The sequence below is a fragment of the Copidosoma floridanum genome, unplaced genomic scaffold (assembly GCF_036245765.1).
Source record: "Copidosoma floridanum isolate Cflo_tuat_1 unplaced genomic scaffold, Cflo_Japanese_pri ptg000040l, whole genome shotgun sequence".
Classification (NCBI taxonomy): Eukaryota; Metazoa; Arthropoda; class Insecta; order Hymenoptera; family Encyrtidae; genus Copidosoma; species Copidosoma floridanum.
Window position 1 is genome coordinate 6,164,247 of NW_028321917.1, and position 72,089 is coordinate 6,236,335.

Here is a 72,089-nt window from a genome sequence, read left to right on the forward strand (position 1 = left end):
AATTAGAGGTGAACTCCTTCTAGCCTTTTAAAATAAGGGGTTTGGTCTAAATATAGGAAATATCACAGCAAAGGAACTTATTCTAAAGTCAGAAAGGATATGGGTTACGTTAGCTCCGAAAACGTCTTTGACAGGGAATGTGACTAAAAAAAAAAAAATCTCTTTACAGTTGGCGTAAGTACATTTCTATTTATAACTAAAAAACTAAATGAAGCATCAGTGAATAGATATTTTGACAATAAATGGAGAGCTATCATGTCAATGATACAAGATTTCACAGATGTGAAGACAATTGCCAAACCTTAGTGAAAAAAATGCAATGGACTTTATACATTTTTGTCATCATTCCATAGTGTAAGGAGAATAATCCTAAAATTGTACAGAGTAGTAGCAGAGAATCCTATTAGAGAATACAAACATCTCTTTATAATGATCATTCACAACTTGATATGGGCGGAAAGGGATCATACAGGAATGATTGAAGAGCATATATTAAGGCATAATACTGGTATTCTGGCATTTACAAAGTTAGCTCTGACAGAAAGAAGAATGATGAAGAAAATGTTTGTATTTTTTAGCAAGTACAATGCTAATCATAGAGGGTATCCAAAGATTATTCTTGAACAAGAAGAGACCAGAGTCCTCATTTGGTCCTCACCAGTATCAAGCGTGAAGTAGCATGCTTTGGAGCGTTGCTAGATAGTTTAACGTGTCTGGTGTGATTTACAGATAGTGTCTCGGTACAAATTTTATCGTGATAAAAGTATCGTAGCAAAAACAAGTTCTTGCATAGTACGTTTAAATTAATTAGAAATATATATGATAGAAACAGCTTTTCCTTTCTTTTTGTTTACACTACCCTAATAAAAAACAGACAGAACTGACTTATTGAATGCAAAGGTACTAAGTACAAGACTTTTTCAGTTTATAAGCTTTGAGTTACTTTGTCAAGATTTAAATCACAGCCTGGTTTTGTATTATTAACTACGTCACATTACATAACATTAGGTATAGCTTTAAATAAAGAGTGTGTGCCGGTTAGGAACGTTATTTTAATATTAGACAATGAGAATTTAGATCGGTGTAGTTAGAAAAAGTAAATGTCATAACGTATAGATTACAATAGAGTTAAGGTGGCTCGTTAGAAAACTAAAATCCTCTAACTATAAGTGAATCTTGTAGGAATCACACATAAATATTAACTGAATAATCTTGAAAACTCAAAATTATGTGGCGAGACAAATTTTTTCAAAACGAACCAGTTGAAAATTTATGTTGAACATAGTCTCTTGTAGAAGGCTATATAATCTATATAACAATTTATACAATTACTTCCTAATAATCCGTTAGCCCTTATTATAAAACTAGGTACTGAAACAAGAAATTATAAGATTTTCAAAGAGATTAAAAAAATAATATTTTAGCGGCTAGGTGATAATTTATTAAAAGACACAGAATAATTAAACTGTGGTAGCTTTATTACCCGATGTTTTTAGACGTGATAGTCTGTTACGTAAAAAAAGAGTACAGGTTGAAAAGCTGCCTTAAGCTTGGTTGTTAATATTGTCAAGAAATATTTCTAATGTTTATCCTATTTTTGACATTTAAAACAACATTGCAATTTAAATAATTTTTAAGAATGAATTATTTTGAAATCCTAGTACGATATTCTAATGGCACATATTAAATTTTTTTTTATTGTTTAGTTGGTAAAAATTAAAAAAGTGTAACAGTTTAGTTGAATTTAATTTACTACTTATTCTATAATAACCAATAATAGTGAAATATTTTAATGGCACGTATTAAACCTTTTTTTATTGTTTTGTTGGTAGAAATTAAAAAAAGTGTTATAGTTTAGTTAAATTCAAATAACTACTCATTTTATGATAACAAATAATAGTCAAAAAACAGAATAATCATTATTTTTTTTTAATTTTAACAATGAAATTTTTATGAGCACAAAACATCAAGTTTTTTCATGCTGCTAGAACAATGTAAAAAATTAATTTTTAATATTTATTTTTTTACAACATATTCCTCTTATTTATTTAAATTTAATTATGTGATCAATTATATTTAAGCTGATTTGCATCCTGCCAATGAATATATTTAGTCGTTGCGTTTTCATGCCTACGAAGCTAATGGGCATAGCAAAACCATATTAATAAACTTCTCACAGTGTCCCACACGGTTCATTTGATTTTTTGACGGAAATAGATAATTATGTAAAATAGTAACGATTAAAAATTGGGAAACATTCTTTAATTTAAAATGTTATACAAAAAAATCGTGTTTATTAATCATTTTTTTAAGACAATCAACAAATTGACGAAAACACTCTACCGCCTAATTTCAACTCTGCAAACTTTTTTTTTCGAAAAAAAGAGTCATAATTAAATTTTTTAATTTTTCAGTGTTTTATTTTGATTATTTGATACATTTATAAACAAATTTTAATAATTTTATTCACATATTGAATGTTCTAACATAACCTACAAATGGTATACTTCTAAATATTGCTTTTCTTAATTGGTTTTAAGACATATTGAAAAAACACGATTTTCCTGCATTTATCATACAAAGTCGTTTTTAAAGTACGTTCTCTGTATTTTTTATCACTTTTTTTTAGAATAAATGTTTAATAAATGTCCTTAATGTCAAATGAATTAAAGAAAGCACGTGAAATATTGTAAATAATTTTATCTAAGTAACGCCTTTTAATGAGCTTATTTTAGTCCATACATTTCAAGTTTTAGCAGTTATTGTATGCATAATTATGATTATTTAGCTTTTCCAACATGTCGTCCCACAAATGTGCAGTTTTCATAGATATGTTTTTTTTAAATATTTTAGTATTTTATGCTTGTACAGTCATGTAATCTTTACATATTTATTTCTGATAATCAGACACGGAATGAAAAATGGTAATGTGTCCTGCAAAAATAGACATTAAAATATAGTTCTTAGATTGTAAATAATTTACTATGTTTACATCAAGAAGAGTTGGTAAATTGAGTTCAAAATTTGTTTGTTGAACTAGTTGAATTTTTTAATTTTTGTAATCTATTTCCTGTAATGTTAAAATAGACGTTCCTATAGGTAAACAACCAATATCAAACTTAATAATTTCGTGTTCCAGAGATGTTACTTATTATTAATGTTAAACAGTGCTCGAAAACTTGATAGAGCTACTTTAATTCAAAATTAAAAATCAATTGTATCTTAGTCAAACCTCATTCGCTTTTTACATATTTTTTTCAATTAATGGTAACTTGTGCACATAACATGGAGTAGCGCGGTCAAACCACCAAATTGGTCAATTAATATCATTATCTATAATGTCAGAGACTTCATACATTTTTGTCATCATTCCATAGTGTAAGGAGGATATTCTTTCAAGTGTACGGAGTAGTAGCCGGAAATTCTATTGGAGAATACAAACATCTCTTTATGATGATTATTTACAACATGATATGGGCGAAAATGGATCATTTTGGAATGATTGAGGAGCATTTATTGAGGCATAATACTGATATTCTGGCATTTGCAGAGTTTGCTCTGTCAGAAAGAGGAATGTTGGAGAGAATGTTTGTATTTTTTAGCAAGTACAATGCTAATCATAAAGGGTATCTAAAGATTATTCTTGAACAAGAAGAGACCAGAGTCCTCAATTTAAAATTCTATCCCTATTCGTATGAGGCCTTAATTATTATTGCCAGTATAAATTGACCTTGTATGCAATTTCTAGTAACAGGAAGACCAGGAAAATACACTGTATTTAGAACAAAAATCTTGACATGTATGATAAAGATGCTGACCACTGGTCTTTTGCATGCAGCTGGTGTCTTTTCTAAACTCTTGGATTACAGACCATATGCTCAACTGATAGCACTTGTGGAGAATACAGAAGAAATTCTGGATGAGCTTATGACTGACATGCCTGAGCTTAGGTAGATTAAAAATGCATTATACCTTATGGTTTTATTATGATGTGGATCTGTAGGAGATCATTATACTAACATTTCACAGTAGCATTGAGATCTAACTGTCCCACAACAGTTCTAAGGAGAACGGTAACTGAGATTAGTCTTGCCAATCTTAACGCAAGTCAAGTTATGTTGATAAATCAATTGTATCAGATTCTGATGAGGAAAATAACTCGTTTGAACGAAAACAGACAGTCCAATGACAATTTTCAAAGAATGTATGAAGAATTCTGTAATGATTATTTGATTTCCTTAGTGACCGGAACATTGAATTCTCAATGGTTCAAAAATCACAGAATCTGAAAAATAATCCAGCATGCTGAAAGGAGTGATAATGATGTCTCTTTTTACCCTGAAGACAAACCAGAAGGGTGTTCTTTATTTAATACATAATATGAAAGCTTGAAGACTTTGTTCACCAGACACTTTACTGATGCTATTGTTGGAAGTGACTCAGGAGTTGGTAACTCTAACAAGTTCAGCGTAGACGCTTGGTGCTGTGTCATATCACATTTCAAAAAGGTCGCACCTAACATCATCATGAGTACTATTAAAAATGTTATGAAAAAAGTTGCAGCATACACGAACCAATCAAGTATTGGAACAACTCAGTGAATCAACTTTGTAAGTTGATTCCCAGCTAATGAAAAGGTACTTTTGGCGGGTTTGGATTCAAGATCAGCCTTGTATGATAATCCAGCAAAATGCACCAGAAATAGATGTTTGAATGCGTAGGGACTCTTCACAGTTCAGTGGATCCACCTTGCTTATTCAATAACAACATTCTGATAAATGGAATACCCCTACTCACTCAAATTTTTAATATTAAGTTTAGGAACCAGATTGTTCAAACAACACCCGGAACAATATCTACAAGTAAGCATTTGCTACACTTGTTGTTGATGATGGAAAATGCAGAAAATTACTCTTTGAACAGAAACAAGCTACCAAAATTAGCAACTACAGTAAACTTCAGGATACAATAAACCAGAGGATCTTTCAACACTCTATAACTCTACAATACGGCTTGTAAGATTAGTCGCACTAGCGAACTGGAGTAACGGGCAACAGGACCCTGCACTCTAAGTTCATCTTCCAATATATGTGCGACTAAACTCTAAGGCTACTTAACCCCAACCGACGGTAATCCGGTGGGAAGCTTGAATGCACATATATAAAAACCATTAAGGAAAAAGAGCCCACCTCCTTGCCTACTATGACTGTTCTATAATGCAATGGGTGTCTCCACGTATTTATCATTGCTAAAGTGGCTTATTCCTAGCTGGACGACAGACCCAGCAGAAAGCCAGACGATGTATACGTGACAGAAGCAGTGTAATGGGACGCACTCTTCTGATTGACCAAAAATGACTTTATCTGCAATTGTAAGGGGCAAGGGCAGCTTAGAAAAGTTCCAGAAAGGAGAATGTATAGTTATAGTAGACAAGTAAGAAGACAAATTTTTACGTGCCTGTCAGGTCAAATCAATATCCCTAGACAATAATAGCTTACATTTCTTAGATTCTAAAGTCAAAGCAAGTCTGTGCCAAGTTAGCACCAGTGGTATTGTTCTGACTTATGGCCAAAGAGATACCAGACATTTTGGCTTAGGAGAAAATTTATTGGAAAAAACAAAGTTTGCATAAGTGCCAAACTAAACAAGCATAGCTGCCATAGCAGGAAGTGGCATGCATAACGTGTGAGTCACTAATGAGGAAAAAGTCGTCACTTTTGGGTGTAATAATGAAGAAGCTTTGGGTAGGGATACAACTGAGAATGGTGAAGCTACTGCTAGATACGTAGATTTACTTTCCGATCGATCCAAGAATCAGCATGAGACTTGGACACAACTGTTCGGTTTGAAGATGAAAGAGTATTTTATTAGGAATCATCTTAGGTGAGGGTGAGTTTTTAATTTTTGAATTTTAAACATTAAAAATTTATTGGTAAGGTTACAGTAGTAATTATTGTAGTGCCAGATAAAATCATCTACCTTCATGGGATTTCAATAAAACTTTAGGTTTAGTTACTAAAAAATCGAGAAGTTTTCTAGCGCAAGTGCTGCCTAATGAGAAACGTTTATTACAGGTATAGTCGACAACTGAAAATACCAATTTTTTACGTGCCTGTCAAGAGAAAAAATTACATCTCATCCTTGACCCCTGGAATTGCAACTGCTCTACACTGTGCACAAAGGCAGGTGATAATAGAGGCAGAGCTAGCAGTAGGAGGGGTAAGAGTGGCAGACACTACTGTAGCAGCAGTTAGACCCATGGAGTTAAAAAGGATCACTGTGGTACTCCTCCCCGGAACCCATGCCATTACGCAAGATCAAATTGCTAGGTTGGCAATATTGTCCTTCTATCATCTGTATGTGGATGACTATATGATGACTCAAGAAGAGCCTCGTCTGGACAGGTTAGCAGAAGCCATGATGACTATGCTAGAAGCTTTTGTTAGCATTGACAGTATAATTAGAGGTGAACTCCTTCTAGCCTTTCAAAATAAAGGGTTTGGTCTAAATATAGAAAATATCACAGCAAAGGCACTTATTCTAAAGTCAGAAAGGATATGGATTACGTTAGCTCCGAAAACGTCTTTGACAGGGAATGTGACTAAAAAAAAAAAAATCTCTTTACAGTTGGCGTAAGTACATTTCTATTTATAACTAAAAGACTAAATAAAGCATCAGTGAATAGATATTGTGACAATAAATGGAGAGCTATCATGTCAATGATACAAGATTTCACAGATGTGAAGACAATTGCCAAACCTTAGTGAAAAAAATGCAATGGACTTTATACATTTTTGTCATCATTCCATAGTGTAAGGATAATAATCTTAAAATTGTACCGAGTAGTAGCAGAGAATCCTATTAGAGAATACAAACATCTCTTTATAATGATCATTCACAACTTGATATGGGCGGAAAGGGATCATACAGGAATGATTGAAGAGCATATATTAAGGCATAATACTGGTATTCTGGCATTTACAAAGTTAGCTCTGACAGAAAGAAGAATGATGAAGAAAATGTTTGTATTTTTTAGCAAGTACAAAGCTAATCATAGAGGGTATCTAAAGATTATTCTTGAACAAGAAGAGACCAGAGTCCTCATTTGGTCCTCACCAGTATCAAGCGTGAAGTAGCATGCTTTGGAGCGTTGCTAGATAGTTTAACGTGTCTGGTGTGATTTACAGATAGTGTCTCGGTACAAATTTTATAGTGATAAATGTATCGTAGCAAAAACAAGTTCTTGCATAACACAATTGAATTAATTAGAAATATATATGATAGAAACAGCTTTTCCTTTCTTTTTGTTTACACTACCCTAATAAAAAACAGACATAACTGACTTATTGAATGCAAAGGTACTAAGTACAAGACTTTTTCAGTTCATAAGCTTTGAGTTACTTTGTCAAGATTTAAATCACAGCCTGGTTTTGTATTATTGACTACGTCACATTACATAACATTAGGTATAGCTTTAAATAAAGAGTGTGTGCCGGTTAGGAACGTTATTTTAATATTAGACAATGAGAATTTAGATCGGTGTAGTTAGAAAAAGTAAATGTCATAACGCATAGATTACAATAGAGTGAAGGTGGCTCGTTAGAAAACTAAAATCCTCTAACTATAAGTGAAACTTGTAGAAATCACACATAAATATTAACTGAATAATCTTGAAACTTTAAAATTATGTGGCGAGACAAATTTTTTTAAAACGAACCAGTTAAAAATTTATGTTGAACATAGTCTCTTGTAGAAGGCTATATAATCTATATAACAATTATTACAATTACTTCCTAATAATCCGTTAGCCCTTATTATAAAACTAGGTACTGAAACAAGAAATTATAAGATTTTCAAAGAGATTAATAAAATAATATTTTAGCGGCTAGGTGATGGTTTATTAAAAGACCCAGAATAATTCAACTGTGGTAGCTTTATTACCCGATGTTTGTAGACGTGATAGTCCGTTACGTAAAAAAAGAGTACAGGTTGAGAGGCTGCCTTAAGCTTGGTTATAAATATTATCAAGAAATATTTCTAATGTTTATCCTATTTTTGACATTTAAAACATTATTGCAATTTAAATAATTTTCAAAAATGAATTATTTGTGAATCCTCGTACGATATTCTAATGGCACATATTAAACCTTTTTTTATTGTTTAGTTGGTAGAAACTGAAAGAGTGTAACAGTTTAGTTAAATTTAATTTACTACTTATTCTATGATAACCAATAATAGTTAATTATTCTTATGGCACGTATTAAACCTTTTTTTATTGTTTTGTAAATAGAAATTAAAAAAAGTGTTACAGTTTAGTTAAATTTATTTAACTACTCATTGTATGATGACAAATAATAGTCCAAAAACAGAATTATTATTTTTTTTTTTTCAATTTTTACAATGACATTTTTATGAGCACAAAACATGAAGTTTTTTTATGCTGCTAGAAGTATGAAAAAAATTTATTTTTAATATTTATATTTTTACAACATATTCTTCTCATTTATTTGGATTTGATTATGTGACCGATCATATTTAAGCTGATTTGCATCTTGCCAATTAATATATTTAGACGTTGCGTTTTCACGCCTACTAAGCCAATGGGCATAGCAACACCATATTAACAAACTTCTTACAGTGTCCCACACGGTTCATTTGATTTTTTTGACGGAAATAGATAATTATGTAAAATAGTAACGATTAAAAACTAAAAATTATTCTTTAATTTAAAATGTTATCCTAAAAAATCGTGTTTATTATTCATTGTTTTAAGACAATCAACAAAATGACGAAAACACTCTACCACCTAATTTCAACTCTGCAAACTTTTTTTTTCGAAAAAAAGAGTCATAATTAAATTTTTTAATTTTTCAGTGTTTTATTTTGATTATTTGATACAACTATGAACCAATTTTAATAATTTTATTCACATATTGAATATTCTAATATAACCTACAAATGGTATACTTCTGAATATTGCTTTTATTAATTGGTTTTAAGACATATTGGAAAAACACGATTTTCCTGCATTTATCGTACAAAGTCGTTTTTAAAGTACGTTCTCTGTATTTTTGATCACTACTTTTTAGAATAAATGTTTAATAAATGTCCTTAATGTCAAATGAATTAAAGAAAGCACGTGAAATATTGTAAATAATTTTATCTAAATAACGCCTTTTAATGAGCTTATTTTAGTCCATACATTTCAAGTTTTAGCAGTCATTGTATGCATGATTATGATTATTTAGCTTTTCCAACATGTCGTCCCACAAATGTGCAGTTTTTATAGATATGTTTTTTTTTAATATTTTAGTATTTTATGCTTGTACAGTCATGTAATCTTTACATATTTATTTCTGATAATCAGACACGGAATGAAAAATGGTAATGTGTCCTGCAAAAATAGACATTAAAATATAGTTCTTAGATTGTAAATAATTTACTATGTTTACATCAAGAAGAGTTAGTAAATTGTGTTTAAAATTTGTTTGTTGAAGTAGTTAAATTTTTTAATTTTTGTAATCTATTTCCTGTGATGTTAAAATAGTCGTTCCTATAGGTAAACAACCAATATCAAACTTAATAATTTCGTGTTTAAGAGATGTTACTTATTATTAATGTTAAACAGTGCTCGAAAACTTGATAGAGCTACTTTAATTTAAAATTAAAAATCAATTGTATCTTAGTCAAACCTCATTCGCTTTATACATATTTTTTTTAATTAATGGTAACTTGTGCACATAATATGGAGTAGCGCGGTCAAACCACCAAATTGGTCAATTAATATCATTATCTATAATGTCAGAGACTTCATACATTTTTGTCATCATTCCATAGTGTAAGGAGGATATTCTTCCAAGTGTTCCGAGTAGTAGCCGGGAATTCTATTGGAGAATACAAACATCTCTTTATGATGATTATTCACAACATGATATGGGCGAAAATGGATCATTTTTGAATGATTGAGGAGCATTTATTGAGGCATAATACTGATATTCTGGCATTTGCAGAGTTTGCTCTGACAGAAAGAGGAACGTTGGAGAGAATGTTTGTATTTTTTAGCAAGTACAATGCTAATCATAGAGGGTATCTGAAGATTATTCTTGAACAAGAAGAGACCAGAGTCCTCAATTTAAAATTTTATCCCTATTCGTATGAGGCCTTAGTTATTATTGCCAGTATAAATTTACCTCGTATGCAATTTCTAGTAACAGGAAGACCAGGAAAATACACTGTATTTAGAACAAAAATCTTGACATGTATGATAAAGATGCTGACCACTGGCCTTCTGCATGCAGCTGGTGTCTTTTCTAAACTCTTGGATTACAGACCATATGCTCAACTGATAGCACTTGTGGAGAATACAGAAGAAACTCTGGATGAGCTTATGACTGACATGCCTGAGCTTAGGTAGATTAAAAATGCATTATACCTTATGGTTTTATTATGATGTGGATCTGTAGGAGATCATTATACTAACATTTAACAGTAGCATTGAGATCTAACTGTCCCACAACAGTTCTAAGGAAAACGGTAACTGAGATTAGTCTTGCCAATTTTAACGCAAGTCAAGTTATGTTGATAAATCAATTGTATCAGATTCTGATGAGGTAAATAACTCGATTGAACGAAAACAGACAGTCCAATGACAATTTTCAAAGAATGTATGAAGAATTCTGTAATGATTATTTGATTTCCTTAGTGACCGGAACATTGAATTCTCAATGGTTCAAAAATCACAGAATCTGAAAAATGATCTAGCATGCTGAAAGGAGTGATAATGATGTCTCTTTTTACCCTGAAGACAAACCAGAAGGGTGTTCTTTATTTGATACATAATATGAAAGCTTGAAGACTTTGTTCACCAGACACTTTACTGATGCTATTGTTAGAAGTGACTCAGGAGTTGGTAACTCTAACAAGTTCAGCGTAGACGCTTGGTGCTGTGTCATATCACATTTCAAAAAGGTCGCACCTAACATCATCATGAGTACTATTAAAAATGTTATGAAAAAAGTTGCAGCATACACGAACCAATCAAGTATTGGAACAACTCAGTGGATCAACTTTGTAAGTTGATTCCCAGCTAATGAAAAGGTATTTTTGGCGGGTTTGGATTCAAGATAAGCCTTGTATGATAATCCAGCAAAATGCACCAGAAATAGACTGTTTGAATGCGTAGGGACTCTCCACAGTTCAGTGGATCCAACTTGCTTATTCAATAACAACATTCTGATAAATGGAATACCCCTACTCACTGAAATTTTTAATATTAAGTTTAGGAACCAGATTGTTCAAACAACACCCGGAACGATATCTACAAGTAAGCATTTGCTACACTTGTTGTTGATGATGGAAAATGCAGAAAATTACTCTTTGAACAGAAACAAGCTACCAAAATTAGCAACTACAGTAAACTTCAGGATACAATAAACCAGAGGATCTTTTAACACTCTATAACTCTACAATACGGCTTGTAAGATTAGTTGCACTAGCGAACTAGAGTAACGGGCAACAGGACCCTGCACTCTAAGTTTACCTTTCAATATATGTGCGACTAAACTCTAAGGCTACTTAACCCCAACCGACGGTAATCTGGTGGGAAGCTTGAATGCACATATATAAAAACCATTAAGGAAAAAGAGCCCACCTCCTTGCCTTCTATGACTGTTCTATAATGAAATGGGTGTCTCCACGTATTTATCATTGCTGAAGTGGCTTATTCCTAGCTAGACGACAGACCCAGCAGAAAGCCAGACGATGTATACGTAACAGAAGCAGTGTAATGGGACGCACTCTTCTGATTGACCAAAAATGACTTCATCTGCAATTGTAAGGGGCAAGGGCAGCTCAGAAAAGTTCCAGAAAGGAGAATGTATAGTTATAGAAGACAAGTAAAAAGACAAATTTTAACGTGCCTGTCAGGTCAAATCAATATCCCTAGACAATAATAGCTTACATTTCTTAGATTTTAAAGTCAAAGCAAGTCTGCGCCAAGTTAGCACCAGTGGTATTGTTCTGACTTATGGCCAAGGAGATACCAGACATTTTGGCTTAGGAGAAAATGTATTGGAAAAAACAAAGTTTGCATAAGTGCCAAACTGAACAAGCATAGCTGCCATAGCAGGAAGTGGCATGCATAACGTGTGAGTCACTAATGAGGAAAAAGTCGTCACTTTTGGGTGTAATAATGAAGAAGCTTTGGGTAGGGATACAACTGAGAATGGTGAAGCTACTGTTAGATACGTAGATTTACTTTCCCATCGATCCAAGAATCGGCATGAGACTTTGACACAACTGTTCGGTTTGAAGATGAAAAGGTATTTTATTAGGAATCATCTTAGGTGAGGGTGAGTTTCTAATTTTTGAATTATATACATTAAAAATTTTTTGGTAAGGTTACAGTAGTAATTATTGTAGTGCCAGATAAAATCATCTACCTTCGTGGAATTTCAATAGAACTTTGGGTTTAGTTACTAAAAAATAGAAAAGTTTTCTAGCGCAAGTGCTGCCTAATGAGAAACGTTTATTACAGGTATAGTCGACAACTGAAAATACTAATCTTTTACGTGCCTGTCAAGAGAAAAAATTACATCTCATCCTTGACCCCTGGAATTGCAACTGCTCTACACTGTGCACGAAGGCAGGTGACAATAGAGGCAGAGCTAGCAGTAGGAGGGGTAAGAGTGGCAGACACTACTGTAGCAGCAGTTAGACCCACGGAGTTAAAAAGGATCACTGTGGTACTCCTCCCCGGAACCCATGTCATTACGCAAGATCAAATTGCTAGGTTGGCAATATTGTCCTTCTATCATCTGTATGTGGATGACTATATGATGACTTAAGAAGAGCCTCGTTTGGACAGGTTAGCAGAAGCCATGATGACTTTGCTAGAAGCATTTGTTAGCATTGACAGTATAATTAGAGGTGAACTCCTTCTAGCCTTTCAAAATAAAGGGTTTGGTCTAAATATAGGAAATATCACAGCAAAGGAACTTGTTCTAAAGTCAGAAAGGATATGGGTTACGTTAGCTCCAAAAACGTCTTTGACAGGGAATGTGACTAAAAAAAAAAAAATCTCTTTACAGTTGGCGTAAGTACATTTCTATTTATAACTAAAAGACTAAATAAAGCATCAGTGAATAGATATTGTGACAATAAATGGAGAGCTATCATATCAATGATACAAGATTTCACAGATGTGAAGACAATTGCCAAACCTTAGTGAAAAAAATGCAATGGACTTTATACATTTTTGTCATCATTTCATAGTGTAAGGAGAATAATCTTAAAATTGTACCGAGTAGTAGCAGAGAATCCTATTAGATAATACAAACATCTCTTTATAATGATCATTCACAACTTGATATGGGCGGAAAGGGATCATACAGGAATGATTGAAGAGCATATATTAAGGCATAATACTGGTATTCTGGCATTTACAAAGTTAGCTCTGACAGAAAGAAGAATGATGAAGAAAATGTTTGTATTTTTTAGCAAGTACAATGCTAATCATAGAGGGTATCCAAAGATTATTCTTGAACAAGAAGAGACCAGAGTCCTCATTTGGTCCTCACCAGTATCAAGCGTGAAGTAGCATGCTTTGGAGCGTTGCTAGATAGTTTAACGTGTCTGGTGTGATTTACAGATAGTGTCTCGGTACAAATTTTATCGTGATAAAAGTATCGTAGCAAAAACAAGTTCTTGCATAGTACGTTTAAATTAATTAGAAATATATATGATAGAAACAGCTTTTCCTTTCTTTTTGTTTACACTACCCTAATAAAAAACAGACAGAACTGACTTATTGAATGCAAAGGTACTAAGTACAAGACTTTTTCAGTTCATAAGCTTTGAGTTACTTTGTCAAGATTTAAATCACAGCCTGGTTTTGTATTATTGACTACGTCACATTACATAACATTAGGTATAGCTTTAAATAAAGAGTGTGTGCCGGTTAGGAACGTTATTTTAATATTAGACAATGAGAATTTAGATCGGTGTAGTTAGAAAAAGTAAATGTCATAACGCATAGATTTCAATAGAGTTAAGGTGGCTCGTTAGAAAACTAAAATCCTCTAACTATAAGTGAAACTTGTAGGAATCACACATAAATATCAACTGAATGATCTTGAAAACTCAAAATTATGTGGCGAGACAAATTTTTTTTAAAACGAACCAGTTAAAAATTTATGTTGAACATAGTCTCTTGTAGAAGGCTATATAATCTATATAACAATTATTACAATTACTTCCTAATAATTCGTTAGCCCTTATTATAAAACTAGGTTCTGAAACAAGAAATTATAAGATTTTCAAAGAGATCAATAAAATAATATTTTAGCGGCTAGGTGATGGTTTATTAAAAGACCCAGAATAATTTAACTGTGGTAGCTTTATTACCCGATGTTTTTAGACGTGATAGTCTGTTACGTAAAAAAAGAGTACAGGTTGAGAAGCTGCTTTAAGCTTGGTTATAAATATTATCAAGAAATGTTTCTAATGTTTATCCTATTTTTGACATTTAAAACATTATTGCAATTTAAATAATTTTCAAAAATGAATTATTTGTCAATCCTCGTACGATATTCTAATGGCACATTTTAAACCTTTTTTTATTGTTTAGTTGGTAGAAATTAAAAGAGTATAACAGTTTAGTTAAATTTAATTTAGTACTTATTCTATGATAACCAATAATAGTTAAATATTCTAATGGCACGTATTAAACCTTTTTTTATTGTTTTGTTGGTAGAAATTAAAAAAAGTGTTACAGTTTAGTTAAATTTATTTAACTACTTATTGTATGATGACAAATAATAGTCAAAAAACAGAATTATTATTACTTTTTTTTTAAATTTAACAATGACATTTTTATGAGCACAAAACATAAAGTTTTTTTATGCTGCTAGAAGTGTGAAAAAAATTTATTTTTAATATTTATATTTTTACAACATATTCTTCTCATTTATTTGGATTTGATTATGTGACCGATCATATTTAAGCTGATTTGCATCCTGCCAATTAATATATTTAGACGTTGCGTTTTCACGCCTACTAAGCCAATGGGCATAGCAAAACCATATTAATAAACTTCTTACAGTGTCCCACACGGTTCATTTGATTTTTTTGACGGAAATAGATAATTATGTAAAATAGTAACGATTAAAAATTAAAAAACATTCTTTAATTTAGAATGTTATCCTAAAAAATCGTGTTTATTAATCATTTTTTTAAGACAATCAACAAATTGACGAAAACACTCTACCGCCTAATTTCAACTCTGCAAACTTTTTTTTTCGAAAAAAAGAGTCATAATTAAATTTTTTAATTTTTCAGTGTTTTATTTTAATTATTTGATACAACTATGAACAAATTTTAATAATTTTATTCACATATTGAATGTTCTAACATAACCTACAAATGGTATACTTCTAAATATTGCTTTTCTTAATTGGTTTTAAGACATATTAAAAAAACACGATTTTCCTGCATTTATCGTACAAAGTCGTTTTTAAAGTACGTTCTCTGTATTTTTTATCACTTCTTTTTTGAATAAATGTTTAATAAATGTCCTTAATGTCAAATGAATTAAAGAAAGCACGTGAAATATTGTAAATAATTTTATCTAAGTAACGCCTTTTAATGAGCTTATTTTAGTCCATACATTTCAAGTTTTAGCAGTCATTGTATGCATAATTATGATTATTTAGCTTTTCCAACATGTCGTCCCACAAATGTGCAGTTTTCATAGATATGTTTTTTTTAAATATTTTAGTATTTTATGCTTGTACAGTCATGTAATCTTTACATATTTATTTCTGATAATCAGACACGGAATGAAAAATGGTAATGTGTCCTGCAAAAATAGACATTAAAATATAGTTCTTAGATTGTAAATAATTTACTATGTTTACATCAAGAAGAGTTGGTAAATTGAGTTCAAAATTTGTTTGTTGAACTAGTTGAATTTTTTAATTTTTGTAATCTATTTTCTGTAATGTTAAAATAGACGTTCCTATAGGTAAACAACCAATATCAAACTTAATAATTTCGTGTTCCAGAGATGTTACTTATTATTAATGTTAAACAGTGCTCGAAAACTTGATAGAGCTACTTTAATTTAAAATTAAAAATCAATTGTATCTTAGTCAAACCTCATTCGCTTTTTACATATTTTTTTTAATTAATGGTAACTTGTGCACATAACATGGAGTAGCGCGGTCAAACCACCAAATTGGTCAATTAATATCATTATCTATAATGTCAGAGACTTCATACATTTTTGTCATCATTCCATAGTGTAAGGAGGATATTCTTTCAAGTGTACGGAGTAGTAGCCGGAAATTTTATTGGAGAATACAAACATCTCTTTATGATGATCATTTACAACATGATATGGGCGAAAATGGATCATTTTGGAATGATTGAGGAGCATTTATTGAGGCATAATACTGATATTCTGGCATTTGCAGAGTTTGCTCTGTCAGAAAGAGGAATGTTGGAGAGATTGTTTGTATTTTTTAGCAAGTACAATGCTAATCATAAAGGGTATCTGAAGATTATTCTTGAACAAGAAGAGACCAGAGTCCTCAATTTAAAATTCTATCCCTATTCGTATGAGGCCTTAATTATTATTGCCAGTATAAATTGACCTTGTATGCAATTTCTAGTAACAGGAAGACCAGGAAAATGCACTGTATTTAGAACAAAAATCTTGACATGCATGATAAAGATGCTGACCACTGGCCTTCTGCATGCAGCTGGTGTCTTTCCTAAACTCTTGGATTACAGACCATATGCTCAACTGATAGCACTTGTGGAGAATACAGAAGAAACTCTGGATGAGCTTATGACTGACATGCCTGAGCTTAGGTGGATTAAAAATGCACTATACCTTATGGTTTTATTATGATGTGGATCTGTAGGAGATCATTATACTAACATTTTTCAGTAGCATTGAGAGCTAACTGTCTTACAACAGTTCTAAGGAGAACGGTAACTGAGATTAGTCTTGCCAATCTTAACGCAAGTCAAGTTATGTTGATAAATCAATTGTATCAGATTCTGACAAGGAAAATAACTCGATTAAACGAAAACAGACAGTCCAATGACGATTTTCAAAGAATGTATGAAGAATTCTGTAATGATTATTTGATTTTCTTGATGACCGGAACATTGAATTCTCAATGGTTCAAAAATCACAGAATCTGAAAAATAATCCAGCATGCTGAAAGGAGTGATAATGATGTCTCTTTTTACCCTGAAGACAAACCAGAAGGGTGTTCTTTATTTGATACACAATATGAAAGCTTGAAGACTTTGTTCACCAGACACTTTACTGATGCCATTGTTGGAAGTGACTCAGGAGTTGGTAACTCTAACATGTTCAGCTTAGACGCTTGGTGCTGTGTCATATCACTTTTAAAAAAGGTCGCACCTAACATCACCATGGGTACTATTAAAAATGTTATGAACAAAGTTGCAGCATACACGAACCAATCAAGTATTGGAACAACTCAGTGGATCAACTTTGTAAGTTGATTATTAGCTAATGAAAAGGTACTTTTGGCGGGTTTGGATTCAAGATTAGTTTTGTATGATAATCCAGCAAAATGCACCAGAAATAGACTGTTTGGATGCGTAGGAACTCTTCACAGTTCAGTGGATCCAAGTTGCTTATTTAATAACAGCATTTTGATAAATGGAATACCCCTACTTACTGAAATTTTTAATATTAAGTTTAGAAACCAGATTGTTCAAACAACTCCCGGAACAATATCTACAAGTGAGCATTTGCTACACTTGTTGTTGATGATGGAAAATGCAGGAAATTACTCTTTGAACAGAAACAAGCTACTAAAATTAGCAACTACAGTAAACTTCAGGATACAATAAACCAGAGGATATTTTAACACTCCATAACTCTACAATATGGCTTGTAAGATTACTCGCACTAGCGAACTAGAGTAACGGGCAACGGGACCCTGCACTCTAAGTTCACCTTCCAATATATGTGCAACTAAACTCTAAGGCTACTTAACCCCAATCGACGGTAATCCGGTGGGAAGCTTGAATGCTTATATATAAAAACCATTAAGGAAATAGAGCCCACCTCCTTGCCTACTATGACTGTTCTATAATGCAATGGGTGTCTTCACGTATTTATCATTGCTAAAGTAGCTTATTCCTAGCTGCACGACAGACCCAGCAGGAAGCCAGACGATGTATACGTGACAGAAGCAGTGTAATGGGGCACACTCTTTTGATTGACTAAAAATGACTTTATCTGCAAATGTAAGGGGCAAGGGCAGCTCAGAAAAGTTCCAGAAAGGAAAATGTATAGTTATAGTAGACAAGTAAAAAGACCAATTTTTACGTGCCTGTCAGGTCAAATCAATATCCCTGGACAATAATAGCTTACATTTGTTAGATTCTAAAGTCGAAGCAATTCTGTTTCAAGTTAGCACCAGTGGTATTGTTCTGACTTATGGCCAAGGAGATAGCAGACATTTTGGCTTAGGAGAAAATATATTGGAAAAAACAAAGTTTGCATAAGTGCCAAACTAAACAAGCATCGCTGCCATAGCAGGAAGTGGCATACATAATGTGTGAGTTACTAATGAGGGAAAAGTCGTCACTTTCGGGTGTAATGATGAAGGAGCTTTGGGTAGGGATACAACTGAGAATGGCGAAGCTACTGCAAGATACGTACAGTTAAGCTACTGCTAGATACGAGATGAAGTATATTTCAAAATAAAAAGAGATTTAGTTATTGATAATATTCGGGCCATCAACTAGGCAATATTTGCCAAAGTATCGAATAATAATGACGTAAACGTCTTTGGATTGAATAATCATAATCAGATTGGTATGATATTGTATATCACAACACAAAGCCCGAACGTTGGATTTTTTGGCGTGCGAGGCGAATGGATATCCAACGTTCTGGACGTGTGTTGTACACTACTTTTGTTGATCTTTCCCCGAAAGAACTTTCAATATTTAAACGGTAGGTAATACTTGGCTTCTGCTAAGCCAGTTACGGCTACGACTCGAGAGGTTATGTTTTGATGCTTGCCCGACTTTTCTCGGCTTCGCATCGGTTCAGCTGGTGGGGGCTGCCATCAAAAAGGAATAAAAAAAAAAAAAAATCAATTAAATGAAGTAAATAACACTAAAAAATATTTATTATAGTTGCATTTACTTCTACTGCTTGTACTTAAAAATCACTTAATTTTTATTCTCAAAAAATCCAACGAAACGCAACAAAAATTAACGGGAAGAAAAATGTAATGCTTCAAAATCCAAATAATATTATTCAGGCCACGGTCATACGGTAACGGAGATTATCAAACGTCATTACGGAAAGCCTGAGCATCTTCTTACCGAAAATTGAGCAGCGATTAACCAAAAAAGTTACGCTTTCTGGAGCGTAAAGATACGACGAAGGCTCATACTTTCGGGGAGGGGAGCAAGAAAATTACTTTGCATAAATTTTAAAATTAACTCCCCAACTAGTTTTAAGTTTCTTATTTTTCACGGGGTTTTAGTTCTTAACAAACGCTACAAAGTATTACATTCTAAACAATAAAAAGATCTAAATCAGCTCAGGGAGCAGTACCTTACTATTGTGTTAGACGACAAAGGGTAAGTTTACATTCTGGTAAGGAAGGAGTACGAAATATTACATTATAGGGCTGCGTGCTGTGAGAGACGGTGTAACAGACATTTGATTAGAGGAATTTAGTGCCCTGGTCTATCCTTTATTTGACCGTCTATGGCATGGCATTTTACGGCTCCTTTTTTTTGTCAATCAGAATAGTCTTCGAGATTGAAAATCAATACTATTTATGTACGAAAGTAGCAGGTCAGGTATTGAAAATAATATCACTTTGCAGCATTTCTGCAATTCTGAACTTACTAAATCTACATCATATACTAAGATTAATAAACCGAATAGAGTTTAGTTTATAAATCTCTGTGTCTGAGGAAGGTACAGTGTACCGAAACAATTGTAACATTAATATATGACAATAAATTGTGAAGATTTATTCATAAACTTATTTTTCATTTGATTTTAATATGGAATTGAATCTTCATCAAGTAACGACCGAAAGTATTAGTTATTATAAGAAAGCTAATTTTGGCTTTTTGGTCATTTGGTATTTTAAACCAATTTTACGTGTTAAAATATGTACACAGAATATTTGGTTTTATAATAATTATTTGCATACAAGAGAAACTGAAACCAAGATACATACATATCAGGACGAATTTCGACAATATTTCATCTAGAAAGGCTAAAGAAATGTCAATAACAAGGTGGCTTAAAAGCGATAGAAAGAAGATGTTTTACAAACGACATGTTTTAAGTGTTTATTTAAAAGTCGTTCACACTGAACTGTTGACAAGACTAAATAATGTGGAATTTGATGTGGTAGATGCAAATACTAGACTAAAAGTTGATAATATTATAACGAAAAAATTTTTTATCCAAAATCGAAAACCTAATAAATTCAAGTGCTATAAAATTTATACTAAAGTGAAATTAAATAATAGTAACAGGGACAATGTTGAAGACCATAAGTTTTATAACAAATTTGTAAATTTGTCTAAGTATGATTTTAATGAAAAAGAAACTGAACTACTAGAATATGGTTCTAAATTTAAGTTTAACTATGACAAGACTAATAATATTAAACGATTGATGGGAGCAGAAGTTGAAACTATTTTAAATAATAAAAGAAGTTTACCAGATAAACTAGTGCAAAAAGTTAATACAGAGAAACAACGTTTAGCTGATACTATAGTGGAAAAAGATAAATACATAAGTATTAATAAATCAATGGCGAGAACGACTTTTGATATTAAGAAGAAAATCAAAACAAACAACGTAATCATGACTAGAGCTGATAAAGGCCAAGCGGTTATAGGTATTGATAAGCATTTATATATATCAAAAACATTGAAATTTTTAAATACAGATAATTTTGTACTACTATCAAAAGACCCAACGACCAAGTATCAAAAAGAAGTGATCAATATGTATAAAAAGAGCCAGATTTTCCGTAACAATCACTATTATTCATTAGTTGTCATGAACCCTCAACCACCTAAATTGTATTCATTTTTAAAATTACATACAGAGAATTGCCCTATACGACCTGTAGTGTCATTTATTAACGCACCATTGTATACAATTTCTAAGAAATTAATAGACATTATTTTATTTAATACAAAGTTTGAGTCGAAATATAATATTAAAAATTCATTAGAACTAATTGGTAAAACTTACAATTTAGAGGTTTATGACAGATATAGAATGGTATCATTTGATGTCAAAAACCTTTTTCCAAGTGTGCCGGTCAGTGAAGTGATTGAAATTGAAAGATTTGATGCTGCAGAATAAAACTGATGACTTTATTAGAAACAATATTAAGAAGACTTTAAAATGTTGTCTGAATCAGAACTATTTTGAATTTAATAATAATTTATATGGTTAAGGATGGACTGATAATGGGTAATCCACTCAGCCCGTTACTAGCAGAGATTCTTATGAATTCTTAAGAAAATAAAATTATGTCGAGTCCGTTAAATGTAAATCTTATGTGTTAGTATAGATATGTGGATGATGTATTTTGTATTTTTAAAGGATCACAGAGACAGTTACAGTTATTTTTAAATTTCATTAACAAATTAGGGTTCGTCCATTAATTACGTAAACACCTTGGGGGGGGAGTATGTTATTTGTTTATTATAGATGACGTACGGGGGGGGGGGCATTCGAATTATTTTACGTAATCATCAGACGTTCGACATAAATGATTTTGTCTTTTCCGCGATTCATATTTCTAATACAAGGTTTCATCGTAAGATCAATTGACACCCGGCAAGTACAAGATCGTACGGAAGATCGTACAAACCATCCTATTTTACCTTATGACTACCATTGTCAAACTCTTACAGAGAGTTTATTGGACAGAATATGCCCTTTTTGTCATTTATACTTTGCGAGTATAAAAAATGTACAAAGCCATTAAAAAGAAGTCCATCCTGGTCAAAGAGTAAAAAGAGTTGCCAAGAAAACTCCAGCACGTATAGTTAACCGTCACAAAGACGAAGTGTTATGTATACTTAATGAGGGTGACGCAGAAGATGCTGAATGGTTTGCCGTCGAGGAACTTATCAACATGGACGTAAAGGAGTATCATGAAGACGTTGTACTTTTAGATGAAGAAAAAGAAAATCTACCTTTTATTTAATCCATAATAGAATGGTTAAAGTGTGATTCGGCAGACGAGAATTAAGTTTGTTCATTTAATTTCGTAGTTTTATGAAAAAATATATAATATTATAATTTATTATTGTTATGAATATAAATATATACATGAATTTATATGATTTACGTAACAAATTAATATAATGTTATATAAAACGAGGAAACAAAATTTATAAATGTTTTTGATAAAAATTATTTTTCTAATAATTTTGTTAATATTAATAATGTTAACTGATTATTATATTTGTATGCTTTACGAAGTGAATAAATAAATTAACTCATTAATTTAAATATTTTTCTTACTTTTTTATTCAAGTTTTGATTATATTTACCTTTATTATGTTTATTATAAGGGGTGGGGGGGTTTCAAAATATTATTGTAGTTTACGTGGGGGGGTGGGGGGGTCAAAATTAAGAAAAAATTTGTTTATGTAATTAATGGACGGCCCCTTATACAAAAATATTGAATTTATAATAGAAATAGAAGAAAATTATTCACTTAATTTTTTAGATTTAAAAATTAATAGCAATAATAGCCATTAAGAACTTGGTATTTTTCATAAACCAACACATACAGATATTTTGATTCATAAGAAGTCACTTCATCCATACTCGCATAAAATAGCCGCATTTTATAGTTATGTATATAGATTGCTGTCGGTTCTAATGTCACAGAGTAATCATACAAAAGAAATAAATATTATTAAACAATTAGCTAAAAAAAACGGATGTAATCAAAATTTAATAGATGGAATTATTAATAAAGTAAAATATAAAATCCCAGTTAAAAATGTTTCTCCAATAGAAAATAAAGATTAAGACTTTTTTCATGTTTGTACCTTGTTCAGAGAAGTATCTAATTTTTTAAAAAAGGAAGTAAAATCTTATGGATTACATATTGCTTTTAAAACACAGAAAAGCTTACAAAAATTAATAAAAAATGATTAAAGTGAAACACTAAAGTCTCAGAAGTCAAGTGTATATAGTTTGCAATGTGGGTCTTGCGATAAAGTGTACATAGGACAAACTGGCTGGTCTTTTGCTAAACGTTTGAAAGAACATAGGAAGCCTTTTGTCGGTGGTACAGAAAAATCAAATTATGCATCTCATCTGTTAGAATTCAATCATGAGTTTAATCATGATTTTAAAGTTTTGCATGTAGCCTCTAAAGGTATATTATTGGATTCTTTAGAAACAGCCGAGATTAATAATTTGAAAAACACTGACCACTTACTTAATTGTCAGCTAGATTTAAATGACTCACCTTTATTGAATTTATAATAATAATAACATTCGTAAATAGCTTTGATAGGTGACGTTGTACTGATGTGTATGAATATTAGATGTTGTAGAACCGAATAGAGTTTAGTTTATAAATCTCTGTGTCTGAAGAAGGTACAGTGTACCGAAACAATTGTAACACTAATATATGACAATAAATTGTGAAGATTTATTTATAAACTCATTTTTCATTTGATTTTAATACTAAGATTAGACTACATGATGATTTTAGGAAGAATTTTTCATTATCACGAGGTTACTTGAAAGCTCATTTTATACTTCGAATTACCCTAGTTAAATGAAGGCCCATAATAAGTGACTGTATGATTAAATGAGTTTAGAACGGTGGAATAATTTGTATCCCTTGTATCTCAGCGTACTATTCCTAGGCTTTCATTAAAAGCCTAACTACCAGTTTTAGGAGGGAGATGTTATGTAGAATGTTAGAATAAAAGTGATTTCAGAAGATTTTACCCTAACGATTCGCCCAATATAGTTTAAGTGTAGAGCGAAATGTCACTTGTACGTCTACGCGTAGTATACCGATCTCTGATCAAAATTAATTTTTCAAGTTAACTTTTTTCATACATAATTAAAAATGTGCATAACTATCTCGGATCATAATAAAAAAATCATGAAAAATATTACTTTATCTTAATTTGTATTGAAAAATAACGAAAAGATGAAAGAATAATAATTCATATGACTATCTTAATAATAATCTTGTTTAGTCCTGCAACTTATTTTTCTTTTAAATAATTGTAATAAAAAAATTAATGAGCAAAATTTGTTCTTATTTTAAGAAAGAAAGAGTTGCATTTCATTGATAAAGCATATCTTACAGAAAATCCTGCAGAAAATACTACAGGATTCTCTGCATAGAAAGCCCATTTCCTGAGGAATTCCGCTCAAGTTTCTGGAAGAACCTACAGGACATCATGAAAGATTCTGAGAGAACCCCTACAGGATTTCTGGCAGAAATTGATTGTACGGAAAATACTTACAAATCTTAGAATCCTTCTGAAGTTCATTAAAAAAAAATATTGTTAGTTATCTTAAAAGCCCTTCGCACAGCGCAATACAGGGTATCTCAAACTTCTGATTTTTTAGAGTAAAAAACAGTAAGTTAAGTTGCCAGGGCCAAAAATTACGAAATGCATGGCACAGTAGAATTTTTGTTACTTCTTGAATTAAAGCAAGTAATGTAAAATTACTTCCAAAAAAAATTTTTTTTCAAGCATTCTGAGTTGTGTGATTAAGTTGCTTATTTTTATAATTATTAGTATTATTCTTTTGAAACAGAAGGATCAAGATATTTCAGATAAAGTATAAAAAAATATCGTATCATAAAAGTATTGTTGGTCTAAGTAAGACTCTGTGAGCTATGTTTTGTTTTGCAAGAGATGTCAGTTTTTAATGGTTGAAAATTTACGTCGATAACCACTATTTGACCCTAAAAAATTAAAACTAAAATTTGATCCTGATCCCACAAAACTTTTAGTAGTTAGTCGAGTAAAATAAAATAATTTTAAAAAAAGCCGACAAAAACCTTCATTTTCATGCTTTTGTACTACGTCGCTTTTCTTTGCAAGAAAGATCGTATGTTGTCCTCCACCTTAAACTTGAAGGGCCTGAACATCTTTTAGATACTTGGAATCGATTAAAATGAGTTTAAGAACGTTTTTTTCTTCTCAAGTGCCAAGCTTTCCCTTGGATTCCATTTCTCAGGCATAAAGTTTTCCTGAAATAACATCGTTGAAATCATAATTGAGGTCATAAGTTTTAATTTTTTATACTGTCATTAGTCAAGTTTTAAATTATTTACCAGTATGTGTAACAGCAAGCGACTGAGCAGTGCCAGCTGCAACGTCTATGCGTTACTCTTTACTCAGCGATGGTACAAGAGTTATTTCTGTTGAATTGACACCTACAGCACCAAGTCCTACAGGGTATAAACTAGTCCTTTCGTTTATCGTTCAGAGCAGTTGTACGAGCAGTTGCGGCCTTGAGCGTTATAAATGTCTTAAATTAGCATTATACGCTCGTGTCTCGTTCGAAAATTTTCAGTTTCGACGACGGCTGGAAGCAACATACAGAGTTGTTAGATTTTGTACGGTATGGGATCGTAAAGTTATTAATATAAACAACATTGTCAAGCATTTTAGAACCAAAAAAACTGTATCGAAGACTTTGATGGTGTTGAATTTGTGGGACAAAAATTTGAAAAATTTTTAAACTCGATCTTTCCAAAATAAAACTTAGGCTCGTAATGCTGAAGAATGTCATGTAACTTTGTAAGGAGTTGGATCATCGACTCGGAAGGTGGTGGCTTAGAATATACCTGTTTTATACATGAAATAGGTGCAGTGGCAAAGTTTAATTTTCATTTGGTGCGTCACAATCTCGATTTTTTGACGCATTTATAAGAGCCAGTAACGCTCCTTTTTACAAAAATCTAGTATATCTTCGCAAGGGCATTATCGACTAGAAGGTGATGGATCAAAATAAAGCTGTTTTGCATATAATATAAGTGCAGTTTAATTGTTGTTTAGTGCGTTACAAAATGGATTTATGACAGCCCGTAATGCTATCCCGTAACGAACGCTTCTATCTTCGTTTAATGTAGTATTATCAACTTAGATATTGACTTATGTAAATTTTAATGATTAGTGCATTATATTAATGTTGGAGTAATGTCAAATTTTTATAAAGAGCACCGTTATCCCGATTGTAACGAGATTTTACAGTAAAAGCCCATAATGCTTCTTTTTTTTTTAAATAAGATAAAAAAAATTTTAAAAATTTTTCTCGAGCAGGTTCAGCTGAACTCAAAAAATTGTAGCTTATTATGGTCACTGACAATGCGAAAAAAACATTTCAACAATTAAAAATCCAATTGAAGCGTTTGTCCATTCCAGCCCTTAAAACATACCAGTTTTCGTAAAATGACTCATTGAGGAAATTCACAAAAAATATCTCATTTTGGACCCTATATTAATAAAAAAAAATAAAAAATATACGAAATACACAAATAAAATAAGGTAATCACACATACAATCAGATCTTATTTAATCAAAGCAATGGCGCGTACACACTAACTATTTAAATAAAACAGCGAAAGTAATAATTTATTGGGGAATAATTGTTATACATTTTTCTATTTCACTATTTGTAAAAATAAAATTTAAAACAATTTTGACAATTTTTGGAGAGCGCACGTGTGGTATAACTCATTAGGTCTTATCTGTTTTCTCCAATGGCAAGTAACAAAAGTAACAAAAGGTAATTAAAACGTGGTATGTCGCAACCAAACGCCTGTAGTACCGTAGTGTATTTTTTCATTTTAATCATTTAATTTGATGGTCAGTTATTTCGGATTCTTTGGTTATAAAGGTCAGTTGAAGCAGAACTTTTTAAATGTAATTTATAAATAATATAGAAATACATGTCACAAAAAAACATGGGGAATCTTTTCTGCACCTGAGTGCTTAATTTATTGCTGATACAAAGATGCAATCATGAATGCTAGCTGCTTATAAGCTGGAAGTGTGTAACACGCTGCTGATTATCACTTAAGACAGGCACATTGCAAAGCAAAACGAAATAAAAGCTAAGCAACATGCAAGAAGTAGTTATAGCTTCAATTAATTTAATAGCTTAACTAAACATTGTCGCGTATTTTAGAAATCTTTTTTTCAATATTTAATTCTTTGTATACAACAAAAGAATATACTTACTGTCGTTCTGCATCAAAACCCGTTTGCTGGGTACATCTTGACATTTTGGCAGTAGCTGGCCGTTTGTTTCCAATTAGTTTTCTCTGTAGCTGCACTGGAAATCGGAAACAAAAAGAAAAGGATTATTTGATAATATTCATATTATCAATGGGCTCGAAAAAGGACATGTACTTCAGTAATTGTTTGAGAATTAAAAAAAATAAATGAATAAATTTATACTTACTTTTTCAAGTTAACGGAGATGTTTTCACAACTACGATATTAGATCCTACCAAGAAATGGTAGGGTACTTGCTTTACAGCCGTCAAATCTATACTGCTGCACTGAGCAAGTCTACCACGATACTAACACTAAGTGAAAAGGTTGGCTTTACCGCGCTAATGCTACGAAAAGTCGAGTTAAGTGAAAATTTGTCATAAGTGTGAGAAAAACAGCATGATATCGTTGTCTCTTTTCACTTACTCAGGTGATCACGCCACCTAGCTGATATTTTTCGCTGTCGGCAGGTGATTGGACGCCTTGGGGCAATAAATTCAAAGCCAATCGCTTAACTGTAGCCAACAAATTCATTGCTTTATCAGTTAGGTGACGTGGTCACTTGTAATTACTGTGAGGGGAACAGCGATGTCGTGTTATCTCTTTTGACTAACGATAAACTACCTCTCTCAATTAGAAGAAGCACTGCTGAAAGCAGCCGTGAAAACACAATACCACAGTAGCTTTGGTAGATCAAGAAAAAAATCAAGGACGTTATTACTTGTCATAGAACTTATGATGAAACAACATTTTTAAAAATACTGATTTTACCATCAGTATACTACCATGCCAAACTATACTGAAAATAATTTTCCAGCGAGTATTAAAGTTAATAATATCGAACTGCACAACTAAATTGTGTTATTGATATCATTGAAGAGGAACAAAAATAAACTTACTATAAACAATAACACACAAATAAAAATATTCAAATATTATATTGCAAATAACATTTTGCTATATCGCAAACAATACACTATCAAATTGATTGGTTTGAAGTTTACTAAGATTTTAATCTAATCTTGCTACCAAAACCGGTAGCTGGTACATATAAAAAATGCATGAATGTAGTAAGGAATGTAAGCTGGTGTACGCTACTCGTTAGAGAAGTTCAAATTTTTGTTAAAAACTGACTGTTTATTCTATAAAGTAGTAACCCTCCTAAAAGACGTGAACATCTAGTTATTTATTTTTGAAGTTTTAAAAGTACATTAAAATTTTGTTTAACATTCTTTACTAAATATATAACAGCATTTAAATTAAATTTTCTCTAACAATACTTCGTAAAATTCTCATAACTGTATAAAGTTTTAAAATTTTGTTTGACCGCATAATTATTTCAGAGGATGCTCACCTAAATCATGATAAAGTATTCCTATATTTCCTGTCAATACCTTAACTTATTTTTAATAGCCTGTAGTTTAGAAGTGTGAGTCCGTTGGAAATAGCATAGGCTTCGTTATGTTTTTTTTTTTTTTGTAAGGCACGACTGCTTTATTAAAGTGCGTTGTATTTTTGTCATGAGTTTATAGTGTAACCATGTCTAAATAATCTATTTCTGGTGTGAAACAAATTTTGAAGACAACATGAGGATGATCCAAGTGATGCCCATGAAGTACCAAAATATATGTACGAACTAATAATGTTTTTATCTATTTCAGATCAAATTTAGTTTGTGCATCTTCGTTTGTATATTATACTCAGACACTTTGAACTTAAATTCCATCGAAGGAAACCCCCCTTAAAAATTTTTTTTTTTTTTTTTTTTCTAATATTGTTATAGCTTAACCGTAAATTTTAAATGTCGGAAGTAGCCAGTTATTTAAGCATAACTCTGAAAGTCATAGAAACTTGGCCTTAAAGAGAAAGTTTTAGATCTTTTAAAAATGTCAAGGCATGTTTAGATGCATGTCCTCTATACAAGATCACAGTGAACAGGACCTGAAATAAGTGAACGCACTGTCATAGAAAAAGCTCAATGGCAAAAACAAGGGGGGCACGCATAAACAAAGCTCATTCACTGGAACTAGTTTCAGAGAAGATAGTGCAGGAACTTAAAAATTCTATGCAGCGATGACGTGAACAGAAGACTCGAAGTGCGTGTATTTGCTGCGTTGGACTACATAACGTGGGTATACGTTATGCATATCCATTTCAACTCATGTACAATAATAGGTTATTTTTTGACTTACAGAAATAAATGTAAATAATAGCAATATTGTAATATACACTTATTTCATCTGTAAGAATGGTTTTATTTAGAACTAGCAGCCCCCCGTCTCGGCTTCGCCCGAGACTTACTGAATAAAACACCGTAGTGTGTTGACATGTAATGTGAAACGTTTTCAGTTAGAAATTTTACATTTATTCCTGACACAGCTCAGAACAAAAATCTTCTTATTAGAAGTATATTTTTTCGGAATCCATATAGTTTATTTGGTCAAATAATAAAGTGTAAAAATTCAAAAAAATAATTATACTGAAAAGTACCGTGCGTTCTTTATGCCATAAAATACTCGATGGCTATAAGAAGTTGTTGATTTACAGTTTCTTCTGTGTATTTTCTATATATAAGAGATCAGCTTATCATAACTACTTATATTGATTTTATCGAAAGTTTTTACACTTGCTTTTTAGCATCGAGAAACGAGACCGTAATGGTGGCAACTATCGACGATATTTCCTTGAAATATGCTAAATATACTTGTTTAACAAAGGTGTTTTTTTTTGTGAACGCCACAACTTGAATGATTTACTGTTTTAGCATAAATAAAAACCTCATATGTTGAAAAGTAATTGGCTTACAGGTTTGAAACATGGTTCAAAATTCTAAATAATATGAAAAAGTCATACGTTATCGGAACAAAATTTCAAAATATTTGATACTGAAGAATGTTGAAATAATGAATAGAGATAAAATCAGAATTCGACTATTAAGTCAATTGTCATAAGGTGTATAAGTAGTCGTGAGAGGTAACAGAGAGAAAATAAATAACACTTGCGTGAAAAAAACTGTATTTAATTTAAATGTGTTGTAACATAATGAGTATAATGCTCATTAAGTGCAAGAATTATATGTACAACAGTGTTATTACAATATGCTATATTTAAGTCTGTATACGTATAGTGGCATAATATTATCATGTTTTTGTACACAAACATACATAATGAATCTCTTACGTGTGAAAAGGATGCATAACAATAAATTATAATGTTCTTTTGCGTTTATTTACCTACTTGACGCAACATAACTTATGATTCTAAAAATCGTTGCTTACAATATTAGCTATAATTTTATAATAAAAAATATGTAGGAAATGTTCCTTTCAGAAAGAAACAGCTGCAAAAATATATAACAAATTTCTGTTAGTTGTTGTAGGAGATGTTAAAATGTGGATGATATTTCGTAAAAATATATACAATTGCCATGCATTATCAGTATGAGGCACTTTATTACCTGCAATCAAACCAAAACTTCTACCAAAAAACAGTGATTCTGCTGATGACATTTTTAATTTTTGATATTTTTTGACATAGGTCGTTTCAATCGGCAACGACACGTTTTTATTTGAAACACCAAAATTCAAGATTTTTAACTCGTTATTTATGAAATCTATTGTAAAATATTTGTAATATATTAGTCAACTTTTCCTGCTCATGTAACAACACTTTCGTAAAGCTGTTCTTCGAAATCAGCAATGTCTATCACGTGTACGTACATATATACGTATGATATTCTCAGTGTCAGTTAGACATTCGTACGACCCGTCGAGTGCGTTCACTCGGATTTTTGAGTGAACGAAATTTGTTCCTCTGAAAGCTGAGTTAGCGCTCGGTATTCACTCAGCTAGTTGGGTGTCGACACGCCACCACGCGGCTGAACGCCAAACGTACACCGTGCACGTAAATTGAAAGTATCTCTGAGTGTATTTTTTATGAAATGTCAGCTGAGATCTAAGGTGAGTTTTTTGACATGAGATAGTCACCTGAAATATCAGGTGAGATCTTACTTGATTGTGGCAGACAGGGTGTGATGTGTCCTGTGCAGAACGAAATTAAATAACAGCAAAAAAGTTATGATATAACTATTTACAGAAACATTTTGGCAATCAAAAAACCATTTTGATTTTACACCTCAAACGTACTTGCACGGGAGAATTAGGCTACACCTTTTATAAAAAGTCCTGATTCCAAATAATTCAATCTGCTATTCTATTATCTGCAGCAGTAGCTACAGTAACTAGAGACAAGTAAAGTGTGACTATTAGTATATAAGACATCAGTATATCGACATAAGTGAAAAAATTCTATTGCAGCAGAAGCTATTGTTCTACAAAATTTAAGTGATATTGATAAGTGAATAAATTTACGATTATGCAGTGTGAAGTAAGTAAAGATTTTAACGTGGACATCTCTATCATCCAGAAGCTTTGGAGCAAGCCCCAATCCTATCGACGACAACAACAGCAGTATCGGCAGTTGCGAGAGAGGTTCCCGGATGAGAAAGATCTGAGCAAATTATGCCTAAATGGGCCAGGTTCGACCTCGAGCAGCGGATATACTGCTCCTGTAGCAACTTCACGCTAGGCTCCAACTTTAGCGCCTTCGAATCTTAGTCTTGCCAGACAGAAGCCAAGATCCGAATCGTCTTGGTCCGCGTCATCTTCTTCCCGCTCATCCTCTTCACTGCCACTTTAATCCCAAGACCAGCACTATAATACTCTCCGTCCGATATCCATTGAAGCCCCGATCGCAGTTTTCTTATCCTACCTTACTCTAAGGCAGCGAAAGCGCGTGCGTTCAGAAGATTCGGAAAATGGCAAGGAGCATCCCATCGCCTCTCATCACAAGGGAGCTCGCTGTGACAGCAATGTGGAGATGGTGCTAAGGGATCCTTTGCCGCTGAGCCCTGGCAGATCCAGTGCCTCACTGGACAGCCAAGAGAAGCAAGAGGGTGCAAATGCTGATCTTGCGTGCCAAAGATCCAATACCTCCAATTTTAAAATCAAGGTGCTCGATGTTTTTCAAATCAACAATAAATTTGAAAGAAGCGAACGGGAAAAGACGCGCAAGTACTGCATTAATCGCCCAAAAGTGCTAAAATATATGGACCATAAGAAAGAGCTCAGCAAATTGGTACAAATCATCAAAATTAACAATTACCAGCGCCTGAGGGGGGTCCAGACCGACGAATCAGCCGTAGACCTAAGGACGCCATTGGTCGCTCTTGCCGATCTTGGTCGGCTGTTACCATCGTTGGACCAAAAGAAACACAACATCGTTTCCCAGCTGAAACCACCATGCAGCTCCTAAGGCTGCTCTTCCTCCTGCTGTCAAGAAGTACCCCAGCCAGGCGATTGCTCCTCTTTGCCTGCCAACTCGAGGTAAAGAAAGTGTCCAACGCGCTCAACATTGTGGTATATACCACCAGCTAAAAAAAGTCACATAGAAATAGTGGAGACTGTTCAGTTTCTGGAGGTGGAACCCAAGTAGAAGACCACACTTTCTCTGATGAAGCCAAAAAGTGACTTAAGCCGTTAAGTGTAAAGTATAAATAATATAAGTATAGTAATTTGTGAGTTTAAAAATATATAACAATTTCTTCTCTTGTGCGTGCCATATAATAGTTTTTATACATCTTACTTGAGATACGAAATATTATATTTAATGAATATAGTGGAACAAGCGCCCTCGTATAATAAAATATTTGTCTTTGGTATATTTGTGTAATCAAATACATCATAGAACTCAGGCAATGTGCGTGACTCATCTTGTGTGGCACAAGATGTTTGAGCACATCAATGACGTGTATTATAAGTAATTACGATAAAAAAAAAAAAGAATAAAAAAAACAGCCGCCATTAGAGATGTAATGCGTCTGTTTTGGCGTCCACTGCCCCGCCATGGTACGTAACCCATGACTTGATACTAGCCCCCTCATGTGTTTTTGCAACCCGATCAAAAGTATCCACAAAGAGTAGAGTAATGAAAAAAATTGTGAGTAAGAAAAAAAGAGAATAGGTCCTTGTAGAGTGGTAAACGCAAGATCGACGTGACTATATATGGTACGAGTATGCGTGCATAGGAGTAACAAAAAGGGCCACTAATTGTTTTTTCTTTTTCTCTCCCTACCCGTGATTTGAACTGTTGAGTGTATAGTATATATAATACAAGTATAGTGATGTATAATTTTAAGATCTATATCAACCATTTCTTCTTTTCTTCATTATATATGATACTTTTTAAACATCTTACTTGATGTTTAAAATATTTAATTTAATTAGTATAGTAGGAAAAAGGGCCCTCGTGTTATATAATTATATTTGTCTTTTGTATATTTAAGTAAAAAGAAATGAAAAAAAAAAACCAGTGAAGAAAACAATTGTTCTTTATTGTAATTAAATGTGTACTTGAGTACTTATATTTATTAATTAGTAAGTAAGTATAATTAAATTCAAAAAAAAAGGAAAAAAAAATGAAGTTAAAATTTTATTAATTACAAAATGCGTCTTTTTTCGACTTTCAGAATCGAATTAATATATTGTATCAATTATTTGATTGTATTTGTACATGGGTATATTTTGTATGTTCGTATTCGTGCACATCTGTATAAAATTGTACTACCTTACAAAATTTACTGCATTTGAAATAAATATAAGATATTGTTCGGAACACATAAAACAAATCGTCAATATTGCGTGCATATTTTTTTCCTTCCTCAACTTAAATTTTCTGCAACCTAATAAATTTCTACCTTTTTAAAACATCATAGTATAAATCTGAATGTATTAAGTAACTCTTTTTTAACAAATTTGAAATTTTGTGACAACTGAAGAATAAACCAATTTTCGAACATTGACGTTTTATCTATAGTTTTTTCAAAACGATATATCACTTATCTTAAGAAATTAAAAATGAATTGCAGACAGCTACACGAGTTGGAACTTATCTCATTTATACGAGTATTCCAAGTCACCGTAAAGTCAAAAAAATTTAAAATTAGAGGAACTAAACCAATGTTTAGTAATAGATAAGAGGATAATTATTGGTAAACCTGAACCAAGAAGCTTTTTAGATTTTCATGTACACTGGCTGGCCATATATTTACGGCCCCCCTAAGAATCGGCTGTCACTGCACATGAGCAAAATAACATGTAGAATGACATTCATTATTATTTCCCGAAGTCACGAATACCATGCTGGGCAGAGTACTAAGGTATTCACCAATATTTCAATTACGCTTAAATATATACATTGTTTTTGTACAAAATATACATGCGTACAGTAAAAATGTTCACACAAAACCTTCTTGGCGCATAATTGTCTTTTATCTCTTATTGTTGCATAACTCGAATTACCAGATAACATGGGCAACACTTTCTGAATTCTTGCCTTAACAGTTTTCTACATAATAGTAGTTGTAGCGTAATACAAACACTTCTGCAGTTTATATATAAGTGTGTTACTAAATGTTTGTTGCGCAAAGAAAAAATAGTTATACCTTTTTTATACACTTCTGACATAGCAAGGTATTAATGTACCGATCAAAAATCAATATTTCTTAGTTTAATTTTGTTAAAGTATAAGTATTGAACTATATTATACCACAAGCGTCACAAAAAATTGTATGTTGCTCAAAAAAAAATTTTTTACCGTTCTTATATTTTGTTTTCAGATTTTTTCGAGATAACAAATTCATCAGGAAGAACATTCTTTATTGCCAGTATACAAAGACTGAAATGGTGCGAAACTAGTATTAATCTTGGCATGAAATTTTAGACTTTAATACATTATATTTATAGTATAATACATTAAGATGTCGAAGATAACGTTGAAAAGGCCGCATAGGGCCCATTGATCAATGTATGAATTCATCAACATATTCATTAACTCATTACAGCTATACAGAAAACAAAGTAATCTGGAAGCTGTCGTTCCTCTGGTCTTATGGCTGTCATCTTACGCTGGTCTCTCTTAAAAAGGTTCCAAAAAAGTCTGAACTTACAAAAACTGAGGGTATCTATACCACGCATTCCCTCTGGAAGTTGATCGAACATAAAAAAAAAATTGTTTTATATAATAACGTAGTAATTTGAATCGAATCGAAAATTTATTAGAAAAAACAAAAGAAAATGAGAAAATATAAAATATTCACTATAATGTTCAATAAAATATAAATAGATATTTACCTTTGAGTTTTTACTGCATGGAGAAGTGTATGAAGAATTTTTATAAATACACTGATGTCTAAGATTACAGAAAATATCCATAAAATGAAGGATCTCTCAGGATCAAGAATATAAGGATACTGAATTCGAAATAACTTTAACGTATAATGTACGAATAAACAATAGACAATTGCTTATAGAGATTGGAAGATAAACAAGACGGTATAGAGGTCCCAGTTTAGATAAGTGAAAAAACAAAAAAAAAACAGATGTACTAATACTTCATATAGGTTTGCAGATATGTCAGGATTAACAAGTTACAGATTAGTGTCACAAATGTGTGAATTAATTTGAAATGCGTACGTTTGTTTAAACAATAAAATATCCTTATGCCTTGTAATTGGGTCAGAATACGTGTATGAACCGCATAAACCAAATTACGATATCAATATAGGGTGAGAAGCGCGTAAATTGATAGTCAGAGAGCACGTGCCTAAACTTTGTCGTGAGCTGACACTTTGCTCAGTCATTAAACAAAAGGGCAGATGCTATCTAGCCACATGTAAGGGCCAGTTTATATACATGTGATGCACAAATAACCAATGGCCATTGCAACGTATCTGAAGTAAAACTTCTTTCGTTGGGCCGTGAACTACCGCATAAGGGTAAATGCGTTACAAAAAAAACGTAGCCATCCACCCTGCTGCCCATTGCTTCGTTCACACATTTTACTACCCATCAGGTGGCCTCAAGCGAAATTTAAAAACAGCGCCCTCCAACGAGGAACTTGAGAACGATTTGTGTGTACACCTAGCACCTTACCAGTATATCTTTTTTTTTAATATATATTCAAGTGTACTGACCCACTGAGTATGTTTACTATATACATATTACCAGTGTATCTATATGACCGACTGCAGACACATCGGTCGGACATATAGATATATTGACTACAACGCTAAGCAATTAACACATTAACAAGTGTCTTGCTTAATGGCATTTTTTATCTATGCTCGCTTCAAATCGACTATTTAACGAATTGGAAAACAAGAGCTCGGTGGTCGAGTGGTTAAGCGCGTATGAAGGCGCTAGTCATATTGAACATTGAGTTGCCAGGAGATACCGATGGTACGTGACCCGTCTAGGGGTATAGAGAATCTTGTCTCAGATTATACCCCTCTTTGCGAACGACCTCACCTCTTCGAACCCCTTGTGATGCACCGAGTGCACACACATTTTTTTGTAATCAATTTATTTATTTTTTTTTTTCCTGATAAAAACGCACTCACATGGGGTCGAAACCCATCAATGACCAAATTTTTTTTCTCCTATAAATATTTTTATATTTAATTTTTATGCAACATCACTTAAAAAAAAACAAAATTTCTAAATATTTTTCAGTTTTTTCTGCAAAAAACGAATTACTTTTATTTTTTCTGAACAGGTTAATTTCATAAGTCTTACTTTAGACACTGTTTTTCGAGATAAAGTAGTTTTAATGTTGCAAAGAAATAATATTAATAACTAATGGTGCAGATTCTTAGAGCGAGTATACTTATCTCGAAAGATCTCTTATGTTAGTCCTAATGGATGCCTCAAGAAATAAAAATTAATGGTCTCGTACAGATTTTGAGCACTGTTAATCGTCTCCATACTTTTTTTTAAACATGAATATGTTTTAATCATCTAAGCATCATTTTTACGGGAAAGCGTGTCAGAAAATTTGTTGTTAGCTATTCATTGCATTCATCAAAAGTAATATCGTGTGGGCAGGAGAAGGGGGTCAAATTTATCTGAGACCTACATATTAGTTAAATCTTACGTTTGAATATGAAAAAAAAATATAGTCTTTATCGGAAATTTAAGTATTATTCAAAGCATTAGCTTCATTTGTCATGAATTGGGTAACTTTTTCGTCAACACAGCAGCTTTACAAAAATGCCTTATATTTTGACAAAATGACACATTTTCTAAGTACATATATATGCTCATTGGTCGTTAGAGAAAAATATGATTTTACGAAAAGGTTTTGTGCACTGTGTGTGAGTGCATACAAATTATTTATATCTTTACTACAAAGATGCCAATGCAAAAGATGTAAATTCCAAACGAAAAATTTTCCATATTTTTATAGGCTTTTTTCCAAAGAGTTGCTTAATACCCTTAAAACTGAAGAAGATATATGCACACATGCAATATTTATTATTTTGCTAAAATTTGTTTTGCATTTATCACTGGTCTAAATTAAAAATGATAATTCTCAACATTTTTGTAGTACTATTTTGAATTTCAAACGTTATTTTTACAAGTCGATCTACAATAAATAATAGGGCGCTATGCACTTGAGCCCATCTACTGAAAAGATACGCGGTGGTGCATAAATCGGAATACGGCATTAACAGACGCGGAAAGTTATTTAAATCACATTTCTAGTGATACGGCAGATGTTTTGGTTTACCAAACAATGATGGAGTTTAATTTTTTTGTCATATGCCTGATCACAGATATTTATATATAAATTTACAATTATTTTTTTTTCTAAACGTTATTTTAAATGTTTGCTAAAAAACAGTATAAACCCGAGCTGGCAAGTTATACAGATTTATTAACTATCTCAAATGTTGACATTTTTTAATTTTATAATAAAAATAAAACATTAGGCTTGACTATTTGTTATTCAGTACCTTAAAAGTATCATAAAAATTAATACATAACTTATTTAAGTATTACAATATATATGTAATGTCAAAAACTTGACTTTTTCTTTAACATCTCATTACTTTCTAAATCTTCCATTTCGTTTTGTAAAATTTTAAATGCACTCAGATATTTTTATATAAATTTTTATTTAAATACTGAATTATTTTTAGTAAATTATAACTTTCTGATGTATCAATGAACTTAAATAATTTTAACTGATCTTATCACTTTTCAAACATTCAATTTTTTTGTGAAAAAATTTTTATTTAATTAAATATTTAAATTAAGATATTTATTCTAGTCATAAATAATTTCATGTTTATAAAAACTCTTTGACGTGGCAACAAAATTGACTATTTTTGTTGATCTTATTACTTTTTGAATATTTTATTTCGCCAAATATTTTTAAATAAGTATTATTAGAAACATATTAACTGAAACACTTGGAGATATTATAGTCTTTGCTATAAAAATAACTTTTTTTTTTACTGTATAACGTTATTAGTTTTGTAAACATGATTATTTTGGATGTATTTAAAACACATCAAACTCGCCTAACCTTTTACTTCATATAAAAGTTAGTTCTTTTATGGGGATTTATATTATACTCAATCGTACGGATATTGCGTTAGAGTAAATATTAAGAATTAGAATTCCAGTGTTGTTTCGTAATACCAGCCCAAATTTTAACTTTTAATATCAATTTCAAATAACATATTTTCGAATTTTTTTTATCTAATATGTACACAAAATAGTTACATAAACAATACATTTTTTTAACAAAAAACTAAAAGAACAATGTTATTTTAAAAAAAAGTATGAATCTTTATGCAGCATCAAAATTTTAACTTTAGTTATTTTTAGTGTAATTAACGTGATTTCTTTTGGCTTTTTTTTGTAACGTTTAAACGTTTAACTTTTTTTACAAGGATTATTTTCGCATCAATTTACGAGTACATAAATATCTTTTCTTCAGTTTTAAATCTTGATAAGAATACATATATTTGCATATTAACTTTTTTAAATGCGCAATCATCGGTTTCCATTAAAAAATTGTCAAATAAAAATAGACAGTAGTAGAAAGAAAAGAGACCTGATTTGGCCGGAGTTTATAGGCTGTACATGATCATTACAAATAAAATGTATAATTTCATAGTTCAAAAAAAAAACCAAGCATACTATACACCATACAAAAATCCACAAAAATACGTGTAAAAAATCCTACTGTATACATTTTACACTAAATTTTCGCGCTTAATGCGAAGAAAATCGATTTATATACTTTATGTAATTAATAAGTTCTACGAATTACGGAAACAAATATAAACATATTTCCTCAATCAACAGAAAAATTGTGCAGAAAAATCCACTAGTCCTATTGAATCTGTAGAAATACAATTGTACGAAATAATGAGAATGATGAACAACTAGTAAAAGAATTAAGTGTTAGTAATGGCCTACTTTTAAATTTTCATACTAATTTGGAAATTGAATTTTAATTTATATATTACGCGTGCCTAAATATTTATACGGATTGTAGATACACTCGAACTATAATTTTTTATTTATCTTTTTTCCAGTTTTTTACTTTTAATTTTTTCCTTTGATGTCTCTTTGACAATTATCCTTTAGAGAGATGGGATGGTCTGATATTTTAAGTATTGTTGTTATTATTATTTGACGAAAATAAATTTTCCCTCATAACTGCTTGGACTTCGTCGTTCAAGAAGCAGAAGATAAAAGATACGAAAGTTTCCTGAAAAACAATATTCTTATAACTATTATCATTGTCATTGTCATTATCTTTATTGATTAATATTTCATAGTATGTATAATCTTACTTGGAAAGATGACGTAAGTTTAATGGATTGCAAGTAAATTAATGCAGGTTTTGTCTTGTCGATGCAGAACCACAAGCAGTATAGTAAGTTCTGCAATCCAAAGAGTAAGACGAGCGTAACGTGGCTCGCACCCATTTAGTGTAATCCATTTTTGTTTTTTGCTGCCGTTCGAGCTATAGTTACATTTTTACGTACCAAACTCGAGATATTTAAAGAAAGAAAAAAAAAATTATCTGCCAAAGGATTTTATTAAATTGTTTTCGTTCATAGCTAAGAAAAACTTTTAATTAAAAAAATTGATACACTCACAGCAAAAGTCACAAATACTGCCAAGGCAATGAATATGACGGTAATGTCGTGCTTTACCCAATAGACATCATTGGAGGAAGAATAAAGATGCAATATTATCCATGGAGTGGAGTATAAAGCTTTTTGAGCATCACAGATCGTTCTTTGTCAAAGCTGCTACATTGCCAAAATGTATGTTCTACGTCATCTATATATACACTAAATTCACATAAATTGCTGTTTACAACATTAAGTCTATATAAGGCACAGTTGAGTGACATATGGCCACTTCTTATTTGATTCAATGAAACGATGGCTTTGCGTGAAATGTTAAAATTAAAGAACCATGGTTTTAATCTAGGTTTGTAAAATGATTTGTAGTACCATGTGCCTTTAGTTTCAGACATAGCTAACAAGCTCGACTCATTATACTTTTGACACATCTTTCTAAATCTAGTGATAAGATCAGTGGCAGGGATTTCAACATTGAGGGGAGGCCCGTTATCCCCTGCTAATTTGGCTAATTTATTAACTTTGTCATTTTTTACTATACCTAAATGGGTAGGAATCCAAACTAATCGAAAATTCCTATTACGTTCTTGAGCCTCGTAAATTATAAGAAATTCGAGGGCTTTTAGTAGCGCTAAACATTCTGCTGAGAATATATTTTACTTTTATAACGTTAAAAGAAGTTGCTCCATCTGCAGGGGTAGGGGGACTACATTTGATCGTAAGAAAGAGGCGCATAATACAAAAGCTATAATTGATAATAAAGTAGCTATAATCATGTGCAAGTAATAAATATTAAAAGTAGGTGTTTGCAGCTATAAATTTCGCGCGAATTTCAAACAACAAAATTCATATAATGATCCGTTTTTGTAAGGTATATTAGCCAAAGTAGACGCCATTCTCCGTATTATAACACCAAATCGGGAAGGTTTAAGTATCTATTTACAATAAGCAAACAAAAAACAGGTTTGCTGTTTAAATAAATGACTGATGTAGTCTTAAGACTATAATTTTGACGTTACTAAAGTAATTTTTGCATGTTTCAGTGTTCTTCTTGTAAGTTCTACCAATAATGGACATCAAAATTAACTATGAAGTCTTTTTCAAGGAAATAAAGCAATATTTGTTTCGTGTGGTTTATTTTAAATTTGTTGTTTTTAATTTCGTGGTGAAAAAAATGAAGTACAATGAAACATCAACCTATTGTAGAGGAATAAACACTGTTGGCGTAAGTAACGCAACCTTACCCAAGCGACTTGAACAGTATACTTGCGTATAATAAACTAAATAAGGATAATTTAATAAAAATACCTTAATAAACCTGTAATTAAATTATGGCAATGCTGTTCTCTTTCTAAAGCAACAGACAATCATGTTTATATTACGTCAAGATTTTGTAAACTTTACGAGCCATTATGTGGGAAAATTTTTTGTCTGAAATTTATTTTACTTGGTAAAGTCAAACATCCTACAATACATTTTAAATAATACAAATTGCTAAATGCTGGATAATAATGTTGTAGATAAGAATAATAGCCAATTACCGACTCACTGAAAAAAAAGTTTCAATTCCTTACAGTATAAAAAACATATGGTGTCCAAAATATAAATAGGCTTGTTAATCAACAGCTTAAATGCTACTGACATTTGTTTATAAATGGACATTTTCTGAATATGGACCTCTAATTTAAAAAAAACTAAGTAAGTAAAAAAACTAACTAAATAAGTAAGAAACTAATTTTACTCGCAGTTTCACTAAAAATAACTCAAGAAATCTTCCAGTATTTAATGAGGAAATAACTTTCAACTTAATTGATAATGATGTTCATTTTAATTTATCATAAGAACGAAGACTAAAAAGTGCTGTGTAAGTAAATATTTTGAGTTTCATCGTGTTCACTTTGATAAAACTTCAGTTATTCCTTTAATTGTAGCTTTGCGGTAGAAAGTTATCGAGATTATAAATATGCTGTAAGTGACGTATGTGTCAAAAGAGAAGATTACTAATGTACCCTAAAATCTCACATTTGACTAGAATAAAATTTTCATAGTGAGAGCTATTCTGTGGAAAAATATAAGTATTGATATAGAAATAATTTTTTTTAAATATTTTTGTAGATTATAATGTCTTGAGACGTAAGTCAAGCGTGATCAATCATTAAAATATGTAAAATGTGATCATATAATTGTAAAGTCGATTATTCATTTTCTTGTTTATTTGACGTAAAAACTAATCAAATACATCATGGGACTCGGGAAATGTGCATGACTCAACTTACGATTTTGTCTGCACATGCGTACAATGAAAATCTGTTGGTTTTTTCTTTGCAATTCAATTCAATTCTCAATATATGGTTGTGTTGCAGGTATCAATAAAAATTTTTAATTAATCTTCAATTTCATAACAGTTTTGTTAATGACGTTAATTTGTATCATTATGCAATTTAATTTTTCACGCTATCAAGTCGTGACTTGGAATGTCTTTTCAATACTAAAAAACAGAAAAACAATTGAACCAAAATCAAGCCAACGATAACATAAAACTAGTAATCGCACGTCTACGTGCAGGTTTGGCTGTTCAGCTATGCTTGTAATGATAAATCGAGAAATTGAATTTTCTTGCTCGTTAGTCGCTACGTGATACTATAGCTTATCCGTAAATAAAATAAATTTTCAAGATTGTACGAGACAAAGGTTTTTGTGTTGCTTTGACTTGGCATAAATGTATTGAACATCGGGAAGCTGAATTTTCCGTTATTCTAAAAAATTTTGAGTATGAATCCATTGTCCTGAAAAAGTCCTCATAGTCATAATAGAAATTTAAATGCTTTATTTTTTCTGAAAATTACAAATTTCATTTTGTTTGCCAGTCTTTGAACTATAAATTCGATAAAAGTGAAACTCTAAAAAAACTCTAGAAAAATAATGATAACAATGAATATTGTAGAAATTTTTTCTTACTATACAAAAAAAATGTTTTTAATACGCATTCAATTCTGTTCATATACTGTATTGCTGTACGTTTCACAAAGTCAAGAGTACAGACACGCACAAACGTACTGGTCTCATTTAAGTCCATACTTGTGTCGTTCTTCAAAATCTGCGGCTGCTTCTCATTGCCAAAGTCAAGAACAAGAATTTCTTGAAACAAGGTCATGTCTTCCGCTTTCCCCTTGGTTGAATTTTCCAAGCTTCTTCTGTACCTCTTTCCTCATGATTCTGAAGAATCATGGCCGTACTCGCAAACTACCAATCGATTAAGTATTCCTTACTACGTTTTTTTTACACTGACTACAGTATACAAATGCTTCCATATCGATTTTAATTTCTTAGGAAAACTAAGTATTAATTGTTGAAAAAGAATATTTCTTAGATAATTCAAGATCTTCTACGATAAGATATTTTTTTTAAAACCTTAATTAGGATGGTACATACTTTTTCCATAGTACAATAACGTAGAATAACAAAGAAACGACTGGTAATCACTAAACTCGGGAAATTTAGTAAATTTTAATTCACTTTTTTTATTAAGCAAAAAAAAAGCAGTAGATACAACTTCTTCGGCAGTGACATGAAAAAGTGTTGAAAAAAAAACACAGCGACGCTGTGATAAGGCTGCACGCTCATATTGTTATTCCGTTATCACTCTCCCCCGATGCAGTGATAATAGACCGAGGTAAAGTAAGGGATAGAGAAAGAAGCTTCTCCAAACTTTCTAAGCAGCCCAACACTAATGAGTGCATATATATCTACATTTATAATTTAAAGAAACTTGTGCTCAGTACAACTAGCCAGTCAGTCAATCGTCTGTTCTATAGTGCGGTAGATGTCGGATAAGGTTTTATCAAAAGACTAGTGAAGGGTGACTATCAGTATAAGACAATAGTAAATCGACATAAGTGCAGAAACTAAATTACAGTAGAAGCTGTTTTACTGAAATTCAAGTCATAGTTACAACTCCAGGATACTATAATCATGACTTACGAAGTGAGTGTAGATTTGAACGTGGATATCTCCATTATTCAAAAGCTTCGGAGTAAGCTCGCATCCTGGCGACGACACCAGCAGCAATGTCGCCCATTTAATTCTTACAATAAGAATGTGATGGATAGCAGGCGGCGGCAATATCGAGAAAGTTTCTAGGATAAAAAGGAGCTGAGCACATCGTGCCTAAATAAAACAGGTTTGGTCTCGAGCAGCGGTAGTACTGCTCCTGTAGCTAGTTCACTGCAGGCTGCGGCTTCTGTAGCCTTAGATTTTAGTCTTGCCAAACAGAAGCCAAAGTTTGAATCATCTGTGACTGTGTTATCTTCTTCCCGCTCATCCTCCTCGCTGCCACCTCAATCCAGAGACCAGCACAATCATACTATCCGTTCAATATCCATTCAAGCCCTGACCACGGTTTCCTCATCCTACCTTACTCCAAGGCATCGGAAGCGCGTCCGATCAGATGATTCGGAAAATGGTCAGGAACACTCCATCGCCTCTCATCACAAGCGGGCTCGTTGTGACAGCCATGTGAAGCCGGTGCTAAGGAATCCTTTGCTGCTGAGCTCCGGCAGATCTAGTGCCTCACTGGTCAGCCAGGAGGAGCAGGAGCAAGAGGGTGCAAATGTCAAGGAATTGGCCATAGATTTAAGAACACAATGGGTCGCTCTTGCCGATCTTGGTTTAATGTTACCATCGTTGGACCAAAAAAATTGCAACATCGTTTCCCAGCTGACACCACCACGCAGCTCCCCAAGCTACTTTTCCTCCTGCCGTCCGGAAGTACCCCAGCCGGACGATTGCTCCTCGTCACCAGCTAACTCGAGGTCAAGAAAGCGCCGAATGCGCTCAACACCGTATTATATACCACTAGTAAAAAAAATCACATTGAAATTGTAAAGACTGTTCAAATTCCTGAGGTGGAAGCCGAGCAAGAAACCGCCCTCTCCCTGGTAAAACCAAAAAGTGACTCAAACCGTTAAGTGTCTAGTGTATTTAATATAAGTACAGCAATTTGTAGGTTTAAGAAATTTATATAAAATTTCTTTTCTTGTGCATGATATTTATTTTTTGTACATTTCACTTGAGATACGAAATATTTTATATAATATTAATATAGTGGAAAGAAGTGTACTACTAGTAGAATAGTGAAAAAAAATTGTGTATATAAGAGAAATAAAGAATGGGTTCTCATAGAGTCGTAAACGCGAGATTGAAGTGACTATATACACAGCGAGGATGCGTGAATAAAAACATGAAGAAGTGCCGCTAATTGTTTTCTTTTTTTCTCTTCCTGCCCGTCACTCTAGCCATTAAGTGTATAGTACATAGGTATAATATAAGTATAGTGATGTATAATTTTAAGATCTATATCAACAATTTCTTCTTTTCTTTATTATATATGATTCTTTTTATACATCTTACTTGATGTTTGAAATATTTAATTTAATTAGTATAGTAGAAAAAAGGACCCTCGTGTTATATATATTTGTCTTTTGTATATTTAAGTAAAAAGAAATGAAAAAAAAAAAACTAGTAAATAAAAAAATTGTTATATATTGTAATCGAATGTGTATTTGAGTATATATATTTAATAATTAGTAAGTAAGTATTATTAAATTAGAAAAAAAAACTAACGTTAAAATTTTATTGATTACAAAAGTCGTCCTTTTTAAACTTTCAGAATCAATTTAATTTATTGTATCAATTATTTGATTGTATTTGTACATGTTTAAATTTCGTGCACATCTGTACAAAATTTCACTACCTTAAAAAACTTACTGCATTTGAAATAAATATGAGAGATTATTCTGAACACATGAAGCAAATTTTCATTATTGCGTGCATCTTTTTTTCCTTTCTCAACTTCAATTTTCTGCAACCTAACAAATTCCTACCTTTTTGAAATATCATGGTATTCGCTACGTGCACAAGCTGAAAAAGCGATCGCAGCAATACCTGTGCGAATATGTGAAACTAAACGATAGGTTTGTTTTCTGCTAGCAGACTGCTAAGCATTACTATCATCAGAAAGTTATGTGTTTATACATCGACAACCATTCTAAGGGTTAAATTTTTAATAAAATTATGAGTAAAATGTACATATTTTATTTAGGCATGTTCATTAAAAAACGCGGTAAAATACATTAGATACTGTGTATTTCTCATAGTTTTTAGCTGGGGCCTGATCCTCTAAGCGTATCGTATGAACGTTTGTACATACTGTGTGAACACGCCGCTATAGGGGCTAATGGAGCTCTCTGATAGGTCAGAGGCGGTCTGTGTTGACTACATTGCAAACTAATAAAACATATCTCGTATCACACAATACACGGACTTGGGTTGAAGTAATATTTAAGCGCTTATAGTGCTTGTAGTACAAATTTTGTTCTTAGTTATTCACATAGGATTGTACCACTTGAGAAATTGTATTCATTCGTGATATAATAAACACAGAACCTTTCGTGTATCTATTGAGGTGCTGTGTTCCTATAGGTATCAAGCACATATCGCGAAAATTGCCTTCTGCTGTGCCAGACCAATTGTTCTCGTTTTTGCCTTGGTGGCGCTGCTTTAAAATTGTGCAAGTAGCAAATAAATCTCAATGTATTAAGTAACTGTTTTTTCATAAATTTGAAATTTTCTGACAACCGAAGGCTAAACTAATTTTCGAACATTGACGTTTTATCTATAGTTTTTTCAAAACGAGATATCACTTATCTTAAAAAATGAAAAATAAATTGCATACAGCTACACGAGTTGGAACTTATCTTATTTATACGAGTATTCCAAGTTACCGTAAAATCAAAAAAATTTAAAATTAGAGGAACTAAACCAATGTTTAGTAATAGATATGAGGATAATTATTGGTAAACCTGAACCAAGAAGCTTTTTAGATTTTCATGTACACTGGCTGGCCATATATTAACGGCCCCCCTAACAGTCGGCTGTCACTGCACATGAGCAAAATAACATGTAGAATGACATTCATTATTATTTCCCAAAGTCGCGAATACCATGCTGGGCAGAGTACGAAGGTATTCACCAATGTTTCAATTACGCTTAAATATATACATTGTTTTTGTACAAAATATACATGCGTACAGTAAAAATGTTCACATAAAACCATCTTGGCGCATAATTTTCTTTTATCTCTTATTGTTGCATAACTCGAATTACCAGATAACATGGGCAACACTTTCTGAATTCTTGCCTTAACAATTTTTTACATAATAGTAGTTGTAGCGTAATACAAACACTTTTGCAGTTTATATATAAGTATGTTACTGAATGTATGTTGCGCAAAGAAAAAATAATTATACCTTTTTATACACTTTTGACATAGCAAGGTATTAGTGTACCAATCAAAAATCAATATTTTTTAGTTTAATTTTGTTAAAGTATGAGGATTAAACTATATTATACCACAAGCATCACAAAAAATGTATGTTGCTCAAAAAAAATTTTTTACCGTTCTTATATTTTGATTTCAGATTTTTTCGAGATAACAAATTCATCAGAAAGAACTTTCTTTATTGCCAGTATACAAAGACTAAAATGGTGCGAAACTAGTATTAATCTTGGCATAAAATTTTAGACTTTAATACATTATATTTATAGTATAATACATTAAGATGTCGAAGATAACGTTGAAGAGGCCGCATAGGGCCCATTGATCAATGTATGAATTCATCAACATATTCATTAACTCATTACAGCTATACAAAAAACAAAGTAATCTGGAAGCTGTCGTTCCTCTGGTCTTATGGCTGTCATCTTACGCTGGTCTCTCTTAAAAAGGTTCCAAAAAAGTCTGAACTTACAAAAACTGAGGGTATCTATCCCACGCATTCCCTCTGGAAGTTGATCGAACATAAAAAAAAAATTGTTTTATATAATAACGTAGTAATTTGAATCGAATCAAAAATTTATTAGACAAAACAAAAGAAAATGAGAAAATAGAAAATATTCACTATAATGTTCAATAAAATATAAATAGATATTCACCTTTGAGTTTTTACTGCATGGAGAAGTGTATGAAGAATTTTTATAAATACACTGATGTCTAAGATTACAGAAAATATCCATAAAATGAAGGATCTCTCAGGATCAAGAATATAAGGATACTGAATTCGGAAGAACTTTGACGTAAAATGTACGAATAAACAATAGACAATTGCTTATAGAAATTGGAAGATAAACAAGACGGTATAGAGGTCACAGTTTAGATAAGTAAAAAAACAAAAAAAAAACAGATGTACTAATACTTCATATAGGTTTGCAGATATGTCAGGATTAACAAGTTACAGATTAGTGTCACAAATGTGTGAATGAATTTGAAATGCGTACGTTTGTTTAAACAATAAAATATCCTTATACCTTGTGATTGTGTCAGAATACGTGTATGAACCGCATAAACCAAATTACGATATCAATATAGGGTGAGAAGCGCGTAAATTGAGTCAGAGAGCACGTGCCTAAAGTTTGTCGTGAGCTGACACTTTGCTCAGTCATTACAGACAAAGGGCAGATGATATCTAGCCACATGTAAGGGCCAGTTTATAAACATGTGATGCACAAATAACCGATGGCCAATGCAACATGTCTGAAGTAAAACTTCTTACGTTGGGCCGTGAACTACCGCATAAGGGTAAATGCGTTACAAAAAAAACGTAGCCATCCACCCTGCTGCCCATTGCTTCGTTCACACATTTTACTACCCATCAGGTGGCCTCAAGCGAAATTTAAAAACAGCGCCCTCCAACGAGGAACTTGAGAACGATTTGTGTGTACACCTAGCACCTTACCAGTATATCTTTTTTTTTAATATATATTCAAGTGTACTGACCCACTGAGTATGTTTACTATATACATATTACCAGTGTATCTATATGACCGACTGCAGACACGTCGGTCGGACATATAGATATATTGACTACAACGCTAAGCAATTAACACATTAACAAGTGTCTTGCTTAATGGCATTTTTTATCTATGCTAGCTTCAAATCGACTATTTAACGAATTGGAAAACAAGAGCTCGGTGGTCGAGTGGTTAAGCGCGTATGAAGGCGCTAGTCATATTGAACATTGAGTTGCCAGGAGATACCGATGGTACGTGACCCGTCTAGGGGTATAGAGAATCTTGTCTCAGATTATACCCCTCTTTGCGAACGACCTCACCTCTTCGAACCCCTTGTGATGCACCGAGTGCACACACATTTTTTTGTAATCAATTTATTTATTTTTTTTTTTTCCTGATAAAAACGCACTCACATGGGGTCGAAACCCATCAACGACCAAATTTTTTTTCTCCTATTAATATTTTTATGTTTAATTTTTATACGACATCACTTAAAAAAAAACAAAATTTCTAAATATTTTTCAGTTTTTTCTGCAAAAAACGAATTACTTTTATTTTTTCTGAACAAGTTAATTTCATAAGTCTTACTTTAGACACTATTTTTCGAGATAAAGTAGTTTTAATGTTGCAAAGAAGTAATATTAATAACTAATGGTGCAGATTTTTAGAGCGAGTATACTAATCTCGAAAGATCTCTTATGTTTGTCCTAATGGATGCCTCAAGAAATAAAAATTAATGGTCTCGTACAGATTTTTAGCACTGTTAATCGTCTCCATACTTTTTTTTAAACATGAATATGTTTTAATCATCTAAGCATCATTTTTACGGGAAAGCGTGTCAGAAAATTTGTTGTTAGCTATTCATTACTTCATCAAAAGAAATATCCTGTGGGCAGGAGAAGGGGGTCAAATTTATCTGAGACCTACATATTAGTTAAATTTTCGTTTGAATATGAAAAAAAAATATAGTCTTTATCGGAAATTTAAGTATTATTCAAAGCATTAGCTTTTTTTGTCATGAATTGGGTGACTATTTCGTCGACACAGCAGCTTTACAAAAATGCCTTATATTTTGACAAAATGACATATTTTCTAAGTACATATATATGCTCCTTGGTCGTTAGAGAAAAATATGATTTTACGAAAAGGTTATGTGCACTGTGTGTGCGTGTGAGTGCATACAAATTATTTATATCTTTTCTACAAAGATGCCAATGCAAAGGATGTAAATTTCAAACGAAAAATCTTCCATATTTTTATGTGCTTCTTTCTTAATACTTAACTAACGTATTATTCCCGAACAGACCCTTAATACTTAACCAATGTTTTATTTTTAAACAGAGCTACTATTAACGATCTCTTAGACAATAAACATCACAGAAGTATTATGACGATTTTTCGGACGAGTCACCTATACATTCAATAACATCAAGTAGAGTACTTGCTTTAGGTCTTTTGGAAGCATTGTAATCAAAACTACTTTAAATTATTTTTTATAATTCTCTGGAAAGCAAAATTATATTAAGTTTTACGTTTTGTTGCTTGTTTTTTTTTCTTTTTTTTTTTTTTTTTTTTTTTTCTTTTAATTTCTGCCAAATCGTAAAAAAGAGAAAACCTTGACACATTTGTTTGTACTTATAGAGCTAAACAAAAATACAATCTTACGTCCATACGATACTTTTTATAGATGTGGATTCATTATTTAAAAGCTGTTCAGGGCTCATATATAAAATAGTACAACTATAACTTGACCCAACAGTAGTAGACAGCTACTCATCGAATCCATTTTACTTAAACCGAAGGCACACAGTTATACTTTATATTTCATATTAATTAGTACATTCTCAGGTTTTAAATTTTTGTGGACTATATGCTAGGAGTAGAGTCATATAAGAATGACACAGCAATAAAGTTTTTAGACGCTTTTGTCTAATTGAACCTTTTTTTTTAATTATCGCGTCAAACAAAACTTTTCTATCCCCAAGTGACTGTCCCAGAATTTATGACAAAATACAATCATCTTGTAAATCAACTACATGAATAGACAGTTTTACTCCTTGAAATAGATTAGTAAAATTATAATCATCATCATTAATATCAGCCAACAAATTATCATCATCCTTCTCTAAAACATTTTTGGGGTATTATAACAGGGTGCGTATCGAAGTGAGGACGATTTCTAACAAACCCATATTCGCTTTGAGCGCGATTCCGAAATCCCCCACTGGGCACTTTGAGAACGATTGGTCGTGATTAGAAAAGGACAGTACTATGAATTGATCTCCAAATGCTTGTAGAAAAGCGACATTTAAGGGTTGGCTACCTGGCGAATGGAGTCGGAAGCTCGATTTCATAATAATCACTTTTTCTATTGACGACCAACCGTTCTCAAAATCTCCAGTGGGGGCGTAATTTCGGAATTGCGCTCAAAGCGAAAACTTAAGATTATTTTTACTGTCTATCGTCTATATGTACGAAACATATAAAGTAGACGTGCAATGCTACGATAGCGTATTTAAAAAACGCTTTCGAATCAGACAGACTAGAAATACGATTCCTTAAAAAATACCAGTCAGTGTGATGCACAGTCGTTATAACATTTTATACATTAAATGATTCGAATCGTTGTATTTGTTATTTTAACAACTTTACGCTGTAAATCGATTGTGTATGCATTCGACATTTTATTCCACGATCATTCAATTGTTCGTTGATGAAAAATCGAGATATCAATAAAACCTAATTCCTAATTACATATTAATAATTTAATTGTACAAAAATCTTTTACCATTTTGATAAAGATTGTCAGCTCTTTCCTGGAGGTTTTCCTCATTAACGTTTCTGAATTGATTTCCTTCAAATAATGCCACTTCATTGAATTCCAGGACCCTGATTTGTTCTAATAAATAACGAATAAAGATAATGGTTAAATGAATGAAAGTACTATAAACAATAACTGAGTTAAAATACCATTATTAATGTTATCAAAATCAAACTCGTAACGTTGTCGAAGTTCATCATCCAGATATCTCATTTGCGCGATTCGCACCGTAATATTACCTTTTAAATTCCCTACAGCATCAAGAAGCTGGATGCTTGTTAGAGAATTCCTTGTATACAATTGCCAAACTATAAAAACGGTTTTACATTATAATACAGTTACAAAAATATTAGTGAACCTACTTAGGAGAAGCAATATAAATGTATAATATACAAAAAAATTCAATTTTCTCTTAAATGAATAAGTTGAAAAAAAAAAAAAAAAAAAAAAACTTAATGAATAATATTTATCATTTCGCGAGAACAAGTAAGGCTGCGTATACATAGAGTCTTAAACTTTTTAGAAGTGCAAGCTACTCAAATGTGAGTTGGGTTTGAATCACGGTCGTATAAGCGTAAAATTTTTTTTGCGGGATTTTTCAAATTTTCGTGGCTGGTAAAAAAAAGTAAATTTGAAAAAATTAAACATAATTGTGAAAAAAAATTTAACTTCTGTTTAGCTGATTCACTCTAAACTTTCAGCGGTATCTTGGCAAAGTTTTGACGCGTTCACCTTGGCTTAGTCTTACAGTATTTGCCATTGCGTTATCTTGAATTCTTAAAATTCCTATGATGAAAAAATTATTTAAAACGATTTAGAATTTTAGTGTTAATATAAAATAATCTTGATTTTCCTCACTTTTAATCTAATTATTTTGTTGAATTACAAATAAATTTCTACGCAAACGGATGATTTCCATTTATTCTAAGTAGATCAGCGTGATGAGCTTCAATGGCATTTGTAATTTTTCTTTCCATACCAAAAACACTGTAACCATCTAGAGTTACTCTCTGTATCCATTGGGTCTCATAATATACTACTAGCAGCCCCCTGTCTCGGCTTCGCCCGAGACTTACTAAATAAAACACCGTTGTGTGTTGACATGTAATGTGAAACGTTTTCAGTTAGAAATTTTACACATATTCCTGACATATCTCAGAACCAAAATCTTCTTATTAAAAACATATTTTTTCGGAATTCATATAGTTTATTTGGTCAAATAATAAGGTGTGAAAATTCAAAAAAATAATTATGCTGAAAAGAACCGTGTGTTCCTTATGTCATAAAATAATCGTTGGCCATAAGAAGTGGTTAATTTGCAGTTTCTCCTGTATAATTTACGAAAAGGGTTATTTTTCAAAGCTGTTAAGATTTTAAACCCCCAAAAAATATAAATAAATATAAATTTTTTTTCTCTCATCTCACAACTTTATTACCAGAGCAACAAAGTCCTGGAGCTTAATCTCTACATTTTTTATCGCCACAAAAATACAAATATATTTTCTACTTATTTAAAAATTTGAATTTAGATCTTTCAAGATTTAAGATATTACTGTGAGGGTAAAATGAAAAGCTGATCTCTCACTTAATGGATACTTTACTTGGCGATTTTGGCTGTTCCAATCTTGATAAGTTTTCTGCGTCAGTTTTTTGACGCCTCAAATTGTATTCGTTGGATACATTTGAAGTTTTCTTTCCGATATACCCTTTTGCGACGATTGGCATGCTTACGACTTTTGTGACCCTAAAGGCTATTTTTCAGTCAACTGTGTTAATTTTAGTATATTTGTTGGCAAGGTAGTTCGACGTCCGATGGCCCTAAAAAAGACCGGTGAGCTTATTAAGTAAACTCTTTCTTGACTTCAGTTAACAGCAATTGTGACTGCCTGGATACCTCAGGATGATCTCCTCTGACCTGCTGTTGAAGCTCCAGACTGATCGGGAGAAAAATTACAAAGTCCGAAGCTTTGGGGCGAGTTTTTTTTGCAGACTCAGTTGTTTTGATGATCTAAGGTGGAGAGATTAGTAGAGATTGGTTCATGATGGTTGCCCGTGGGAGACTCCCGTTGGCTCAAATTTTTTTTCCCTTCATAGCTGTTAGGTTCGCCCAGCACAGACATTGGAGAGGATCAGTGATTACTGGTTGAATGCTTAGAGTCGAGAGGGTAATATAGGGTCGTCGGTCACCGGGGTTCCCAGCCTTACGACGAACGACTCTGCTTGTGACGTCTGCCAGTTAATGACTGACTTGGTTTAATAATGGCCGGCTTTACATAGTCTTTTATAGTTGAAGAATCATCTTCAGAAATTGAAGTAAAAATATATTTGAGACGCTCCGGCGTATTATAATCACACTTATTTAATTCTGTTGCAGGTAGCCTCGATTTTATGTCGACGCCACCTAGCGGATTTTACTGAACTAAAGTGAAAAGCTGACGTATTTTTGCAAAACTTTGAGCTGATTTATTGCTATTGTTAATAAATTTTTAAAGATAAAAACCATACTAAAACCATGTAGGAAGTGTCAAGAATCGGTATGGAAAATTTCAGCAAAATCGGTTCAGTGGTTTTCGCGGTTAATTTTTTCACCAGAGCAACAAAGTCTTAGAGTGTCACGGTTATAATGAAAAGCTGATCTCTTACCTAATAAATTCTTTATTTCTCGATTTTAAAGCTGCTGTTTCAATCTCGAATCTCGATCAATGTTCTCAGTTTCTTGACGCCTAAAATTGCATTCATTAGATACATTTGAAGTTTTCTTTTCAATATACCTTCTTGCGGCAGTAGGCATGGCTAAAACGTTTGTGAGCCCTAAAGACTGTTTTTTGTCAACGTTATTAATTTGTAAGATATTTGTTGGCAAGGTATTGTTTGATATCCGATGGCCCTAAAAAGGACTGGTAAATACTGAAGCCTACTACGAACTTTAACTAATTGGAATAACGCCATAAAATTCATTGTGAAAGCAGTTCTGTTAATGTTAGGTTATATTAAAAACAAAACCAATCGCCCTCTAGTGGTCAAAAGTTAAACTCTCTTTCAGAGTGGTTTTGCAGTTAGTTTTTGTAAGTACTTATCATAAAAACATTTCTATTAAAGTTATCGTTAATTATCGTTGAAAGCCTATGACACATTATGCGTTTTTCATGGACAATTTTTAAGAGGCTTCATGGATTATGACTTTCCAGAATAAGAAAATAGGATTCTTATAACTCTAAAATAAGTAATTGGTATAATAAACTAAACAACATTTTTTCTAAAAGGAAAAATAAGCAATTTTTAACATGAAAGCTAAGAGATAAGAAAATTAAATTTTAAGTTTGAAAAATTAAATGAAAAATAATCACAATACTAAATAAAACAAGTTTAGATGACTCCAAACGAGTAAAAGAAGTCCCAAAATCTAATTTATTACTCATATACATACGAACGAATTACCCGAAACGAAGGGCGATGTATTTCCGTTGTAGCAAAATCTTATATTACTTTTACCACTGTACCCTAAACCTTTTTAGACAATACATCACATAGGTGCGATTAATACTGTACACTTATAAGAATACAGATGCTAGAGAAAGAAGTTTGGGTAGCGCACGCGCCGACCTCAAGCTCTCTTTCCCTCTTGACAACTCAGTATAACGGGCACCGCTTCGTGTTTACGAGACGCCTATACCAGCGGCAGTTCGCAATGCTTCCTTGCATCCAGTAGTCCTGCAATCCTCTAAATGATTACTCCTCACGCAGGAGCCGGCTCGTGATCTTTTTCGCACCTGTGGTTACACGTGACAAAAGAGTGCTTGTTTTGTGTAATTAATAGCGCGTTGATATACAATTATACCAAAACTTGATGCCATGAGTATGCATAATATAAAAGGTGTTTAAAACCTGTTACGTGTAAATATACCGCTGTAGTATATTGAATGATCGCAATGGAATACACGTATAAGGACTAAAGGAGATACTAGTGACGGTAGTTATCTTGTGCATTTTTACGCTCAGTTGGTACATGTGTGCTCGGATATGATGTTTACAACTAGTCCTAGAAGCAATCAATTGCCCGTGTCTAGTCTTCACTAGCTATGACAACACGGACTACCTGCTACTAGGTGTCAACAAAACAGGAAAGGACAGAGGTAGGCAAAGAGTTTGATGCATTGCCCGAGGGTGATTTTTTTTTGTTCCACGAATCTAAAATACCATGCGAAATCGGGAGGAAAATTTTATGCTCTTCGAGCTCGAGTAGAAGGTGAGATGTGAGCATGGACGTATTGGCGTGGAATCGAATAGTATGTACTTTTTTTTACAATTCTAGATTCACTGTTTTATTTTTAAAGATTAGATGACATAATCGAGTGCCTGATTTGTTGAATTTTGAATCCCATCTAAGAATATTTAGTAGAAAAAACTGTTTAAGGTCAGACTTGGAAGGAACGTGCACGCTAGGGATATTTTATTGTTACTAGTGATTTTACGAAATAAATCAGAAACAGATAAATAGTAATCGAATATTTTTTAATATGTCAGCGCTTATGTTACTCGTAGTCGGAATAAACTTATATTTTGTTCATATATTTCGAATTTTTGTTTGCTTGTTTTTTTGTTTTTTTTTTTTCTATACACCGCAGGTCACGAGTATACCACTCATATGTCTTTTATTCAGAACATACTCAGTATAAAGAGTCTGTCCTAACATTTTAAGACTTGCGCCTTATATTTGGGACATGACTCATTATTGAAGGAAGACAGTATGCAGCTGCATTACCCATAGTTAGAAAAGCAAATTTTAATTTAATTACAGAACCACTCGTGACTTATTGATTGCGTTTGCATACAATGTGTGCACACACTTGATGTACACAAAGTGAGCAAATTTTTACGCTGGTGTTGGTACTTTGACTGTTGTTGGTGCCACCTTCGTCTGTTGATAGATATAATTTTTTTTTCTTCTATATTATAGTGTTTTACGTCCGGCCCCTTTAATAAGGACACTACTATGGGCACTTAGCACTTTGGAGAAGAAAGGGAAGAGGGATGATGGGAGGCCTCCCATTACTGGGAGGGGGTAGGAGGAAATTAGGCAATTATGCTGCGAGGAGGTCGCCTACACCCTCCTCGAGGAGCATTGCGTGGTGAAAAAGCACATGTGAAAGACACAGAGGTACTTGCCCGAAAAGTCGCACTGGCCGGGAATCGAACCACGGTCGCCCGCGTGTCAATCCACGACCTAGCCGACTGAGCCACCGCGCGCTCAATAGATATAATTACAGCGCAGAAGCTTAGGTCTTATAGTCAATATTGTAGTTTGTCATGAAACATACAGCCCTCTCAACAAATTAAAAATTTCTGCGGGTGATTTTTATGGAAAAAAATTTATTTTTATTGTATGAAATTCAATGTTTGTTTGCAATAAAATCATGAGGTGACTTAACTAATCCATAAATGATTTTTAACTTACTTGAGATATTGAATCTCATTTGATGTACACAATATTTTAATTTAATCAATAAAAAATGTTTGTAGTACAGTATTAGTAAACTATTAAATTTTGTACTAAAATAACTAATGAGATTTTTTTTAATATAACTACAGTTACTCATTTGTTTTAGTAACACATATCTCTTACCCAACTTATTCGTCAAATAATTTATGCGGTAAATAAATGATTAGTTAGAGCTTTATTTTTATTTAATCATTCACAGTTTTCCATATACTGAAGAAATACTAAATTATTATGGGTATTATAAGCTAAGTATTAATTATGACCGGAGATGGGCAGTGTTTGGCAGAGTTAAAATACTCTCAAATACTTTATTTCAGCTTTAATTTAAGTTATCTAAATACTTAACTACTTTATTTAAATTAGATATCCAAACTTAATACTGCATTTATAATTATGTTTGAAATAGTAGTCTAAATAAAATACTTAAAATTTTTTTAGAAATGAAATATTTTAATCATTAAAAATTGTTGAAAATAATATTTAATTATAAAAAGAAATAACAGAGGTGAAAAGAGGGCCCTAATTGCCAATAAACACAATCACTGACGTAAATTTCACAGTACGCCCATGAATACCCGGTGCCTTCGAGGTCAGTATGCCACTTGATGTATGTGTTCTGGTCATTCTCACTGTTGAACTTCTCCTTGGCTCGGCCGCCAGACGGCCGGAAGCCCACACCTACTTTACATACACACGCATATACCCAGACACACCATGTCATGCACACCCGTTACGGTCACCGTCCTCGCACGCGTCACTGACTTGAAAAGTTCCTTGAAAAAAAAACTCCCTTTTACATACGCGTTTCTAACTTTCACCTTATCCCCGCATGTACTCGTTCGCTCGGATCACCCGGATACCTCTATCTCCGTATCTGACTCTAATCTACTATGCCCAGTACCTTTGTAACATCCTCATGATCACGCTGTTCTACCTCGGGCTCGCCTTAGCCTTTACGGAGGCTCAGTCACAGCGGTAGGTTCCAGTGATTCCCTTCACGGCAGTTGTCTTCTCGTCTAGCTGGATACTCACCTAACATATACTCTCTACTGTTCTCTCCTATATCACCTGTCACTTTTCTTGTCTGTCTCTGATCTCTACGCTCTGCTCTCTCTAATGCCTCGTACCATATTGACTCTGCTATCTTACTAATATATAAAGCAAAGTCGCTAAAACCGTTGTAATCGCTAACCGCGAAAACTACTGAACCGATTTTGCTGAAATTTTGCACACTGATTCATGATACTTCCTAGATGGTTTTAGTATAGTTTTTATCTCAAAAAATTTAATAACAATAGCAATAAATGAGCTCAAAGTTTTGCAAAAATACGCCAGCTTTTCACTTTAGTTCAGTAAAATCCGCTAGGTGGCGTCGACATAAAATCGAAGCTACCTGCAACATAATTAAATAAGTGTGGTTATAATAAGCCGGAGCGTATCAATAGTGGAATAGTCGAGCTTCGGCAGCTCAACAAGCTGTGTAACGATTGTAAGTGATAGTCCTGCAGCTGGGTATCCCGGTTACGGACGACACTCTTCTCTAAAGGGGAAGGGACTTAGGTGTCCCTTCACCCTGAATCTCGGCGAGTGCGATCAAAAAAAAAAAAAAAAAATTAATTCCAACTGATGCCGTCCATGCCACAATACCAGGAGACATATCTAGCCAGAGCACAATCTGCACCAACTCTTCAGAGTTGTGTGGCAGTCCCACCATCCCACCTGGTGTAGTTAGAGAATTTGTGGCTACAAATGTAAGCAAGGGAAAACAGCTCTGAGGGGCACGGGAAGCCACAACGGCTACCTTCTTGGTCGTCACGTCCCCAACGCGCTTACCCACATGTTCCCGTCTAAAGATGAGCAGTTGGTTATCCGGGGAACAACCCGAGACGAGATATTCTTTGGTCAGCGGCGTACCTCCCTCCATCACAGTCTCCATACATCGAGACTCCCAGGGTAAAAATCAAGCAACCCGTAGCCAGCTCTTCATCATCAGGAACAATAATAAAGAATAGCCTGGAAGTTTCACCACTGGCGCTTTTTAGGGCCATTATAAGTATTTACGTTCCCTACTTAACCATCAATTTCATCGGTTCTTTTTAGGGGCCACTTAAGTGTAAGCTACCTTGCCAACAAGTACATTTTTACTACCATTTCCGGAAGCGATTCGTCGACTAAAAGACTATATTAACTGAAGACGGGCACTATTGAACAAAGTCAGTCATTCACTGTCAGACGTCACAAGCGGAGTTGTTCTTCGCAAGGCTGGAAAACCCGGTGACCGACGACTCTATATTACCCTCTCGACTCTAAGCATTCAACCAGGAATCACTGATCCTCTCCAAGGTCTTCGCTGGGCAAACCTATAACAGCTATAAAAGAAAAAAAACTTGAGCCAACGGGACAGCCTCCACTGGGCAAGTATCACTAACCAATAACCCCTTCTAAGATCACCAAAACAACTGAATCTGCAAATAAAAAAGGTGCTTTAGACACCAACGTCTTCGACGTTATACCGGAAGAAGTTGGGAAAGATCCCAACAACTAGCCCCAAAGCTTCGGACTTTGTAATTTTTCTCCCGATCAGTCTGGGTCTTCAACAGCAAGTCAGAGAAGATCACCCTGAGGTATCCAGGCAGTCACAATTTCTGTTAACTGCAGTCAAGAAAGAGTTAAATTAAGAAGCTCACCGGTCTTTTTTAGGGCCATCGGACGTCGAACTTCCTTGCCAACAAATGTATTAAAATTAACAAAGTTGACTGAAAATTGCCTTTAGGGATCATAAAAGTCGTAAGCATGCCAATAGTTGCAAAAGGGTATATTGGAAAGAAAACTTCAAATGTATCTAATGAATACAATTTGAGGCGTCAAGAAACTGACGCAGAAAATTTATCGAGATTAAAACAGCAGCGTCAAAATCGACAACTTAAGAGTCCATTACGTGAGAGATCAGCTTTTAATTGTACCCTCACAGCAATCTCTGAAATCTTTAAAGATCCTACTTCAGACTTTTAAATTAGTAGAAAATGTATTTCTGTTTTTGTGGCAATAAAAATGTAGGGTTTAAGGTCCAGGACTTTGTTGCTCTGGTAATAAAATTGTGAGATATGAGAAAAAAAATTTTTTTTTTAATATACATTTTTTGGGGGTTTAAAATCTTAACAGCTTTAAAAAATAGCCGTTTTCGTGAATTACACGGGAGAAACTGTAGATCAACGGCTTCTTATGGACACCGATTATTTTATGGTATAAAGAACGCACGGTTCTTTTCAGCATAATTATTTTTTTGAATTTTTACACATTATTTGACCAAATAAAACTATATAGATTCCGAAAAAAATCTTTTTAATAAGAAGATTTTTGTTCTGAGATGTATCGGGAATATGTGTAAAATTTTCTAACTAAAAATGTTTCACATTACATGTCAACACACTACGGTGTTTTATTTAGTAAGTCTCGGGCGAAGCCGAGACGGGGGGCTGCTAGTTGGAAATATGCCTGTATCACGTGACATGGCTATATATATATATTATAGCCATAAATTTATATTTATTACAGATTCCTTGTTGCTGGCTATTCTGCTCCATGGACTGCCATTGTATCTCCAGATGGGCGGCTAGCAGGTCTATTTTTTGTGTGTTGGATTCGGTTTGTGTATTGATGTTGTCGATCCCGGTATTTATTTTTGCCGTGCATTCTAAGATGAGTTAGTTTATGTTGCGTTGGAAGTCATCGAGTAGTGCTATTGTGCTCTTGTTTGCTTTTCTTAATATTTCAGTGATTGGGTTTCCTTCCCTGTTCTGTACGTTTTCCAGTTTGTCACGGTGTTGCTGTTGCTGTTGTTGCTCTATTTATTGTGAATATGTAGACTGGTTCAGTTGACTTACTCGTTGTCCTGTCTGAGTTGTTTTCTAAGGTGCATTACCCTGGGCCGTGGGGCTCGGCACATTTGACACACCAATAGCCCTTTGAGCAATTTGTATCCACGTGTCCAATCTTCTGACAGTTTTTGCATTGAGGGGGTCCGTTTTTCTTTAGGGGTTTCCACCTAATGGTCTGGTATAAAAGTTGTTTCATGTTCGTTAGATTTTCTTATTTACTCTCTGCTGTCACTTGTATCATTAAGATTTTGGTTCTATTGTGTCTGGTGTTTAGTGTTGTTAACGTACTAATGTGAACTTCGTTTATTTGTTTTCTTTTAAGCTCTTCTTCTACTTCCTTTTCACTGGTATCTTTGCTGAGACCTTTCAAGACTATTGTTTTCACTTTAGTAATTTTTGGAGTGAAGGTGAAAAAAGGAATTTTGTTCTCTTGAAGTATGACTGCAATATCAGCGTGCTGTTTCTCATCATATAGTCTTATGCTGCATTTTCTTTCATCTATGTTTTTGATGATAAAGTCGTCACATCTTTTGTCTCTTCTGAGTAATGAGATAAAGTCTTTCGTTGTGTAACCTTCTTTTATAATTGGAGGAGCCTTGTTTTTTGTAAGAGTGTTTTCAGTCTCAGTAGTAGTGGGGTTGGTGTCCATGTTAGTGTCTGCTTTTTATAAATTTTGTTGCTATGCCTGGTGGCCTGGTACGGTGCTGGTTGGCTTATTGAGCCTTGAGTAGTTCAGTACATATTCCGTTCTACTGGGCGAGCCCGTACCCACTCTGCTATGAGTGGGCCCGTCAATGGAAAACCGATTACTTCATTTTATATTACAAATTGTTACTTATTTTCAATATCAATTTTCATTTATTGTGTATTCGTTCATTTGGTTTCATTTAGCATCAAATTAATAAGTTATGTAATAAAATATATTTTTTTGGTACATGTTTTTTTTTTTTAATTTGGAAATAATTATATATATATTAGCAGATCAGCTTTCATATTATGTAATAAATGACATTTTTTTATTTATCATTAGTTTGTTACTTTTAAAATGAACAAATAATTGTTTAAACAATTTTTTCATATTTTTTCAAAATTTTCAAAAAAAGAAAAAAAGTGCTTGTGTACTGTACAAACACTTTTTATAGCATTTTCTTTTTTCACAATTTTTCCTTTGTGATTAAGGTGATTTTTTGACTTCAGGACGTTTATCACATAGTTAATAAGGGGAAAAAATCAGCTCAAAACTCAGAGAGGTGGGAGGATCGCAAATTTATGCAGCAACGCTGCACCCCTTAATTTAACCCCTTATTTTTTGTGTTATTAAGAAAAAAAAAAAAAAAAATTATAGATCTATTTGAATATGAAACAGATTTATCGAATAATAATATTTCATACAAACAAAAATTGGGAGGTTCATACAGATTTTATAAATGCAATTTTAAGTGATTTTTCTATATGGCTACATATTACATTGGAAACTTTTTAAGCTAAACACGTAAAAAACGATACAGTTGAACGATCTGCTATTTCATAAGGGTGTTACTTATTTTCTTAGGAAGTTGTCTTGAAACCATCGGAAGATTCGATGAAAGTGCAGAGTCTTATACTGGCCAGCCACCATATTGTTTATATTGTATTGTGCCATAAAATATTGTTTATGACTGTTCTGTTATTAAATATTAAAATATTTATTGAAACCACACCCAACTAACGTAGGTACACTCATTCCAACGATAATTGCACCACCTTTCATAGTTACACGTTTCATAGGCGGTATATTTATGTTTATAATTACATTATCTGCCTTATAACTCTATAGAAGTATAATATTTTACTTGGGTATCCAAGCACCCACTGGCAGTGATCGGCGATACTATTTGATACCACGATACCATGTTGATACTTTCGTCCAAGTATCGATACCAATACCGATACTTTTAGGTATCGAAAAATAGCGATACTTTGATACTCGATACACACAGTATCGAAGTATCGGTATTTTTTGCAAAGTATGACCGTGCGTCGGTATATTATTACACCTGAAAGTTTTTCTCATAATCTAAGGCCGCGGTCACATGAAGAGCGTAACGCGTACCACGTAACCTTATGAGCTCATAAGAGTAAGAGAGAGGTTCGCGTATTTAACCTCTCTCACACTTTCATGGGCTCAAATGATTACGCGGTACGCGTTACGCTCACCATGTGAACGCGTCCTTAGTCTTTTCTTTCAAAAAGAAGAAAACACACGGGAGGACGGGAGGTTGTTTCAAAAGCTGCAAAGAGGCTGTTGCAAACAAATTGTGTTTACTAGGTCATGACCTACTGCAGTGGCTGCACAATGGTTTAATTACAAAGGAGTCTTCGAATTCTTCCTCACATCCTCACTCTTTTCACAAGTTAGGTTAGTGCTGTTTGTTATTGTAATTTAGAATGTTAAATGATAATAATTAATTTTTAACCAAATAGTCAGAGCAGTGTCAACCATGACATTCATAAAACTTTGTAATAAAAAAATTTAAGTCGACTCATTTTCTTTCTTTTATTCACGTACTAACGAACTATATATATACACCGATACTTCGATACCAGACAATACTTTTCTCAAAGTATCGAAGTATCGATACTAATACTTTTACAAGTATCAATTTTCCAATACTTGAAGTATCGATACTTTTTTCGAGTATCGCCGATCACTACGCCACTGCCCACTGGATTTTTTTTTTTTTTTCGCTAGCGAAAATGGGAGTGCTCGTTTTTTCCTTACACTTTCTGGCTAATCAGTCTCTGCGCTGACTGGCTCTCTACCCCTCTAACTATGTCGCTATTGGGATTCCAAAAGGTCACGTTACTCTCGCGATATATATGTGCATTTTCGCACTTTCAAAGGAAAGTTTCAAGCTGTAAAAGATTAATTGAGTAGAGAAAAAATAGCTAAGGTATTGTCATCTCCTCAAAAACATGTTATTGTAAGGCTTTTATGGTATTACAATCGTTGAACGTGTAAAAAAAAGAAAAATAGAATTGCACCTACAAGGCCTGTCTTATTTTTCCCCCAAGTGACTATATATATTGTAAGAGTCACGTGACCTTTTGGAATCCAAATACTTGCAACTACTGCTCTGTCTTCCTCCTTCCAGCAAGTATGCATACTTTTTCCTTACGTTATCTCGCTGATAGATCCCTGTGATGGCTGGCTGACTCTCTCTCCCTCTCTTTCTGTGTCACTGCTGCTGCTTAGTAACCCCCCCTCCCCTAAAAGTGCACGCTTTTCCCTTACACTTTCTGGCTGATGGGTCCCCGTGTCCAACCGTCCTTATATACAGAAAATACACGGGGAGTATATATTATCCCATCTTAACATGCGATAAAGAACTTCGTTCTACAAATTTTAAATATAATTGTACTTAAAGTGGATTTTTGAGTCTTTTATGTCCTTATTAAAGGAGCCGGTCGTAGAGCACTACAATATAAAAAAAAAATTTAGCATTTAATTTTTATCTTGTCCAAATTTCGTTCGCCTTTTTTTTGTCATTTACCTATATTAATTTATTTGTGGCTTTTCTTTTATACGCGAAGTGTGGTTGTAGCTAATAAATATATATACGTTAAAAAATGAGTAGTTAATGAAATGTATCAAAATTATTTTGAAGTAGATAGATAGCAATATAAGACGCAGTAACAACTATTTATTTTTGGGAAAAAAAAATAATTTCGTTGAAATTGTATAATTTTGACACTAGCCATAGTTTTTTTTTTCTTTTTAGTGTAAAATATTATAAAGTGAAATATGAATCAGATTTACTGATGGATTTTTTAAAAATTATTTGTTTCTTTATTTACTTATAAAAAGTTATTTAATATATGACATAACTGAGAAGATCTACAAGTGGTGCAAATACAAGCAAAAAACCATTGATTTTTTAAAATTTTATTTTAATTTAGTGAAATTTTTCACCCTGATAAATGAGAAATTTTATTTGGAGGAACCAGTTGACAAAAAATAAAAAATGTAGTAAAAACATGTATATGAAGCAGTAAAACAAAAAAATAAAAAATTTTATTCATAATTAATTACTAAACTTCTATAGATTATAAAGACATCTTTTAAGGCTTAAATTGTTAAATTTCAAGTAATTTATCCTTAGTTTTTTTATAAACCCGCAATACTTTCGAAGAAAACTGAGAATGTATAAAATTAATTATTGGTTAATTGTTTTAGTTTTTCAGCTTAGTTTTTTTATCGTATAACAAAATACTTTTTTTTTTAATATTAAATTTGAAAGTATGTGTTATTACCACTGACCTTTATGAATGGTTACTTCTTCATTTGAAGTTTTTGTATTATATTCAAGACATTTACCAGTAAGTTTGCACGTTTCATGCAACTTACACAATCCGTCTTTAATACATTGCTTAAATAATCTTATTTTGTTATTGAATTTCAACAAATACGCTTGCTACTTCAGAAAATGGGCTCTATTTCGTGCGGATTAAATGCGTTGTTAGTTATGACATAAAACATAAAAATCAATGCAGTTCGATTTTATTAAATTTTTAATTTATCTGATTATTGTTTCGATTGAATATATTACCTTTTGCCAAACGTAAAATTAACGCAGTGAAGAGTCATCATATAATATGTTGATTGCGTATCTAGCGAGGTGAAAAAACTGAGTCAATAATCGCTCATGCAGAAATCTATTAATTTATGATTGATAGGTGAAATCGTGCGTGAGAAATCCCACAGAGCGAAAAAATTGCTATTCAGATATCTTATGCGTATGAGCTAAAAAATTTAAACAATTTTACTTCAATCCTTTCATGCATGAAAAATGCATTTTTAACAGAAAAAAAATTTTTTTCTTCCTAAGTATATAAAAATACTGTTTAATCGAGAGAAATACTAAGTAATTTTGTATTATTCAACAACTTAAAATTCATCATATTTATTATAATCATCGTATTTTCTTTCGTATATGATTATGGCATAATTAACCAGTATATTTTTTAAGTTACAAAAAGGAAACTGTTTTTCTTGTTGTAGCAGTATATTTATCTAGGAATAGTAATTAATTTTAGTCTGGAACCAAGTATTAATGATTTTTATCTTAAAGTACTTGTATGCCCGCAATCAATCAGCAGTACACGCTTATTATTTTAAAACACTGGTATAGAAAAGGCTTCTCAATCAATCAAACTTTTCGAAGATGTATTGTAAAATTAGTAGCCAGCACTTTATTAGAGAGTTAAATATGAACACCGTTAAGGAAAATTTGACTAAAAAAGTGTCGTATGATAAAAATTTTTCTACAATAAATTTCAAAATTACAGTACAGTTGGATGAGTTACGACTTTATAACTTGTTTCGAAGTGAACCCACATTAAGAACGATAAGTAAAACGTATAGTTTCTATTGAACTAGAGCCATCCAACTACATTCTGGTGGTCATCTCAAACGAGCTTCATACTAATGCTGAACGGAGTAATCACATTTTTCAATTTACAGATGTACATGAATGTGCTCTCTTTATGTCGGCGTTTGACTAATCAAGATTAAAATAGCTACCAAGATATTCTTTAATTCATCATCGATGAATCAATTTTCATAATTATTGCCATAGTAGCAGCATAAGCTATAGAAATTTTAGATCAATTCAGAAAAAACGCGAATTCACGGTAACTTCGTCAATTTCTGTGTTGTTGGCAGTTCCCCCTCAAAAGAGGCTGATTTTTCTCATTTCATTCAACGATCCATGGTATTGGACGTTATTGTTGGCGATGGAAAAAAATACCAACATGCGTCGTTTCGGTTGAAGAGTAAAAAAAAGACAAACGTATGAATGAAAAAAAAACCTCTAAGCTCTTAACTGGTAAAAAAGAAGAAAACTCGACTAAAAGAGTAGAAGAGGGAGAGAAAATAAAAAAAAAACAATAATAAATAGCTCTCCCAAACTAATGAATCGTGAGCCCCCGCATGGAAAAAAAGGTATAATAGAGGGGGAGAGGACGATTTCTACACATATTGGAATCCAAAAATGTTACATGGCCTGTCGCAATGTGTAGAGACAAGTCGAAAAAAAACGATGTGGGTCCTGTGAGGATGGAATTTTTTTTTATACCTTCAGTGACTGTCATACCGTCAAAGTATGTTAAAACAAAGTTTAGTTGAAAAGTATGAAAAATAGAAACAAAAAAAACTTTGATTTTCCAGAAGAGCTGGTTATGTAAGATTACAGATATTACACATCATTTTGGGATTCTAATGCTCATAGTCATGAAAGACAAAAGATATAACGATAACTATTGTCATTTTTGTACTGCAGATTAAATCGAAGAAGAGCCGACCGTATCTGTTTTATCGGTTCTGCACATATTTACTTTAACTTTTGTTTCTCACCATCATCGACACCCACCAGCAATACACTTCACTATGACTACATTGCCCCATCATATGTATCCTAATATATCTATACCATCAGTATTATGCCGCATTTTCAGTGCAGTAGGTGCCTTATGGTTATGTGGTTGACGTATGCATAAATAATATAGAGAAAAAAGCAAAAGGACGAGAAATCCTCTGTTTCCCTTCTTGGTCGTTAAATCGCCTGATTTTCGCACACGTATGGATAGAAAGAAATCGAGCGGCGCAAAATGTAGGAATCTGTGGGAGAGTTAAGGGAGGGGGGGGAAGAGTTGGAGCTCAAATTTCCGATTCCACGCGCGATCAAGGAAGTGAGGAGCTTACAATGTATATTGGTTTTACTTTTTTTCGTGAGAACTTTTTTCACCCTCGAGGTAACTCCTCCGGTTCTGCTATCATTTTTTCTTTTCAAGAAATCGTATGGCTAAACTTTAAGTGAAATCTATTGGAAATACGTGTATGGGGACTAATGTGAATCCATGTCTGTGGGACTGTTTCCATAATTGAGGACATTATTATTTACCGGTGAAATTGATTCGTGTTGGCTTTTTTTTTTAACTCATGGAATTCACGATTACGTCAATTAAATTCTGGAGTTTCAATCATTCAAAAGTTATAGAATTCGTGAAAAATATTTTAGAACACAATTTAATTCTACTCTCGTAAAATCCCAAGAAAATCCATGTAGAACACGATTTTCTACTTACAAGAGTAAGACATGAAAAAAATGCGTAACAATAAATAAAATACTTGCTCGTATAGACGAAACCATGTAAATCAGTAGTACGTCTCATGATTTAATCAGACGCATTGACCTAACTGCACTATTTCGAACATTACGTAAGAAATTTTCAAGAAAGTTCAAGTCATCCGAAAATAGTATTTCTTTGATTCACTCTTTAGAATATTTTGCAGATGTATATTATTTAAACCAAAAAACGTAAGGAAAGACAGTAGTATTATTCAAGGAAAAGGCAGGATAAACAGCCAATACATCTAAACTATACTTGGTTTTAGCGGGACTCACAAAATATCCAAAAGCACTGTTTTTGTTATCTCGTTAATTCACAGTAAATTATAATTCCTTTAAGCAAATAGGATTAATAAAACTTCGTAATATTGTCAAATATGAGGTCAGGATAACAGTCAATACACTCTGAACATACTTGTTTTTAGCAGTTTTTTGAAAATATTCGCTCCTTTCGCTTCTACTGGTTATTGTAAAAAGATCTACAGTAAGGTTAAAAGATCATCTTTATCTCTTATTTTGTAGGATCTGTAATAATGTTTATTCCATTTTTGTAACTTAACGAAGGAAATCAGAAGTAGTAGTCTCAATTTCGATTATTTCCTACGAGCAATCGTATTTACCAATTTCACTTGTTCTATTACTGAATTTAAACGGTTTCTCCCTTTTTTCTAACCAATAAATAATCAGTAGTAAGAGCTGTAATGAGATCACATAAGGAGTTTAAATGCCTGAAATCCACTCCAATTAAAAATGAGTGTTTCTTTTTTGCTATTTTTTAACCAAGTTATGGTAAAATCCATTCAAGTAGCTTTAGAAAATCAGTTTGTCTCCCCCTTCTTTAGTTAAATCAGAAAATAAGTCAAGCATACCAGAGTAAATTTAACATTGCACGCTTCACTATCTACATGGGTACTTTAAACAACTGCCCTGCATGATGTACAACGTGAGATAACTTACCGTCAAAACAATTATTTGTTATGACAGATGTGGTTAATGGACCCTCAAATAAAAGAGGCTTCGTGCGTGCATCCAGCTCATGTTGCTATTTCTCTTTTATCATTAGCCAGACGACTTTCTTGATTAATACTCCATGATAATGACAAGTGGATAAGATTTTCGTATTTCTGCGAATTGGCTCAGCCTTTATTTTTACAGGTGAAATCTATGTATTACAATATAATGGCAATCATATTAAAAACAACAAATTTACAATTCTTATGGCCACATTGATTGAAATAAAATCATTACGTAAGCACTGATGATCACGTAACTTCTTGTTTCTATTATTGTCAACCTACATAAAAATTAGGACAAAAATTATCAGATACATAAGTATTTGCATGAAGGAAGATTGGCATAGAATGATAAAATGGATGGAAAAATTTATCAAGTGTGTTTGCCTGCCTGGATAAAATATTAGATAGCTTGTATCATCATCATTATTATTACTTAAATAATTTTTATTCCCATCACATCATTTCAGATTTCATACGTATGTTCGTCTAGCATTAACAAACACGGCTTGAAATTTTCGAAAGATTCTCGTTGTTTTCATAGAAAATTAAATAGATTTTGCGGTATTATATGGGCTTTCCCTAGCGTACAAGACTTACTTGAGTTTTTATCAAACTATTTACCTGGTTATGGTCAAATTCGTAACAATATAAAACTGGCAACTTTATGGTAATAAAGTTCAAAACCAGAGCAGTTCAGCGAGGTTGAGCGTAGAAAACTCGCTTTGTGTGTGTACACTATCTCCCATCATTATTCTCTTTAAGTTTTCTAGCTGAGAAATATGTTTTAACTCTAACGCGTAAGCAAATTTATTGCATCAAGTTTCTGGAGATCTAAAATTGAAATGCTTATGAATACAAGATTGAAAAATTTCTTATCTGGTGCGAGTGTGTGAGCGTATGTGCTAAATGTAGAAGAAAGATAGGAGCGAGTGGACCTAGATTTATTGAACATAGCAGTATATATATTCGAGCAGACTACTCTCGTACAATTATGATAAAAGTTCCTTCGAACAATTGTTTTGTTGGTTATCCACAACTAACACTGATATCCATAAATAGTAAATAGATTAACTCGTAAATATTTAGTTTTCCGTAGATTGGTATTCTAACGAGTAGTTGTACAACAGTTACCGGTATTTCTTTAATTTGGTTAGGTTGTTTCTTTTTGTTTTTTGTTGCTTTATTTGTACGTTTCATTCTTTTTTTTGTGAAACTTAATTTTAATTAACACGTCAGCATAACACAATAGTACGACATCTACGCAATGTAAAAAGAAACTTTAGTAAATAATTGTTAAAACATTAATGATTAAAAATTCAATCATAATCTAAGAGAGAAAGATCATGTATTTTATTTTTTTATGAAGCTTTACAGATGGATAAAAGAGTACCAAGTATGAGAGAAAATGTTTCATTACATGTTACGGGTTAAATTACTATGGATTCAAAATCGTTTTTTTTTTTTGTTAAAAAAAATATCGTCAACTGTCTCTTCAAAGGCTGCGAGTGACATTGAAAGCTCCTTTGATTGAATAAAAAAGGGAGCACTCGAAAGCTCATTTAATTGAATAAAAATGGAGTGCCACACAAAAGGGCTTTGAGATGGATTCTCAGTTACCAGCAAAAGAGGATATTCGTAGTGGATAAAAATTAAAATTAATTTGACGTTTATACAAAAGTGGACTCGAAAAGAACTAGTGATATACCTAACCATCGCAGGAGACGACAGCTTTGTTAAGTAAGTAATAAGCACGCCTTACTCGACCTCATTGTGATTTGTAGTGTGCCACTGATGTCTCGTTCAATACCTCGCGTATAATAAAAAAACTAGACTGTCTCTCATATACCGTCGTTCGTATGAAGTACATCAGAATTATGGTTTCTGTATTTCTGCGTAGAAAATAAGAAACTAGATGTTTGTTTTTAGGACTGTATATAAAACGTGAGAATAAATGAAAAAAAAAGATAAAGGAATAGTTTGACTCGAGCTTATTGTAAAATCAGATCGAGCGGTTGGTCTACCGAAAAAAAAGGATGATACTTTTTCGAAATTTTCGTTTGGAGAGGGTGTTCACCCTAAATTTCAACTGTGCTTATGAAAACATAGATAACCTCACAGATATTCTCATCACACCGTACACGTGCCTGCGTTTCGTATAATTATCACATTGTGAACGAGAAAAAGTGGAAGGAGTCACGTTTAGCGCACGTGCGTGTGGATCAATTCATGGAGGATGAGGATAGAGAGAGGCTTAACAGATACGTACGTGCTTTGCGGTAGTCGTTGCGTTGTTGGTATACACATGCATGTGTACAAGGGTATTAAATTCATCCTGGGGATGATTTCTTGAATAACAGAGTGGATTCGAGGCTTTGAGTTTATTATCACTAAAGATTTTCGCGTAACGACCTTGATTTTTCGTGGGATAATGTTTTTGTTATGAAAAATTGATTATTTTTGAAAGCACGTGAGTTCACACGCGAGTACGCTCAATATTCAATTACTTGGTTTGTTTT

General features: G+C 32.7%; 1 long non-coding RNA gene across 1 annotated transcript; it reads right to left on the reverse strand.

Annotated features, from left to right (window-relative positions):
• Nucleotides 1-23,787: 23,787 nt before the first annotated feature.
• On the reverse strand, nucleotides 23,788-27,624 carry LOC106643480 (uncharacterized). Its single transcript, XR_001339100.2, has 4 exons — nucleotides 27,521-27,624; nucleotides 27,298-27,391; nucleotides 25,386-25,639; nucleotides 23,788-25,301 (listed from the first exon to the last, which is right to left on the reverse strand). It is a non-coding gene; the product is annotated as an uncharacterized LOC106643480 (long non-coding RNA).
• Between the last annotated feature and the right edge of the window lie 44,465 nt (nucleotides 27,625-72,089).